The sequence below is a fragment of the Cupressus sempervirens genome, chromosome 4 (assembly GCF_028749045.1).
Source record: "Cupressus sempervirens isolate cs-2001-9-10 chromosome 4, ASM2874904v1, whole genome shotgun sequence".
In the NCBI taxonomy this organism is placed as follows: domain Eukaryota; kingdom Viridiplantae; phylum Streptophyta; class Pinopsida; order Cupressales; family Cupressaceae; genus Cupressus; species Cupressus sempervirens.
In genome coordinates, this window is record NC_143121.1 from 46,813,840 (window position 1) to 46,885,928 (window position 72,089).

Sequence of the window (72,089 nt, forward strand, 5' to 3'; positions counted from 1 at the left end):
GTCGTAGGGTGTCTAGAACAATTGCAACCAACATGATCTATGTTGTTAGCATGAATGTTGATGATATTCCTTTGGGGGAGTATCCTAAGTATTGGATAGCATGATTGATATGTTGCATTCATGACTATGTTTGTCATTAATGACAATATAGTATGGTTTCTGTGAAGACTGGAAGAGCAGCATACATAGATCGTGTTGGAAATGTGAGGTAGGCAAGGTTACTAAGAGGGGGGTGAATCAGGAACCAATAAAACTTCAACTTATTTCACCAATTAATCCTTCATAAAATATTTAGATCTAATTGTATGCATGAAAGAATGAAAGCAATAAAACATTCATAACATATTGACACAAGATATGGTGAACCAGAAACCTTCCAAATAGAAAGTAAAACTAGGGTGGGGATGATACCCGCAAGCTTTAGTACTGTAGCATAAAGTTGGCCAGTTAAGGCTTACAATTGATCACTTTTGATGATCTTCCCTGTTAGGAGTAATATGGACTACTAGGTCCACCTTGTGAAAGGATTTACAAAACATACAATGAAGTATGCACTCAATAAAGAGATTTGTCAAAGATTGTTATGTCTACCCAGTTAAAAGATTTAATTGATACACCTGTTAGGATGAATCAATGGCTGATCTCTGATCTGCAACTCTGATTTGCTAGTTGAGATTCCTTTGAAATGTAATGATCACCTTGATGTGATAGATAAATCTTTGTTGTCCCTTATATTACTTGTACCCTTCACAATTCACACTTCAGCTCTCTATATTCACATCATACTTTCTTTCTATTTCATTTGGATGTGATACAATACATTACATAAATACCAATCCAAATTATAATTCATCAAATTCGGCTACAACATAGGTTTCTGTCAAGATCAAAAAGTTAGCCCAACTACTGGCACTCGGGTTCAGTTGATAAACTCCATGAGTTTCTGATACTCAACAAACATTGTCAATAATTGGCCTCATCATGCACTTGGTAGACGTAGAAGCTTGGTTCATACTAATCACTTCAAAATAGCTTGAACTTGTTCAACACTTGCATGACTTGGTGAGCACTGCAAAACTCGACATTTAAACTGAATCACTTGGTTAACGCTTCATGGTTCGATCAACACTAGCACTTCGAGCTCAATATAAATTGAATCACTTGGTTGACACTCCTTGGTTTGGTCAACACTAGATTCACATCACTGATATTACAAGCTAGGTAGACACTAGAGACCATGGTTGACATTGTACAACTCAGTTAATATTGTGAAGCTCGATTAGCACTATTACTAATCAACTTGGTAGATATTGCTCAGCATGAACTGCATAATGATTCTGGAACTCGGTAGCAATTGTAGAACTTGGTAGTACTTGGATTACTCGGTAACTCTACAAATTTCAAGATAAGCTTGGTAGAAGCTTATCCAATTGTTGGAACTCAATAGCAACTGTACTACTTGGTAGTACCTAGATTACTTGGTTAACTCTACAAATTACAAGATAATCTTGGTAGAAGCTAAACCAATTGACTAAGTGTGAGTCATTAATAAACAAACTTTAACCTTAATCAATTGAGATGTTTGTGTCACCCAACTCTTGAGTGACATCTACTTCATGACTCAGACTTGCATTCTCAAGAGATTTAGGTATCCATTGTTGCTTCATCTACTTTCTAATATTGTCAACTCTGGCTTTCTTTTCATCTTCAATTCTTCTAGTGTACATACAGCTCTTGGCAAGATGTCCAAGTTTTGTACAAATAAAACATCTTCTAGTGGTGTCTCTTTTTCTCATGCGATGTTTCACACAATTTGCTCCAATGTGCCCAAATTTTCCAGAATAGTGGCATGTACACCATGTGTTGTAGTCCCATCCGCATGTAGCTTTCACAATCTATTCTATTGGGTTCAATATCTTGGTTTTGCATTTAGAAGATTTCTATCCTCGTTTCTTGCAATTGTGACATTTACCTTCAAACTTAGGTTTCTCCTTGCATTCATTTGCTCTATGTCCATGCTTATTGCAACTATAACACTTTTCATTGAATTTTTCTTTACTACTACTCCAACATTTGTTTGATGTATGACCTAACTTACCACAATGATTGCAAGTAGGTCTTTGATTCTTTTGAGCTCCTTACTTGTATGATTCACCTTCTTCTATGTAACCTATTCTTGATTTGCCTTTTTGTTTGTATTGAATTTTCTCATTTAACTGATTCATGCTTTCTTAAGATTTAATTATCCTCTCATTGGTTTGCTTTTCAATGTTTAGATCATTCTGTAATTTTTCATTCTTTGATCTTAGATTCATGAGTTCTTCATTTGCATTAGTGAGCTAATCAATGAAGTTTGCTTGTTGAAAGGGATATATGTTGAATTTCATTATTCTTTTCTTCTATCTCTTCTTTGGCTTTGTCTTTTTCTTCCATGACTTCACATAATCTTACTGACTGGATTTCTCGTTCTCTTTTCAGCTTTCTAACTTCTTCTTGAAGATTGGAATTCTTTTCAAGTAGATCTTAGATTGCTTCGTTAGCTTCATCTGAGTTTCTTTCAGGACAAATATCTTCAATTCTTTCTTCAATGTAGAGATTTTCATTCATTTGTATTGCAAGATCTTTCCTTCTTTTCAATGATTGAGAGAGTTGCTCCTTTGCTTTCTTCAAATGTCCAATAGCCAATTCAAGATCCAATTTTTCATTGTTAATAGCCTTATCTGGCTTGTATACCTCCATTTTCTTTGATCTTTTCTCAAGCTGCTAAACTTCTTCTTTGAGAACCACAATGCTTTGATACCAGTTGGTGGAAAGGTGAGGTAGGAAAGGTTACTAAGAGGGGGGGGGGGGGTTGAATGAAGAACCAATAAAACTTCAAAATATTTCACCAATTATTCCTTCATAAAAAATTCTGATCTAATTGCATGGATGAAAGAATGAAAGTAGTAAAACATTCATAACATATTAACACAAGATATGGTGACCCAGAAACCTTCCAAATAGAAAGTAAAATTGAGGTGGGGATGATACCCACAAGCTTTAGTACTGTAGTATAAAGTTGGCTAGTTAAGGCTTACAATTGATCACTTCTGATGATCTATCCTATTAGGAGAAATAAGGACTACTAGGTCCACCTTGTGAAAGGATTTAAAAAATATACAATGAAGTATGCGCTTGGTAAAGAGATTTTTCAAAGACTGTTAAGTCTACTCGGTTAAAGGATTTAACTAATACACCTGTTAGGATGAATCAGTGGCTGATCTTTGATTTGCAACTCTGATTTGCTAGTAGAGATTCCTTTGAGATGTAACAATCACCTTATTGTGATAGATAAATCTTTGATGTCCCTTATATTGCTTGTAGCCTTCACAATTCACACTTCAGTTCTTTATATTCACATCATACTTTCTTTCTATTTTATTTGGATGTGATACAATACATTACATATATACCAATCCAAATTATAATTCATCAAAGTTGGCTACAACATTGGTTTCCATCAAGATCAGAAAGTCAGCCCAACTGCTGGCATTCAGGTTCAGAAGACAAACTCGACAAACTCGGTGAGGTTCTGATAGTCGGCACCATTTTCAACACTTGACATCGTCATGGACTTGGTAGATGTAGAAGCTTGGTTCATACTAATCACTTCAAAGTAGCTTGAACTCGGTGAGCACTATGAAACTTGGCATATAAATTGAATCACTTGGTTGATGCTCCATGGCTTAGTCAACACTAAAACTTTGAGCTTGATATAAACTAAATCACTTATTTGATACACCTTGGCTCGGTCAACACTACATTCACATCATTGATACTACAAGCTCGGTAGACACTAGAGACCATGGTTGACACTGTACAACTTAGTTAATACTGTGAAGCTCAGTTAGCACTATCATTGATCAACTCGGTAGACATTGCTTGACATGAACTACATAATGATTCTAGAACTCTATAGGAATTGTAGAACTTGGTATTACCTAGATTACTCAGTTAACATTGCAAACTACAAGATAAGCTCGGTAGCAGATTAACTAATTGACTAAGTGTGAGTCACTAATAAACAAACTTTGACTTTAATGTCAACATATCGTAGTTGTATAGACAGAGTTTTGATGGCCAGGTCAAGAACGGTTCAGGAAATGTTCTACATTGTGTCCTAATAATGAGGTTAAGTGCACATGACGTAAGTTGGAGACATGCAAAAGATATGTTTGATTTACTAAGAGCAATTTAGAGACATACTACCTAATAAGTAGTTTCTGATGATTGGATTATATCTCCTAACAGAGATAGAATCAAGATATGTGAAGTTATACAATGACATAGGACAATCTAATGATGATGACATCAGTGAGTACGCAAGGTCTGTAGTCACACATGTAAGAAGTTGTTAATACTGTGAGTTGACAGTGTTATGTGATTGTGAAATAATTAATTATCTTATTGTGGTCCTATTATAATTAATTGGAAAAGCCTCAAGGCCGACTCAAGGAATTGTTTTGAGGACATGGTATAAAGGAAAGTATTTTCCTTGATTGAGAAGTGTGTAAATGATAAAAAGTAGTATGAATAAGAGCAAGGTTTTTGGTAAATGTGAGTAAGAGATCAAAGGGATTATTGGATGTAAAGTTGGAGATTTGGTATCGAGATCAGAAGGAGTAGAAGTCTGGTTGACAGGACAGAGGAAGAAGAAGTACAAGTACATTTCAATTCTATTATTTTGTAAGGAATAATATAGAGATCATTTGGACAATGGTTTCATTGGTCTTGCCCTTGAAGTTGTTTGAACAATGGGTCCATCTACCTTCTACAACTCATAATAGGGACTGATATGCACTAAATGTATTTCATAGACTTCTAATAGGGTCCAACCTCTAAAAAGGAATATTTATAGTAGTACACCATTTTGTCGGTACCATCCCCACCGGGGTTTTCTCTCTTATTAAGGGTTTCCCTACTTAACATATCTGGTACATTATTGTGTATGAATATCTTGTAATGGTTGTCAATTATATTGTTCGTATGTTTAAGGATTAATAAGGTTGATAATAGTGATAATAGTTTGATAATTGATTCAACCCCCCCGCCCCCTCTCGGTTATATTGTGGACTATATATTGTAACACATGTGTTCATTTTTTCACCTTTTGCGTGGACCAGGTTAATAGGTATTATAATCCTAATGAACTGCAGTCCTAGTGGATCATGATACTAAGCACCATAATCTCTCTAAATATAGGCCTAAATTTGAATATGATGGCATGTCAATTCTGGCTAGTTGTAATTTGATCTTGATATTTCATTTGGCCATTAGAAGGTCAACCTAATTAATTAAATACCTTGGGATCCCTATATAAGAACATACTTTCACTCATTTCATATCTCATTCACACACAAATCCTATAAAGGAAGTAATAAGGGAGTTTTTTTTTCCATATTTAAGAAAGTTTCAATATTATTCATATCAAAGAGCTGTTATGAATGATCTTGTTTTGAGATGTCATGTTGTAGCATCAACACTTGGGGGTCTAGTCAAGAAAGAATTAAAATTCATCAACATCGTCAAGCTTCAAGTATAATCTTGTGATACTCAATGTGTTAGGGTTAAAGAGACATAAATAACAATTACATGCAAATATAACCAATATAAGGAAATAATAAAGCACATAGAAGAGAACACAAGACACAAAGATTTAACACTGTTCACCCAATCCCTAGGCTACACCCACCAACAATGAGTCCAATATTTTTATTATCCAAGGGTTATAACATGATCACAATTTGCAATCCTTTGCATCTCAATACCACCACAATAAGCTATTAAATCATCGTGCATCATAAAATCCCTAACCCTAAGCCATTTTATACAAGCTTTTTGTCGCTTTAAAGGGCTAGAATATTTTGACCAACAAGAAATCAACTCTCAATGCCTTTTACAATAGTAAATTCATTTTTGGCTTTAGGGGCATTGCCCCTCGACCCCCACCCTCTATTGTGACATGGAGTGTGCTTGGGGCCGCTAATCCCAAGACCTTGTAATAGGCACTTCTCCTTGAACTTGCCTAGTGTTTGCCCAAGACCTCGCAAGGGGCATTTCCCGTTGACCCCTAGCATGGGGGAACTACCCGCAAACTGTGGTAGAACATTTTGGGGGGAAACTACACCGAATGAAGTGGGGAAAATTAGCCTCTAAGTCTGATTAGGCTCCACATAATAACACAATGTTGTACTTCATATTTATTTATCATCATTATTGTTGGGAAGGTTGAATCCTCCTAAGACTTGACTAAGGTGTCCCCATACAATACAAACACCAATTTTCATCTCTTGTGTATAGGTTGATAGATCTAGAGTTAAATTATTATAAATTTGGGGAATGTGGACTAATACTAGAAGACTCATATTATAAAACTCTAACTAGGATGTTTTTGTATTCTACATATATTCCACACATATAGATTTATTGTGACATAATAAACAAAAACAAAGAACACATCAAAGTGACGTCCTTGTTCTATAGCTGTTGATGATATCAAATTTTAGTAGGGTCCTCTATAAACCTCCTTTCCAAATATGTATTCTATTTTTCTCTATCAAGCTTATAGGCTTTATTTGTATTTTTATTGTAGCTCAATTTCATAGTCTTGTTCCTTAGTGTAATTAATCAAATTCATAAAAAGGGGGATGCATCTTCCCAAATCACTTTGCATCCCCACTAATGAAAGTGGAATAGGAGTAGGTTTTGATGCCTACCTTACATGATTAGACATTACTTCAAATCCATGTCTTTAATTACACACGCACGCGCGCACATGTGCACGCACACACATGTACACGCACACATGCACACACACGTGTACACACACACGCGCGCGCACACGCACACGCACACGCACACACACACACACACACACACACACACACACACGCACGCACGCGCACACACACACATGCACACTCACATGCACACGCGCGTGCACACACACACGGTCACTCACTCATATCCATTCAAATACATCAATTTGTTGTTGTGTGCAAATCGAGTTGCCCTACTATTTCATAGTATAAAATTGTGTTTAATTGATGTCTTAATAATATAATGTTTCCTAGTTTAAGATATGATAATTTCTTAATGATTCTAGTTGAATGGAACATGTCATTTTCAAACTTACATGCTAGGGAATTATATAAAGGAAACAATACCTTATTATTTATTATCAATCAAGGAAGGTCTATCTATCTCTTATTTAATGATTACATTACCACTTGTGAAGTGATGGAATGTTAGAAGATTTGCTATCATCATTCTAGTTCACTAGTAGCAACATATTAGACACTTTGTTGACCACTTTTATTGCCTTTGAACTTGTTCAAATTGTTAAATCAATAAGGATTTTTCTAAGATAGAAATCCTAAAACGAAAACACAAAATATATATTAAACACCATCAAGTCCATTTATCAAGAATAAATAGGTCTCAACAAGTTATAAAAGTGCAAACTATTCCCCTATAAATCATAGTTTCAAGTTGGCACTACATTTTTAAACATTATTTTTATCCCTATGAAATTAAACTAAAATATGTCTCTTAATAATATATTAAAAGAAAATTATTTTAAATTTGATCTAAAACACTAAATTAAATTACTCAACATCAACTACAACAAAATATTACATTATCACATATACATCATATACCTAATACTATTCATTAATATTATTATGATATTTTATAATCATGAATAACCTCTTATAACTTCATTCTTTATTATAAATTTGAGTTTTAATGAATTAAACAAATGATACAGTTGATAAAATTTATATTGTATTACTATTTCTAACTTTTCTCAAAACCTCCCTTCCCCATCATTAAAAAAAATAAAAATATAAAATTTTATTTCGTTTTCAAAAAGATAAAAAATTACCTAAATGGCATATTTATTTAGAGTGGAAGAAAACTACAGAAATTTCAAATCATTCTTGTCCCCATAGAAAGAGGAATAACCTCCACGTTGGAACTTGGACTGATCTGGCCTAATCGGCATTAGAGTTTTATCTCAAATTGATTTGTCTTTGGAGTGAACTAACTTTATGGTGGGTCCCACCTGAGGCAAAAGATAGAGTGAGCCTCACAAACGACGAAGGAAATGAGAACGTTTGACAGGCCGCATAAAGAATATTTGGTGAGTTAAATAGACTCGCTAACGAACATTCAAATCTTGTTTGTGTATGGTCAAACTTAATTTCGAGGGCCAAACACATATCATGAGCAAATGAGGCTGGAGTTTGTAATTTCGCAATCAATGCAACTGAAAATAAAAATAAAATAATCGTTTGGACGAATTCGGTAAAGCTGAAAAAATTGTTCAGAGGAATTCCGTAAGGGTCCGTTTGGTGAGCGGAATAGGAATACATATTCTAAAAATTTTGAATTTTTTGTTTGGATGCACCAAAACGGGATTGGAATACGAAGTACAAATGGAATACGTATTCCATTTTTGACCCAAAAATGGGGTTTTGCAATTCCACCAAAATAGGTGTTATTGGAATAAGTATTCCTATTCCATTTCATTTTATTTTAGAAAACATAAATATTTGGATCCGAATTTCCATCAAATATTCGCTGAACCAAATGGAAAATAGGAATACGTTCTATTCCAGAATACGTATTCCTATTCCGCTCACCAAACGGGCCCTAAAGCCAATTAATGGTGCTACAATTCAAACTTAAATGCTTCAATCTAATTATCTAATTTCGTATTTAAAAATATACTTTAATTGATAACTAAACAAGTACGACATTATTTTAATTTATATTTCATTAATTATTATAATACCAATGTAATAAATAATAATATTTAAATAGTAGTTATTATTATTTAATTTAATTATTATCAATCAATTAAGATTAATATCATATCTTTGAGTTTGGAGTTTTTTGACATAGATAATTAGATCTGTAAGCTTGGACATTTTAGATCAACAATCAATCCATCATCTTTTTTGAAAAGATTTGGTTGACTTTTATTTCCAAGTGCTTTTGTTGGAGTTTACATAGATTCTTAGATTTTGTTTTAGAATGCCAATTACAAGATAATTATATTATAAATAATAAAAATGAGTAAGGAATTATTGTATTCGTAGACAATATGCTATTGCATTCACTTTTCTATTATGAATTAGTCTCCACCAATTAGAAATCACTTATTTTTTGTCATTTAAATATCTCTAAAGTTTTGATATTTATTTATGAATTTTAAATATTATAGAAATTATTTCTCTCAATTTTGATTAGTTCATTTCATTTGGTGTTATATGATCCATTTTCTAGTATGCTTCTTCCATCTTGTTTTTCTTTCAACTAGATTTTTGGAGTAAACATTAGTTTAGATTTTTATTTGCTACTAATAATTATTTGGTGTATTGTATATAGTTGATGAATGTAAAAGTATATATCACATGCTATTATGGTGATCAATTGTACTCAATCAATTGAACTAGGGAAAGAACATCATTAGAGGAATCCATTCTCATAGACATGCACTCCTTGTACACCCAACCATCAATTACTGATTTTGAAGGAACAAAAATAATGATAACTAAAAGCCCATTTGTGTAAGACTATTGAGACATTTGTCCCTAAGAAAGGGAATTAGATATATAATTTAGACTCTATAGATAAGGGGAAATTATCTCTAACGCTTCTCATATAACTATTTACCAAATCAAATATTTGGAAATAAATATCAACTGGGCTGTCTCCAACTTCCTTTGTACATAGATCTGCTTCCTAGTACACCCTCTCATGAGTAAATGCTTCACATTTTAATGGAAACAGCTATCCCGAGGAATTCCAACTACCCAGACACCTAAATAGTTAAGGCTGACTGACTAGTCATGATTCGAACATGGTCAAATTGACTAGTTGAAACCAATCACATAGTTGACAATGCAGCAGCCGCCACATGTAGGACACCTCAAGTGTTCTAGAGCCTTTAAAAAAAGTCAATTAACAACAAAATTGATGTTAATTTTTGTGGCTTATATACACGATGGCCACACCTCAAACCAATGGTGCCTATTGCCGTCTGATGTCTACTACTTGTCCCACATCATCTACTTATTTGTACATCATTCATTGCCTACTTAATTAGTGAAAGGATAGTGGCCTTTCATCCCCACCTCTGTTTTTCCCCTGTGAAAAGGACCTCAATATTAGCAGGGTATGTTATGGAGCCTGAAGTGCAAGAGTCTCTATTAGAAAGGGTACCAACCCCTGCTAATGGCGGTCAGCTTGATGAAATTAACAGGTTGGAAGTCATTCTCTCTGATCTTAATCAGCCATGGAGGAAGAGGATCAAAGACGCAGTGTTCTTGGAATCAAAGCTTCTATGGCGCCTTGCTGCCCCTGCTGTTGTGGTTTACATGATAAACTATATAATGAGCATGGCCACACAAATCTTCTCTGGCCATTTGGGGAACTTGGAGCTTGCTGCTGCTTCTCTTGGCAACACTGGAATTCAAGTTTTCGCTTATGGACTCATGGTATGTTTAGCTATCTAGTTTCTTCCTTTTGATGATAGATCATAGAGTTTGATTTAAAATGTTGGAAAAATCAACTTGTATTTCTTCCTTTTAATGATAGATCATAGAGTTTTCATTTAAAATATTGAAAAAATCAACTTACATAAATGTAAATGTGAAGTTGCAACGCTTCTTTCCTTTTTACTCTCTGTTTATTGCATGCAAATCAAAGAAGTGAAGAATGAATCTTTAGTTGGATACATAAAATTTCAAAGTATAGCAGAAAGAATCAAAAGAAGAGATGAATCGATTTCCCTTTCACCTCTGATACAAATTACATAAGATACAAAAACAGGGCATACTATTTTGTTAAAGTTCAGGACGACAGGTTTAATGGATTCAGATTTAGTTGGTCAGTATTCATGAACAGAGTTTTAATGTAGCTACTAGATTGTTCACTATTCATTAAAATGGTCGTAATGTTATTACTGATCAGCATTGACTGACCAAATAGCAGAGGTTTAATGTAGCCATTAAACTTTTCACCATTCATTGTGATGGTCTTAATGTTATTACTGATAAGCATTGACTGACCAAGCTGTGGAATAATTACTTAAATGATGATGACAACAACAACAATGAAAAGCAAACTTATGGTGGTCTTTTAGTTTCGTTTCTCATTAGCTCAAGGAACTCTCTATACAAATGAGATTGAGTTTTTTACTACATTATCAATACTAGGTTAGATTGGGGGAAGTAGAAGACGTCTCTTCTGTGTATTTTTAAACAGCTAAGGTAATAATTAATGGTGGCAAGCTTGGTTTTTTTTAAATAAATAAATTATTGTATTTGTGGTGAAGTAACATCATGACACGCAAGAAAATCTCGCTTTCAAGCTTGGGGTTACTTTGTTGTCAATCTATGCGGGCCAGTTAAATAATAACTAGCCTGTTTCTTTTAGGAATCTCCTTGTATCTAAGATCTGACAATTTTCTCTTGAAAATATAGGTTGTCTGGAGGTAATAGATACACATCATTATCCTTTTCAATTTGACATTTTAAACTTGATGGAGATTATAAAATACCATTATCGTCATTAGGAATGAAAATAAATTAAAATTTTGTATATATATAGTCAGACCTGAGTCAAAAGTTGTGAAGTCATTAAGAGGGGTGGTGGTATTCCACCGCAGTGAATGACAAGTGTTAAAGTCAACTCCTATTTGATTGACGAAAAGTATGACAAGCCTTTACCAAACAATAACATATCAGAGGCCTCAAAGTTAACTCCTAACCGACCTCTGAATATTGTGTTTGTAAATACACTTCTCTAGATAACAGATCCATTCCCTGGAGCTTTGTAGCTTTGCAGGGACACTTAATATTTGCAGGATTGTAGTTGTCCTACGATATAAAGTTACGATTCACGAACGATCATAAAAAGGTATGGATGCCATTGAGCGTGCCAACTTTTGGATTGTTGGTTGGTCAGATGGATAAGCTTTATCCCCAACATCTCTAGAAAAGGAGGTAGTTGGAGTCCAATAATAGGAAATGGGACAAGGAGATCCAACAAGAGGGGATAAAATAATTGCAAAGATGCGATCTGTTTCTGCCATTTCTGCTTTAGTCTTATTTTTATATGCTATATGCTTAATATTGTTTCAATAAGATTGATTGGACTTTTTATATTTATTTTCCAGTGCTTGTAAAACTTTATTAAAAAAAAGAAGGAAACGGCCAAATTGGCGCAACACGCATATAGGACAAGTAGGCAAATTTTTGTTTATCTTCTTTACAAAGAGCTGTAGGGCAAATTGTAAACGATGGTACGCCTAAGCTCAACTCCTGAAGTCTTTAAAATAAATTTTGGTATGAATATTCTTTAGTTCTTGGTTAGAAGTCAAAATGGTAAATTTTAGTATGATGGTAGAATGAATAAATTTTAGTTCTTGGTTAGAAGTCAAAAAGGTCAATTTTGGTAGGATGAATACTCCTTAGTTCTTGGTTAAAAGTCAAAAAGGTAAATCCTGGTAGGACAAATACTCCATATAAGATAAGGCAATTGAAATGACTTAGTCGACAAAGATCTTTCCCTTAGAAAGTAAGAAGTTTAAAAAACAAAAATAAATAATTTTTTATTTCTCTAATTTAAACATTGAGAAGTTAGTTATATGAAAGTAATTTCTGGACTTTTTAGAACAATTTTTAACAAAATATTTGTGTGTCATAGAGAAAGAATATCAAGTAGTTCTAATATCTAATTTATATCACTTAATTGATTATAGTTATTATTCCATCTAATACAAGTTGCAAAACTTTCCACGATATTAATATATATAAAATATATTTTTATTTTTTATTTTTTATTTTCCTGTAAAATTTGTAATTAATTTTTGTAATTTAGAAAGGTGACTTCTGCACAATCAAGACCGCAGAAAGATTTTAAAAATGGTGAGTCAAGACCACACAAAGATTAAAAAAATGGTCATCCAGTACAAATTCCAAAAATTCCTACCCGATTACATTGAATATCACATATGAAATATGTTAATATCCCGTGAACTATTAATTTATTAATTAATATAAAAATTACATATAAAAAATCAGAGGACTATGGTTCTGTGATTTTTATATTAATTAATAAGTTAAAAAACCTGTAACGTTAGGTGCATATTTTTATTTATTTTTCTTTCCAAGGCCCCTGATGGCCGCCTGCGCAAATCTAGTAAATTTTTATTAGTTTTTAAGAGACGTTTTTCGTTTTCTCGTTTTCCGACGGTAGGCAAATATTTATTTGTCACGTGTTTTGCTTAATTCAGGCATTGGTAGCTGGTTCTGTGGATGTCTCGTTATTTGTTACCTGTACCGAACACTCCTTGTGACTTTTCTCTACATCTGCCGCTACTGCAAATTTGGCAGCTTTTCTATCTTCAGCTGTGTGTTTTCCATGTTTTTAAATTTGGCAGGGTCTTCTAAATTAGCAGTACTGCTAAATTTAGGAGATTGAACCGTATGGATATATGATTTTTCTAAGGGGATTGAATCGTACGGATATGTAGCCGCCTAATTGTTCAATTATTCGTTAATAGTTATTTAATAAAACTGTTTAATATCAAAGTTATCAATTTTTCACAATTTATATAAATTTTTTTTAGGACTGTACAATTTTTTTTATCATCAATGTTTGATATCACACTACATGATTCATCATTTCTTTATTCTTTTTGAGTCCTCCATTGTGATGATGGGTCGTGAATTAAAACCTTACACAATGGTACTAGATAAAAGATAGAACTATTTAATATGTTCAAAGAAGTGTTAAATTTAAAGTGGTCTATTGCTTTCTTTTTCTTATGGGCTGAAGGAACAGTCTTGTACTCATAAGATGAGGATCTTTTGCATTATTATTCGATGCACATAAGGGAAATGTCCCTGTAGTCGTCCAAGCTAACTTCATATACCTATATTTCCTAAGCTGTATATCGAAATGAAGAGGTAGAGTGGAGTCATCTAAAAATACCATTTTAAAATGTGTTCTTCTATAGTACTTTTTGCACAATGAACCAATCAATGACCAAGAAAACTGAAAAATGATCAACTATTAGTACATGTGTGAGCTGCTACTAGTAACTTTTTATGGTGATAATTGGAGGTTTTGGAAGTGAAGGTGTACATGGGCAGCATGGGCAGCAATTCGCTCTTTTGCATCAATGTTTCAGATCACAATCCATCATTAGAATAAGAGAAAGAGAGCATTAAAAAAAATCATCACAAAAAGTGTTGTGAAACATTTATACAAAAATCAAGACACAATTGAATCAAAAGTATAAAATTTGTTAATTTCATATAAATTGTGGAAATCTTCTTGATCTTTCTCTTTCTACCCATTTCGAGTAATTTCAATTAAACAGTCAAAAATTCCATATGCACAAATTGCTATGAGAGCAAGGCTTCATACAATTGCTAAGCTTAATTTGGCTAGCACACACTCATTATTTTTAGGAATATTTTGGGCAGTTTATGATCCCATGCAGCTGCTAATAATTCTAATATTAATTTTTCTTTAATAAAAATTGAATAGAAAATTTAGTACTTAAAAAGCTAAAATAAAATTTAGAAATAAAAAATGGAGAGAAGTAAATATATGATGACAAATGAAGCGTTTTCAATAAGTAGCCACTGTTTATTTTGAGCCCCTTTTTATTCATAGCTTATTTTCATTACCTTAAATATAGTGGCTCCATAAAAATAGTAGGAAAAGATTCAATATTATCCCTTTTCCACAATATTAATTTTTCATAGGAACACTCTAGCCCTTAAATATAAGGGCGCACTCTAGTGCTTAAATATAAGGGCGCATGAAAACATTGTGTAATATGGTGATTAGTACGTGGTTTGCGGTGATGTTTAGCTATTTGATGAATGTATCAGTCCTCGTTTCTTACAGACTGCCGCTAATCCGAACATTTGTTTGACTATTGCTAACTTAATTTCTTATTAAAATCCGACGTTAAAAGAAACATAAATACAATTTTTGTATTTAATTATAACAAAGCAGAGAATATTTGTGCGAAGACAAAACTTTGAGGAGGCCAAAACACGGTGGAGGGGGCTTTAGCGCACAGCTGGCAGGAGGAGCGAGTTGAGGCCCGTGGCTATACAGCCACGAAAATGCACTTCCTTTACATTGCTTTTTGCGGCTTTTCAAAAAATATTCCTGACTCCTCTCCTTCGTAAGAAAGTGCATTTTCGTGGCTGTATAGACGTTGCTCGAGTTGATTACGAAAGTGCATTTTCGTGGCTGTATAGACGTTGCTCGAGTTGAGCACGTTACCTGCTTTGGCCGTGTTCGCACGTTTCCGGGGATTTGATCTCTCGATTTGCCCGTTTTCGATCATCTCCGGGAAACGCAAAATATCACAGCGTGCGTTCTCGTGCAACTCTCGTGTTTTGGGGAAATAAAAAATGCGTAGCTTACCAACCAAGCGGATACTTCGTTTCTCGTTATGAATCGTTGTGGGAAGATCTTTGGAACTGCATGGCCTATGCAGCCAATGCCGCGGATGAGGTACGCTTGTAGGGATTAAAATGGTTGGTGACAAGATATTTGTTCACCATTCATTCTGATGGTCTTAATGTTATTACTGATAAGCATTGACTGACCAAGTTGTGGAATAATAATTAAATGATGATGACAACAACAACATTGAGAAGCAAACTTGAGGTGGTCTTTTAGTTTTGTTTCTCTTTAGCTCAAGGAACTCTCTATACAAATGAGATTGAGATTTTGATTTTTACTACATTATTAATATAATAGATGTCGGGAAGTAGTACACATCTTTTTTTTGTATTTTTAGTTCCTGTAACTTCTGCTTTCATTTAGTCTATTGTATTTATAGCTGCACCAATCAGATTTTAGATTTCATTCATATAGTAATGTTTGCAAAAGGTTTTGTAATTTGCATGATTTTTTTAAATTGAAAAATACAATTTTTTGAAAACCTTATTGTCTCATGAGGAGAAAGGCAATGAAATTTTTAAAATTTTTTTCAACAAAAATACAATTATTTTTTCCAATACCTCTATTAATGCAAGCATTAATTGCAACTTTATCTTTTCTTTTCTTGTGACAAGTGGATAAATTTTATTTAAAAATAATCATTTTCCTAACACCTCATAAATGTATTAATTTCAATTTTACCTTTTCCACATTTGTGACTAGTGGACAAACTTTAAAAAAAAAGACAATCACTTTTAATTGATGTTTATTTTTGTAATTTGTAAAATGCTATTAAATATAGATATTTTAATCAAGTATAGGTATTTTAATCAAATATAGACATTTTAACTCTTCTAAATTGTCAATTTTCAAAAATTATTTTTTATATAGCTTAGTTTCATATTTATTTTAATTTTAATTTATATATAAGTTTAAATTAGAATTTAGTTTCTTTTATTTTGACATATCTAAACTAATGTTTTTAATAGATTTATTGTTTATTTTTTATTTTTATATATAATTTTTATTATATTGATATTTTTAATTTATACTTTAAAATACATAATACTAATTTTGTATCAATTTTAATAAAGTTCAAATTGTTTAGCTTTGTATATTATCAACTTTATTTATGATAAGTGTGTTTGGTTTTTTTAAAACATAAATGTTATTTTTAAATTAATTTATGTTTATTTATTTTTATGCATTAGATTTAAGCTTAAGAATTTTGTCCACCTTCTTCAATTAGATGAATTTATCACTTAAACAAGATATATCAAACAATTTCATCATTAAAATTAATCAATTTAACTCTTTTTAAAAAAAATTATATAATTTTATCTATATCTTATATATAATTAGTTCATAAATATCTTTGATCTCATAAATGTCCTTTACGATGTCATCTAATTTTAATTTACCATGATACTATAATATTTATTTATATATTCTTTTACTATTTTAATTAATATATATCATTGCAGTTATATAATTTAATAATATACTAACTATACTCTGTAATTTAATTTAGCTTACCACTATAATATTCTATTTGTCATTACTATTTATTTGTTATTTTATTAAACTAAATACATTATATTTTAACCAAAACCTACTTCAATCAACCATAAAATCATGAAAGCAGGAACTTTAAGAACTTTACGCTTGCGCCCCTTGTTTTTAAACAGCTTGAGATAATAATTATTGGTGGTAAATAGATTATCGAATTTTGTAGTAAAGTAGCATCATGACACTCGCTTTTAACTTTGCGTTACTTTGTTGTCATTCTATGCAGGCCCGTTAAATAATAATAATAATAACTGGTCTGTTTCTTTAGGAATCTCCTTGTATCTAAGATTTGACAATTGTCTCGAGGTATTAGAGAGACAGCATTATCATCATTAATTCGACATTTTAAACTTGATGGATAAAGAAAAAGACATTTATCTTCGTTAGGAATAAAAATAAATTAAGTTTTTGTGTTAATAAGAACACCTGAGTCAAAAGTGGTCAAGTCATTAAGAGGGTCATTAATAGGGGGCAGTGTTCCACCGTGGTGAATGACAAGTCTTAAATTCAACTCCTATTTGATTGACGAAAAGTATGACAAGCCTTTACCAAACAATAACATGTCAGAGGCCTCAAATTTAACTGCAAACTAACCTCTGAATAATTTGTTTTGTAAATACACTTCTATAGATGACAAATCCAGTACTGGAGCCTTTTAGTTTTCCAGGGACACTTAATATTTGCAGGATTGTATTTGACCTACGATATAAAGTTACGATCGATCACAAAAAGGTCTGGATACCATTGAACGTGCCAAATTTTGGATTAGGTGGATAAGCTTTATCCCCAACAACTATAGAAAAAGCCGAAAAAAAAAAGGTAGACTCCAATATTGCCAAGATACAATCTGTTTTGCCATTGCGTTTCTAGGCTTTTTTATTAGCTTAATATTTATTGAAAAAGGTTGTAACATTGTTATTAGGATTTAACTGTGTGATTTTGAGTCAAATTCATTGACCCATGTTTCATGAGTAGTGATTCAACATGAATCCATCTCTCATGAAAATAAATGAAACACTTAGTACACATTGAATCTAAATCGTACTCACAAGCAAAAATCTTTTTTTCAGTGTATGTAAAACTTTATTAAAAAAGCAATAATCTCTAATCCAAAAGGGAAAAGTCAAATTCCCACGACACACATAAAATAATTAGGCAAATTTTTCTTTATCTCCTCTACAAAGAGGTGGACGGAAAATTGTAAATGATGATAAGCACAAGCTCATTAATTCATCCATTTACACTTCGCGTTTCAAGACGCCGGAACGTGGAACGTGGACAAAGACCAAAGAAACACATAACGTATATCATATGCACTCCATTTCAGACGAACAGCTGTTAAAATAAGCATTTGTCTCTAATCATTTCCCTCTTGGCACTCTGTCTTTTTGTATGAATTGTGTCTTAGTTGGGTTGATAGTCCAAAGTCTAATCTTTGAATTATGAGCTCCCTGTTAATGTTTTGTTCGCGACTTGGTTGGCATTGCATGCTTAGTTGTTTGTCACATCAACGAAGTCATTTTATAGAGTAACAACTGATTGAAAAGAAAGAGTCTTGAATCACTAAATACTATAACAACTAGTCTTAGCAAAGTTGACTTGGATAATGGATATAATTAATTGATTGTTATTAACTCTTTATTTTTTTTATAGATAAGTTAGAAAATAATAAAAAAGATGTCATCCAGTTGAGGTCACTTATAGTTTTGTTTCTACAATTTCTAAAATACTTTTCATTCTAATTTAATATTATGCAATATAATTTCTAAAACTTCTACTAGTAGCATAACTTCATGGATATATGTGAAATATATTAATAAACTTTTTATTTTTTTATTTTTTTAATATATATAATTGAGAGAATTGTGCTTTCTCCACAATTAAGACAAACTTATTCAAAAAGGAAAAAATGGTCATTTAGAAATGTGGTCCAATCTACTAATCCAATACAAATTACATAATTCCTATTGAAATAGAAAAAACCTACTTACTAACTGGCACTATTATTTTAGAATAGAAAATAAGAATACATATTCTTATTCTTCTTTGGTTCAGTTGAAATTTGATTGGGAATTCACAGACCTCAAAATTTATGTTTTCTAAAATAAATAAAACTAGAATAGAAATATGTATTCCAATCCAATTCTACCTATTCAGATAGAATTGCAAATGCTCATTTTTGAACCAAAATTAGAATAAATATTCTTATTCACAATTTCACAATTCTAATTTAGTGCATCAAACAAAAAAATCTGAAATTCTAAGAATTTAGATATGCCTATTCCACTCATATTCAGACTTCAGTTGAATGATTACAAAGGAAAACTTATCTATTTATTTATTTTGTGTGGTACGTGTGGGAATTTATGTGCCGTACAATCCACGTCCCCTGCCCAAAACTACTAATTTTTAGTTAGTTCTTTTTTGGGTTTGTCGTTTTTCGATGGTAGGCGAAATATTGTTTGTCACGTGGTTTGCTTAACTCACGTTGTAACTCACGCATTGGAAGCTTGTACGGTGCATCCCCTCGATTCTTTCTGTACCCTCTCGTTATATTATTACTTTCTGTCATTACGCCTTCTCCTTTTGACTTTCGGCTTCATCTGCCGCTACTGCAAGTTTGGCAGCTTTTTAATTTTCAGCCGTTTGTTTGTCTTGTTTTTAAATTTGGCAAATCCTTCTAAATTTAGCAGTCCTCCTAAAAATAGAGGCGTTGAACTGTATGTACTATGGATATAACGATTTTTTTAAATGAGCAGATATGTAGACATCTATTTGATCAATTGTTATTTTCAATTTTCACATAAGTTAAATTGGGATATGTATAGTTTTTGAGTCAAATTTATTGATTCATATTTTATAAGTAGTAATTCAAGATGAATCCATCTTTTTTGATAATAAATGGAACACTATGCACTCATTGAATTTAGATTATGCTTATGTAAGTGAAACAGTCAAACATCTGAACTTAATCCCATCCCAATCTCATGACTGAAAAAATTATAAATTTAAAATGGTCTAGTGCTTCTTCTCCTATGAACTTGAGGATTGAAGATGAAACAAATGCTAAAATTGAATATTATAACTATAGCAATTGATCTTAGCAAAGTTGATGTGCATTATTATTATTATATTTATATCTATAATAATGTGTATTTAAGAGGACAAATAGTCGTGCTTGAGGTTGTGGGTTACAGGATTCCTAACCACCCCAAATGTGAATGGAACAAAATCGACACAAAATCATTTAATTAATATAATTGCGGTCAAATTAATCTGTGCACAGATTGGACTTTCTCTTTCTCCTGATTCCAAATATTTCCAATCAAATAGCGAAGATTTCGATATGCACAAACAGGCTACATGCTGACTAGTAGGCGGTTTGCAGTGATGTTGAGCTATATGAGGAATGTATCAGGCCTCGTTTCTTACAGACTGCCGCTAATCCGAACATTTGTTTGACTACTGCTAGCTTAGTTCCTTATTACATTCCCACATTAAAAAAAACACAAAGAATTTTTTTTTTTCTTTCCCAAAAGTTTAGAGCCCGAGAAACAAAACAATATTTTAAAGAGGAGAAAATTTGTGCGAGGACAAAACTTTGAGGCCTAACACTATGGTGGCGGCACGCTTTTCCTTACTTGAGCGCACAGCTGGCAGGAAGTTAGCTGCTTTGACCGTGTTCGCATGTCTCCGGGGATTCGAGCTCTCGATTTGCCCGCTTTCGATATCTCCGGGAAACGCAGAATATCACAGCGTGTGGTCACGTGCAACTCTCCTGTTATTTGGGGAAACCACAATGCATAGAAAAGGTATTACAGGTTCTAACAGTGGGTAGAGGGTGATCTTCCACCCAAAAAAATAAAAATGAAATCAAAGACAAAATTAATTCAATTTTTTTTTTCCCTAAATTTGCGAAAACAAATTTTTTTGTTGTTTTAGAAAATTGGTCAACTATACATTTTGTGGGAGGATAGCCATGTCTATGAGGATAGCCGCTTCCCTAATTGTGTAGGTTTTATTTGCACTGACATTTCAAAGCATACATAATGATCTCAATGATCTATCAATGTTGGATAGGATTTAAAAAGTTCAAGTTCTATGACATTCAAACTAATTTGGATTCTATTGTATGGAGGAGACTTCTCCTCTTCAAATATTCTAATCCTCCCAGCCTTTTCCTAATCCTCCCATTAGTAGGTGTGTGCTACTCATTTCTTTAGTGTCATTATGTTCATTTTTGGAGATGGTGATGATATTGCCCTTTTCTAATCCTCCCCTCATTTGTTTAGTGTCATTATGCTCATCTTTGGAAATAGTGATGGGAATGATATAGATGTTTTCTAAGGCCCCTATGGGTTTCCACTCTGGCTATAACTCATTCTCTTGTTCACCATATTATTGTTGGTTTGGAGGTTGCTTCAATGCTTGAATGTCAATGTTCTTGTGCTAAAATTGATAGATTGGGGTTCTTTCTTGATCTCAATGAATTAAGTTACACCCACTTCCCCATACACATTCCTTCTTGATGGTATTTTTTTGGGGTAGAATGTTCTTTAAAATAAGACTTTTATTTGTGTAAGGATTGAGTAATTTCTAGCTTACCCTTTTCAATCTTCACAATGAACTCTAGATTCTTAGAGATCAATCATTTAGCGCAAGATTGAGTTAGTCCCTTTTATCAATGGTTTCTTCTTTGCATATTTCTACTCTTCAAAGGATAAGTATTTGGTGCTTTATGGTGGGCTACAACTTTGGTGAGAGCATTCTCTCTTGGTCAAGCCTTAGATTAAGTCCATCAACCTCATTTTGAACCTTTCAAACTGTCAGACTTGTGTGGGTTCAACTTCAATTTTTTCTCCCCAATTTCTAGAGGATCCATACCATATGACCATTGACAACTTTTAGTGGATATTTTCTTGCATGTTGATCCTACCACTTCTTTCTGAAAGGATTTAAACAAAGAATAAAAAAATGTCACAATAAGAAGAAATACGCAACACCAAATTTATCCTAGTTCACCACAATAGTGGCTACATCCAGATTGTAGAGTATTAGATTAATGTGTAAAAGTTGATTACAAATGAGCAGGAGTAGCATATAAAAGGGCTCCAATAATATTACAAATGAAGAGTCTTTGGAAACCAAGAGACTTGATTATTGGAGGGAACAATGACTTGATTGTTGGCCTTCACAATATCAACAAACTCCCATCTAAAGGACAACCAATACTGCAACTGATCACCCAATACCCTACTCAGAGAATGATCTATCTTTTCTTCACAAGCCCAAGAGAAGTTCTAGCACATTCGAACTTCTCTTTGGCAACAACCTTCGTGAATATATCAGTCGGATTGATCTTGGTGTCAATCTTGACAACATTCAGCTTGCCCTCTTCGACTGCATGACGAACAAAGTGAGGATGTGCATCAACGTGCTTGGAGCGACGTTGTGATGACTGATTATGTGCCGTGAAGATCGCACTAAGGCTGTCACAAAATAGATTATATTCATTTTGATGAACTTTCAAGTCACCAAGTAACCCTTGAAGTCAAACCATTTCCCTTGCACCTTCGGAAAGAGCTAAGTATTCAACTTCAGCTGAAGAAAGAGCAATGCAATGTTGCAATCGTGAAGCCCAACTGATCGCAGCTCCAGCAAATGTGAAGGTGTAACTTGTGGTAGACCTTCGTTTGTCCAAGTCTCCGGCAAGATCAGAATCAGTGTAACCTTGTTGTTGAACTTTTTTTCCGCCAAAACATAAAACATAATCTGAAGTACCTTTTAGATACCTTAGTATCCATTTAACGGCTTCCCAATGAGCTTTTTTGGGATTGCTCATGAACCTGCTCACAACTCCCACCGCATGAGCAATGTTGGGGCGAGTAGAAACCATAGCATACATAATGCTACCAATGGCTGATTTGTAGGAAATTTTCTCCATAAATTCTTTTTCTTCTTGTGTTTTAGGACATAATTCAAAACTTAATAAAAAATGACCAGCAAGAGGAATAGGAGTTACTTTTGCATCAGCCATGCCAAATCTTTCAACAACTTTGTCAATGTATTGTTTTTGAGACAAAGTGATTTCCCTCTTTTTCCTATCCCTTGTGATTGTCATGCCAAGAATCTTTTTAGCTGCCCTTAAGTCTTTCATTGCAAACTTGCTTGCCAATTTTTGCTTCAACTCATTAACTATTCTTTTGTTTGTGCTAGCTACTAACATATCATCAACATAAAGAAGGATGAGAAACTCACCACTTGGAAGTTTCTTGAAGTAAAAACATGGGTCTGATTCACATCTTGTGAAGTTATGCTCAGTCATGAAGTGATCAAATTTTACATACCACTGTCTTGGGGCTTGTTTCAGGCCATACAAGCTCTGATTTAATCTGCAATAAAGATGTTCATGTCCCTTCTTTGCGAACCCTTGAGACTGCTCCATGTAAAGTTCTTCTTCTACATCACCATGTAGGAATTCGATTTTCACATCAAGCTGTTCTAACTCAAGATCCCATACTGCTGCTAATCCCAAAACAGTTCAAATAGTTGTCATCTTGACAACCGGTGAGAAGATTTAATTGAAATCTATCCTTTTTTCTTGATCAAATCCCTTTACCACCAATTTGGCTTTGAAGCGTTTATTGCCTTCCGCTTAGTCTTTCACATGATATATCCACTTGTTCCTAAGTGGTCTTCGATTAGGTGGAAGAGAGACCAAATCCTAGGTTTGATTCTTGAGTAAAGAATCCATTTCTTCATGCATTGTTGTTTGCCATTTATCACTATTGACATCTTTGAGAGCTGCTTTGAATGTAGACGGTTCTGAAAATTTTGAAACTAGAATTGAAGGCTCCGCTTCTTCAGCGTACAATAATTCATAATCAGAGAATTTAGCCAGCATTCTCCATTCTCTAGTGGATCTTCTCATTGGGGGTTCTTTGTTCTCTGGTTGAACCAATTAAAATGGAGAACTAGTTACTCTAGTTCGTTGGTTTAAATGTTGACTGCCCTCTCTACTGCTTGAGAACATATTATTATAAGGTTCATGCATATGACTTTTGCCATTGATGGCAGTTGGATTTGTGGGCTCTGAATTTCCTTCCATATTTCTTGCATCCATGTTGGATGTCCCAGAGTCATGAGGGGGAGAGTAACTGTCATGGAGTTCCATATGAATTATGTTTGGCTGCTCATCAATGAAATCCCTTGGATGGGAGAGATTCTACAAAGGAACAGAGTGTGGCACATACAAATTTGGAGAAATACCATGACCCGAGCCCAAGGCGGGTGTTTGAACCTGTAGATTAACTGCCCCCTGCGAATTTACTTCTACAAATTGCATCCGTGGATTAGCTTGTGCAATCTGCGTATTAACTTGTGGAACCTCCGAATTAACATGTGCAACCTGCGGATTGATATGTGTAACCTGTGGATTAACTTCTCTTTGCTGCGAATTGACTTTTGCTACTTGCGTATGCGGATTAACAATTCTAACCTGCGGATTGCGTGCAAGATGTGAAACAGCTCTAAAACCCTGCACGTTGACATCCTGCGGATGAGGATTGAAGTTGGAAATGTATTGCCTGCCAATGCTATACTGCGGGTTGATATTGTCATCGTTGTCCATACTATGCCTTGCATAATCACCTACATCGAATATCATATCTGTAGAGTATTTTGTTGACTCTAGATGTCTGCGGGTGGATGGTTGATTGAGTGACTGTTTCCCTTTGTTTCCCTTAAAGACAAAGTCTTCTTGGCTACGGTGGGTGGATTGCTCAGTCCCACATGTATCCTCTAGTGATCTGCCATTACTTCTAGTTTGTTCTGTTTCACAGTCCTGAGGTAGTGAAGATATAGGCCGAGCATCTGATTGATTTATGGTAGTGAACTGTTCTAAATTTGCACTTTCATTATGATAACTTCCCGAGTTGAAGAGGGAATCTTCTGCCTGAGTGTGCCATGTATCCTCTGAGGAAGAGACAGGGGCAGGAGCAAGAACTGATGTAGGGGAGAGATTGTTTGTGGGATACAACAACTGGGTATTGCCATGCTGAGAGTGTCTACCATTACTCATCATATCGAGTAAAGGAATGAATTCTCTATTAGGAGTCTTGTCTTTAGAATGAGGAAATACCTTCTCATTAAAGACAACATCTTTGCTCCTAATGATCTTCTTTTCAATTAAACTCCAAAGCCTAAAGACAAACTGATCCTCTCCGTATCCAATGAATATGCAAGGCTCGGATTTAGGATCCAGCTTGCTTCTCTTTTCTTTGGGCACATGTGCGAAAGCCTAACAACGAAAAACTTTAAGATGAGAGTAAGAAATTCTTCTACCTTGCCATTCCTCTTCCGAAATTTTGAAGTTCAACCTTGAAGAAGGACTCCGATTAATGAGATATACGATTGTATTAGATGCCTCAACCCAGAATTCTTTGTCCAATCCTACATTTGAAAGCATACACCGAGCTTTCTCCATTATTGTCCTGTTGAGTCTTTCCGCTGCCCCATTTTCTTGAGGGGTGTAGGGTACAACTTTCACCCTACAAATACCATTATCTGCACAATAATTGTCAAACTCCAGCGAACAAAACTCACCTCCATTATTTGTTTTTAAACATTTGATCTTATGGCTCCTTTGGTTTTCAACAAGAGCTTTGAAAACTTTAAACTTAGAAAAAACTTCAGATTTATTTGCCATCATATATATCCATACTTTCCTAGTATAGTCATCAAGGAAAGTAACAAAAAATTTTGAACCTCCTAAAGAGCTTACCTCAACCGGACCAAAGACATCCAAGTGTCCAAGTTCCAATGGTTTCTCCTTGAGATTATGTCCATCTTTCAAGAAGCCGACTTGCTTTTGTTTTCCGCAAAGGAAATGTTCACAAAATTCCAAAATTGCTGATTCGAGACCCGGTAGTTGATCCCTTTTGAGCATTATCTTAAGGCCCTTTTTGCTCATCTGGCCTAATCTTTGATGCCAAAGTGCTGCATCGCTGCCCATGACTGTCATAGCTGCCCCTATTTCAGTAGGCTTCTCAAGGAGATAAAGATTACCAACTTTGTTTCCCTTGGCAATTATTCTCGAACCCTTGGTAACTTTCCAAGTATCCGGATATAAGAATGGATAATATCCTTGGGCAAAGAGCTGATTGACCGAAATCAAATTTCGCTTTAATTTGGGAACATGGCGAACATCTTTTAACAACCATTTCCCTCCATCTTCCAGCTATAACAAAATGTCACCTTTGCCAACTATTTTGCAGGATTTGTTGTCTCCAAGAAATACCTCTCCAAATTGACCTTCATGGTAGTTTGAGAAACAATCCGTACATGAAGTAGCATGGAAAGAAGCTCCAGAATCTATCACCCAAGAATTTGATTTTGTGTCACTTGTAGAAAGAACTAAAGCACTATTATCTTTCTCATAGGCTGTATTTGCTTGCATGCTTCTCACATTTTCTTGTGCTTTCTTGTAAGCCCAACAATTTCTCTTTGTGTGGCTAGGCTTACCACAAAACCAGCATTCACCATTCCTACCTCTTGACCTTGAACGATTGGGTGACTTTGATCTTCACTGATTGTAATTATTATTTCCTCTATGATGGCTTCTTCCTCTTCTCTCAGTGCTGACCATAGTGAGAGCATCACCGGATGATGAGTCTTTGTTACTTCTTCTCATGTCTTCACTTAATAAAGTGGCAACAACTTCATCGTAGGCTAGCTTTGACTTCATAGAGTTTGAAGTACTTATAGCTGTAACTATAGGATCCCAACTGTCAGGTAAAGAACATAACAAGATGATTGCTTTGGATTCGTCATCTTGAGTCATACCAACCGAGCTTGCTTGACATAATAGGGTGTTCAAATCATTTATATGATTTGACATTGCAGTCCCTTCCTTCATTTTCAGTTTGTAGAGTTTCTTCATAATGAAGATTTTGTTTGCAGCCGACGCCGTTTGATACATATTCTGAAGTTTGTCCCAAACCTCTTTCGTTGACTTCTCATTTGAGACATTGAACAAGACGTTTTTCGCTAGTGAGAGAAAAATGGATGCCACACCTTCTCATCCATCTTTTCCCAATCTTCATCAGTCGTTGTAGACGGTTTCTTAGACTTTCCTTTGATTGCAAGAGCCAAGTCTTGCTTAACCAGTAAGGAGCACATCTGCACTTTCCATAGGCTGTAATTCTTGCTTGTAAATTTCTCTATTTTCAAATCCTCCATCTTTTCAGAAAATTCAACATCGATTTCCCAATCTGCACACCTCATGCTCTGATACCAATTGAAAGGATTTAAACAGAGAATAAAAAAATGTCGCAATAAGAAGAAATACACCACCAGATTTATCCTGGTTCACCACAATAATGGCTACGTCCAGACTGTAGAGTATTAGATTAATGTGTAAAAGTTGATTACAAATGAGCAAGAGCAACATATAAAAGGGCTCCAATAATATTACAAATGAAGAGTCTTTGGAAACCAAGAGACTCGATTATTGGAGGGAACAATGACTTGACTGTTGGCCCTCACAATATCAACACTTTCATGGGTCGCTCTACCTTTGTTTTTATTTCGATGGATATTCATATCTCTGAGCCTCTTCAGAGGAATATGCTTTTATTTGGGGGGATAAGAATTGTCTCAATAAACTACTTGATTATTGGGATCTCTCATTTTAATGCAAAACATGCTTTTAAATCAATCACCTAATTGTTGCAATGATGTGTTGGAAAGTTAGAAAATGGATAATATTTTAATTATGATATATATTTTTAAAAATTATTATAATAACAATTTATTATTATAAAATTATTAAAATATTTTTTCATATTATTTACAAAATTTGAAATCAAATTGAAATGGAAATTTATTATCGTTGAATTTTATTTCAAGTTTCAAATATAATATTTATATAAATCCCAAATATTCGCTCTTTATCTTTTATTGAAATGAAAAATATCAAATTTTAAAATAAATAAAAACTAATAATGAGGTGATAAAGACGCTCCGTATTCCATCAAAGTCTTAATGAAAAGCCATGAAAAAAAAATCCTATAAAACATTTCTTTCAAAGATATCTCACAAGAGTAATTCAAGAAATTTTTCAATTAATGGAATCGTAAAAAGCTATGAGTGCAAGGCAGAAGCCCCCAATAATGCTACTCTCACTCCAGCCACGAATTTAAAATGCCGAAGGCCACTAACATAAAGGGAAATTCCCACGCTGTGGAGTATTGATTGATTTTGACCCAAGAATAAGATTCTTCGATCAATTTATTCATCATCATAGCAACAAAACTTTATTAGCAACACTATTAAAAGAATATTGATACTTTGTTCTTTGAAACCCTTTGTATTAGGTGACAGTCAATTTAATCAGGTTGACTTCACCGATTATATCATATACGCCTAATAAAACATAGCGTTGAGAGTCCTTTTCAAATACTGAAATCTTAACATCTTGTTTAGATTATTTTCTTTTCCTTCCTAATTTTTTGGCTAGTGCGAAATTACTCTAAAGGGACATTATTTTAGTAGACAGCATTTCCAATCATTGGGGAGAGCGTAGATCTAAGTGGAAGAATAAGTAGGTTTAAAGAAACTCATCCACAAAAGACGAGAGTTCCATTAGTATTAGGTTGCTTGATCATGTTATTCACCTAATATTATTATGCCAATAATATACATCTAATTCTTTTTCTTTATATAATATTAATGACCATTAATACACTTCTAAGTCATTTCTCCTCGCAAATTGTTCATATACTTGGTTCAGAAGCCAGGGTTCTTTCTCCCCCTCACCCACCAAAAAACAAAGTACAACCACAAATTAGATTAAGATGGAGGCTGAAATACAGCAGTCTTTGTTAGCTGTAGCTCCTCATGTTGTAGATAAGCGATTGGAATTGATTTTGTGTAATCCCAATCAGTCATGGGCAAAAAAGATGGGAGATGCAGTGTTATTTGAATGCAAAAAATTATGGCCCCTTGCTGCACCGACGGTAATAGTTTACATGATTAACTATACAATGAGCATGGTCACAAGGATATATTGTGGACATTTGGGCAACCTCCAACTTGCTGCATCCTCTCTTGGAAATTCAGGAATCCAAGTTTTTGCTTATGGCCTCATGGTATGTTAACTATTGCTTAATTGTTAAAGCATACAAATTAGAAAATGTCTTTTTATTATTATATTGATTGTTGCTCACGTTAACTTTTGAACTCAACTTAGACCAAACTATTGTAAGATGATTCAATTCTAAATGTAAATCTGAACCAGAATAGCAAATTGTACTTAAACTGAGTAACTTTCAGTTTCTAATTAATTGTAGCTTCTCTAAGTTTAACTTTAAAAATGGTCTAATGTGGAACACCTATTTTTAAACTTTGTTTAGTACATTAGATTGGAAAATGAGTTTGGGATTTTAAAAAGTTTTCTTCGTGTCTCGATTTTGGAAGTAATGACAAATTCTTCGGGAAGACTTCCGCGAATGTGAGGTCCTTTCGCGATTTAATTTATGTTGGGTTCTCAAGTCCGGGTCTAACAAGCTAGAGATGATCAATGGACTTAAACCGCTTTGATTAATCTACGGCCACAATCATTGGTCTAGGATTGCCATGAAATAAGACAGCTAGGATGGGGAACTCTGCACATCAATTATATGAAATGAATTTCAAATTTCGACTTTGAAACAAGATCTAATTAATCCATTCTCTGTTAACGGGCATAAATCTTAAATATTTACGTACCACCATCATTTAGTCTTGAGACTTTATGGCGAGGTTTCATTGTAGGATGCCAACCTCAATTTACACGGCCTTAGTATAATGTTTTTAAATAATATCCAAGCATGAGATAATATTGCATACATTATATTTTGATCTCTATATGGCATTAATAACATTTATTAGAACATTTACAACATATCTTTAATCATATGAGATTTTCAAGACGAGATAGTACATTATATCAATAGGATGATATCAAGTATAGAGTAAAGAATTGGTTCTATAAATAAGATAATATGATTTTATAGAATCTTAATACAAATTATTACACATCTATTAAATTTGTCAAGATGTTTGAATATGAACTAAATATATTATTGAAATTGTAATTCATAACTATAGATTCCATCGTATAGTTAATACAAATAAAGTTTAAAATCTCTTCGCACAACTAATTACCGAGGTCCTTAGCTACGATGCTCTCCACTAAGTACTTGGGTATGCATCCTAGAGGTGTGGGCATGCGTACCCAAGCAACATAACTATTACGTATGAGTGAAGGAAGAACTTCAACATTTGATATATCCCATACAAATCTCTAGACCTTGTAAACAGAGTGCCTTCCTTTTTATTGGTCATTTATACTCATTCCTCAAAGTTCTGCTCTTTGCATCCCTATCATAAATTGGTAATAGTCTTAGAATTACTTGTTCTTCTAACATCTAATCTTGTGATATTCTCATCAAAAGCTAGTAACACCTTTAAAATTAAGATATCCTTGAGGCTTAAAGACATGTAACCACCCTACCAATCCAAGGCATACCTTAGGCAATGAATCGCAAGCACTATAATTCAATAAATGCCGAGATATAATAATAGTAGCTATAGTTCTAGCAATCGTAGGTATGAAAATTAAATTCCAAGGGGTTTGAGCTAATCAATATTTCTCTTCCCATGGAGATTGCTTTCTTAGCATCCAACCCATGTATTGGGCATTTTTTGTCGACTATCCTCACGGTAGACTACACATGGGTGTCGGTTTGATGCATGACAAGTAATAGAGTCTGCAATTAGTCTTTTAATGTAGTTTTCCTGACCGGCCCATCAAATACGAGAAACATCTACCGTCTATTTTATCAAGGACTAATCATTTGATTTAAAAGAACATATCATGATAGAGCTACGATTATCCCAAGATGCCCATGACGTTTTCAAAATTCTTGATTAGAGAGGCATGAACATGTAAAATCCCGATCAAAAGTTTCTTTTATAAAATATCTTATAAGAATCTTGAAAATTCTTTCAATTATTACTCCTTGGAACAAGAAAGGCAACACCCAAACCGGAATCATGTGCAAAGACATTGGTAGGGGAATAATGACGGTAATGCTGCCACTTTTAAGTAGGCCTGAAAAATAACGGTAGTATGCCCTACAGTTGTCTGCCAAATGTAAAGAGTGCTATTCTGATGAATATATTCATCACTACAGCAAAACTTAGTATATTGCATATTTCTTCAAACCTTTTAGGATGCAATATCTATACAACATCATATTTCCCATAAAAATAGTTTATAAACATTACCTATTTTATCCTAAAAAAATATACAATTCAAAGTCCTTTTTCCTTACATTGGTCTGAACTCAAGGTTCCTCCCCCAAGAAGCAAATAAGATGGAGGGTGAAGTGCAGCAGACTTTGTTTACTATTAATACTAATGCTCATCTTGTAGATGACACTCACAGATTGGAAATGATTTTATGTAACACCAATCAGTCATGGGCAAAGAATGTGAGAGATGCTGTTTTATTGGAATCCAAGAAATTATGGCAACTTGCTGTACCCACAGTAATAGTTTATACAATAAATTATGTAATGAGTATGTCCACACAGATGTTTTCTGGACATTTGGGCAACCTGCAACTTTCTGCATCCTCTCTTGGAAATACAGGGATCCAAGTATTTTCCTATGGTCTCTTGGTATGTTTTTATGTTTCATAAGTTGTCTTTATATATCCTGTAGGCCTTCTTTATTTGAATAATCAGACGTATTTTATACTTAGAAAAGTTCTTTATTAAATAAATTATTTTTGTGTTGATTCTTACAGTTTATTAATGGGGAATGTATATGACGTGTAAAAATCTATGATATCTCTCTTTTTCACAATCTGACTCACTTTAAATCAATTAAAAAACACAACACCCAAACTATTGATGAGTTTCAATACTAATAGAAAGGCAATTATGGTGCCATAAAAGAAGAAGTAGAAAGGCAATGCCCAAGTCAAAATCTTCTGAAAAGACCTGGGTGGAGGATAAAAGACTGAAATGATGTTACTTTTGGTCCAACAACTTGCGGTAAAAGGCAGAGCCCCACATCTTGGAAAATTAATTGCTTATGTCCACACTTGTCTGCAAAAGTCAAAAAGAGTGACCCCCTGATGTGTTTATTCATCAGAGCAGAGGAACACTATATTAGCATTCCCATTAAGACATCAATACCCCATTCTTTCACACCTTTCAATACATAATATAACTTCATTGTTTCCATAAACATAATTTAGAATCATAAGATAAACAACTATCTTTTCACCACTCACTTAAATTAATCTTTGACAGCAATGAATGGCGGTGCCATTAATACACTTTCTAAGTCCTTATTTCTTACTTAGATCTCAAGCCAAGGCTTTTTCTCCTCACTCCTCCGAGAAGGGAATAAAATGGAGCCTGAAGTGCAGAAGCCTTTGTTAGCTGCGACTTCTATTTCTAGCGCTAAGAACGCTCATGTTGTAGATGACATTAAGGAATTGGAATTGATTTTATCTGATCCAAATGAGTCATGGATAAAGAAGATGAAAGATGCAGTGTTATGTGAATGCAAGAAGTTATGGCCCCTTGCTGCACCCACGGTAGTAGTTTACATGATAAACTACACAATGAGCATGAATACACGGATAGTTTGTGGGCATTTGGGCAACCTGCAACTTGCTGGATGCTCTCTTGGAAATTCGGGAATCCAAGTTTTCGCTTATGGCCTCATGGTATGTTTCTTATTTACATTTTCTCGGTTGTGTTTATAAGCATACAAATTAGAGGAGGACATCTATAGATCTAGTTACATAGAACACAAATCTAAAGACTAAAATACTAAATCATTGTGTGATATGATTTAGTTTTAAATGTAAATCTAAATAAGATTAGTAATCTTGATTTCAACCTAATAATCTTAGAAAATCAAGACTGTAGATTCAAAACTTTAAACAAACAAACAAATGTATACAGAACACACGGTTCACCATTAATAGTTAAATTCATCCGGAAAACTGGTAATCTCTGTTTTTAACTCTGTTTTCCATGTTTAATCTGAAACATTTCCAGGAGAAGAAAAAAAGAAGAAGAGCGTTGTACTTCACAGCTCACAATTAAATCGTGTGACAGTATGCACTAGAAGTTTCTAATTTACTGCAAAGAAAAGTTTTAAGTGGATATAAAGGAGAACAGTTAAGTTTCATTATTAAAAAATATTTATCTTTAAGTTTATCTAGTTTACATCATTTATTTTCAAGCTTATTTCTGTCTGTTAGTGTAAATTGTGAAATTTTATGTTTGTTTATTTATGTTTATTTATATTTAAATGTACTTTCTGCTTTATGGAATAAAGATAAATTAGAATATTTTTGAATAAGCCAAGTAGTTATACAAGGATCTGTCTTCAGAATACCAAATAATTATTTTTTATGTTTAATATGAAGTATCAAACAATCAGTTAATTAAAAGTATTTAGGTTGTATAGGGGAAAGTCTCTAGCAATCTTTATAAAGGTCAAAAATTTGTCATGTTTAGTCCAGATTCTTAACATTAATGGTGCTTTAACAATTGTAATACATGTACTAAGAGCTCATCACACACGTACTAATTGGCTCATTTGTCCACAACTATACATATAGAATATGTATAGTTCTTTACTTAGGAAAACATAAGTAAAGATGGAAACTAAACTACATTTGTCCAAACTTTTCATCACCACAACACCCATCAACTAGGGATAAAGATTTAAAGGTTGTCACAAGAAAACCCAACAAAAATATATACAATTCAATCCTATCATTAATACTAGATATCTGAGAATTCAAAACTCATTTACCCAAAAGTGAAAGGGGAGGCTAGAAGCCATTAAATCTGCAAATAAGAGTAACATGAAAGAAGTACTCTTCTTTCTTCAACACCCTTGTTTACGTATAATAAAAGTGGAGAAAGAATAACAACACAATAATTTATCCCTAAGAGAGGGATGAGTAGGAGCATAAGAGGGTTTAGCACTAAAAGCCTAGTTGTCTTAGGCTAGGAAAGAGATGTGTACTCAGTAATAGAGACACTCATATATACCAAACTAGAACCTAAAGAAGGAGAATTTGCAGCATAAGGATGAGACTATTTGCAAGCATTGCACCAATGTTGGATGGTAATAGTAAGATGACATTAGAAAACAAGCCAACATCAATGATAAGAGTGAGGCAATGGAAGGGATGAAATAAACATGGGGAGGATGAACCAACAACAAATGATGAATTAATAGAGGAGCCAACACCAAAATGCAATTGTTTCAACAAAGATAAAGAAATCCATTTAGGAAAAAAGGGGCCGCATATTTACTTCCAAAGAGTCAGGTCATTAATTTTACTTGAAGTAGCTAGCAAACATGAAAATATCAGAAAAACTAAGATAAGTATTATCAAGAAGGAGATAGTTCCATAAGAAGTTGAATTATGATATTGCTACAAGCATTCAAAATTAGACAGTTGAATCTTGATTGAAATATTATATGAAATATTGATGTTTAAGTTATTCAAATAAATAAATATTTAATTGCCTCAATTCTTATAGTATTATGAGAGTACACCTCAAATACAAAGATCTATAATTAGTTTACTTATCATTGGCTACTAAGGAGAAAGGTAAGGGATTTGAAAGTCTCACAAGTCAAAATCCTAATAAATTGTTTAAAATATTTTATAACAACAATACAAAGACTAATTTCTTATATTATTGCATTAGTGTCTTCCCTTAAAAGTCAGGGACTAATTAGTTTTTTGTTTATTTATTTTTTTCAACTTTTTAAGGTAAAGATTTATCTTCAAAGTTGTTTTAGTTATCTAATATGGAAGTATGAACCTTAGGTTAAAATATTTTTGACTTGGCAAAATTTATGACATTGAAGCCTTGGGCTCAACAAGACTTGATGCAAGATAATAGATTATAATTTTACTTAAATATAATATATCCAAATGCTATTAGCAAGTACTTCAATAAAAATATGAAAAATAATAATTATTTTATATATATTGTAGAGTTTTAAATTCTACAATTTTTTCAAATCTACTCTATTGCTATTTGTTTTGATGAAGGATTGGAATGTTTGATCTATCTTATAAAAAAAAAATCTATATAATTTAATTATGAAGAAAGAATAGTGATCATTATATATCCTGACAAAGGATCATAGTATTTGATTGAACACATTAATAGAAACAATTCACATAGTCTTTTAAGTTTTAACTAATTCGGAAAAAAACATAGTGATCATTATAGACTAGAAAAGCTTTGTAAATATAATATTCTACAATATACAAATACACAAATATCTGTATAATCCTTTTTCCCTTTTTAATGGTGATCCTTTTGGCACTGTTTTCCTGACATTCCCATAAACATTGCAGATACTAATGTATAAATTTCAACTTTGAAATGCAGTTGGGCATGGGCAGCGCTGTAGAAACCCTTTGCGGACAAGCTTATGGAGCCCAAAAATTTGAAATGTTGGGAATATATTTACAAAGATCCACAGTCCTACTCATGGCAACGTCTATTCCTCTCACAGTAATCTACATATTTTCCAAGCCACTTCTCCTACTTTTGGGCGAGTCCGAGAAAATAGCATCTGCAGCGGCAATATTTGTATATGGTCTAATCCCACAAATCTACGCGTACGCTGCTAATTTTCCTATCCAGAAGTTTATGCAGGCGCAGAGCATTGTGGCACCTAGTGCTTTGATTTCATTTGGCACAATATTTATCCACCTGTTTTTGAGCTGGCTGGTTGTTTACAAGCTTGGCTGGGGACTTTTTGGGGCGGCTTTTATGTTGAGTGTATCATGGTGGATTGTAGTTTTGGCACAATACGCTTATATCATGAAAAGTCCAAGGTGTAAGAAAACATGGACTGGTTTTTCTCTTCAGGCCTTCACTGGTTTGCCTTCTTTCTTCAAGCTATCAGCTGCTTCTGCCGTCATGTTATGGTAAGTTTTTATCTATCTAATTGAGAAGATTTATACATAGTTGAATAGTAAACATAGCAGGTTAGAGTTTGATTTCTAAGTTTAAACTGTTAAATAGTCAAAATTGACTTATTTTTTCTAATCTAAATATTTTTAGTATATGATATATAAAGAAAATCTAGTGTAAAATTAGACTACCCAATCTAAATGTTTGATTTTTGATTTTACATTTAGATAGTTCAATATTAAATAACAAGAACAACCTTGCAACTATAACGAAATAGGTCAAACAACAAGATTAAATTAGTGTTTGAAAAAAATTGGCTATAAATTAAGGTAGCAACTTATTCAAATTTGAAAAAAGATTTCATATGTACATCACTATAAAAAGTTTGAATTTCTAAATCATATTATTTCATTAGACTTTCTAAAAGTGTTCTTTTCATTTTTCTTGTATCAGTTTGGAAACATGGTACTTCCAAATACTTGTGCTCATTGCCGGTCTCTTGAAAAATGCAGAAATTGCATTAGATTCATTAGCGATATGGTATTTTCCTTTTACCTTTGACCTTGTTTCCCGGTGTAAAATGTTCGACTTTGGAATTAAAGTAATGCAAAAATTTATTTCACAAGCTTCTTATAGATCAAATTTATGGGGAACACATTTAGAAATGTTTGTTTAATTCACTTGCTCAATTTTTTTTGGGTGCAGTATGTCGATTTTGGGCTGGGTATACATGGTTTCTGTTGGGTTTAATGCTGCTGCTAGGTGAGTTAGATTTAACTTTAAATTTATTTTTCTAAAGAGATGATTTATAGCCATGAAAATAAAATTATGAAGTTCTTATTTAATACTATATTCTTGGATGGTATTGCAGTGTTAGAGTAGGTAATGAGCTTGGTGCTGGGAACCCCAGAGCAGCAGCGTTTTCAGTGATAATGGTGAACATGGTCTCCTTCTTGATATCGCTGATGTTTGCCATTGCTGTTATGATTCTAAGAAATGTCATGAGTTATGCCTTCACTGAAGGGAAGGAAGTGGCAGATGCTGTATCAGAACTTGCTCCATTTCTTGCTGTATCTATTGTTCTCAATGGTGTACAACCAGTACTTTCAGGTGACCATTTAATTATGCTTTCTATTATTTAAAGGTTGGTTCATTAAGCTGAATGTATTAATTTATTATATTTGGATAATCTATAAGCTTCTTAAATATATTATTTTAGGTGTGGCTGTTGGTTGTGGATGGCAAGCTCTTGTGGCTTACATAAATGTGGCTTGCTACTATATCATTGGAGTGCCTGTGGGATGTGTGCTAGGTTTCAAATTTGATCTTGGAGTCAAGGTAAGAAATTGTATATCAATCTAATAGAGCTGCAATTTTTCAAAAGTTGAATTGGATCCATTCTTAAACATGTATATTTGACATGTATATTTGGTTTGAGTGAGAAGGTGAGGAAGTAAGTTATGATATTTTGTATAATGTTCTATTTTTCTTCAAATGTCAGGGAATTTGGTCAGGAATGCTAGGTGGAACGACCTTACAAACTATAATTTTATTGGTGATCACATTTAGAACAAATTGGGAGAAAGAGGTAAGTTATAAATTTTAAAATAAAGTGATTATTATAAATTTCTTATTTTCTAAATGCTACATATAATTATAAAGAATATAAAATTTCTTTATTCAAATTGATTAAAATAATGTAATTAGTGATCACAAAATTAATCTAGATTTTGTTTAATCCACTTAATAAAATATTTATGAAATAAATTTTAATAGACTATTTATAAAATTTAATAAAAGTTGTAATCAAAACTACCAACATTAAGATGTGTATATATAATTTATAATTGAAGATTCAAGATGAATGAATAAAAAAGGTTTGTTGATATCTAGTTAGAAGAAAGCCAAAAGACTTGTGATTCATGTATGCATTGGCATGATTTTGCAATAAAGATAGATAACTACAAAAATATTTCTTTTCTTCATTACTTCTTATTGTTGAGATTGGTATTATGGATGGATTTGTGTAGGAACAAGATGTTCCCATGTTAGCGAGGTAGGGAAATATTTGATTTTTTAAATATCAACACTAATACTGTCAATGGTTTTGTATGCGTGATGGATTCTTTCAAGAAAGAGCAAAATGGAGTTAGGGAAAGGGTCTTTTTTCCTTGTAATATATTTGTTAAAAGTGATAGGTTTTTCATGATCTCTCTAGCTTAAATAGTGTCATTTTGGACTCTTGAGTATAAATTTAGAGTAGGTTGTTGGTATTGTCTCTGTTTAAAATTTTGGCAAGCTTTGGCATAAAGCCTAAATATTTCCCAATATGTACCTAGGGATTTTTCTTGTTTAGTTGCATTACTAGCCTTGTTCCTTTGTCTTATTTCATAGCTTGCCAGAGCAGTTGTGGTAGAGCTTGTAGTGTTTCCTAATGGGTGTTCAAGTGGACCTAAATGAGTGAGTGAGGTCATTCCATGGACTATAATGTTTTTAGACTGGATTTGCAAAATGAATGTGTAGAAATTATGAACCAAAAATGCAACAATATGTGTTATAACTCATGTCCAATGGGAGTAGTAGAGACAATGGATGTTAGTAGGAGTTTTGTTCTATCTTACAAGAAATGGTTCTGAGCAACAACTAGGAAAAAACAAGATTGATATAGTTGTCTTTGTTGCAATTTGAGGTTCAAGTGAATGCAAAGTGTCTTTGCATTGGTTTGTATTTGAATTATGTTGTTGTAGCTAGAAGGGAGCTTTCGACTACATCATATTGACTTGTAGGTTGTTAATAGAGACGGTGAAGATGATCTTCTTTGAAATAAATTAGATGCACAAGATATGGTTCATATACAAGTCTATGAAAAGAGATGTCTATAAAATATTAAACCAATGGCGTAGTTACACGAAATCAAACACAAAGCTAATATATGATAACATAGTGTCTAATGTGGGTAAAATCCTTTAGGAAGAAAGTGAGACCTACTCCAACACAAATCAAGGTATTGTTGAACTATCAAATATTACAATACATATGTATATTCTAAGTCTTTAAATGAGTATTGGATTTGGAGTGATTCTTGTAGCATGGGAATACTAAAAGAATCACTATCAAGATATCCTTTAAAACACTTAATAAGTATGAAAGATAATGCATGAAGTTATGTAATCATAAATGAAAAATCACAAGTTAGAACCACTTCAAATGTCTCATCTAAATTGCTAGTTAGGAATTCAAAATTCAAATATAAGTGAGTCCAAAGGCTAAAGATAACATATTGCCCCCCTTTTCCATAACTTCATCATAGCCCACTCACCAACATGGGTGTTCTATTTTGGTTCTATTTTCTCCATTCAAAGATATTTTATGGTGTGCCATAACATGCATCATAAATTGGTCAACAAGTGCAATTCCCTTTTACAACCCAGTGTGTCTCAATACCCACTAATGTGTTTCGTGATAAAATAGGACTTTATTATTTCAACCAAAAGTTTGAGATCCTTTATAATCTTTAGGAACTCAATTTTTTTAGTAGAAAAATTATTATGGAAATCAAATTAATATTTCATTTTTGACAATGGTGTTGGATACACCAATCTTCATTTTGAGTTGGTTTACACTTTATACGGTATTTGTAAGGTTTGGTTATGAAGCTAGCTACCCAAGATCTAGATGCCTGATAGAGAGCACAAGAACAAGAAAGAAATAATAAGGAAAGAATTAACTCTATTCCTATCAATAATGAAATTGAATGATCAATAGAATTGACCAAATTTAGTTCATTGAATCAACTGGGGAGATATTACAAGGAGACCCTTTGGTCAAATAGACCATGGTGATAATATTGGAGTGCATACTATCATATCATGTTTATAATTTATGGTGTGATAACATATCACATGCATAAGGTGAAAAATTAAAAGTGAACTACATGTCCACCATAGGTGGATCACCCATCACCCTCCAAAGTAGAATGATGTTTGTGCCACATGTTCCCTAAATGTGTATCACTATATAGAGTGAAAAGGTGTTTGTGTGACACATCAACTAAAGGTTGAAAATGATATTTTTATAAGTGCACAAAAGGTGGAAGCCCCATTTAAGGTGGTCAAGTGACAATGAGATAACATGACCAAAAGTGAGATTGTTCCTACATGGTCCCTAACTAAACTTATGTAATGTGTGCATTTAGAATCAAGGAGAATGACTAACTAGGCACAATAATCAAGAATGTACAATCCTCCCCCTTGTACAACCTAGGGAAAATGTAGGTAGTACACACATAATACAAAATAGGTCTTGGTTACTAGGCCATGTTAGGTGCCCATGTACAAATGTAGTTAAATCTCTCTCACATAAAGAAAAGATGACCCATTAGTAAAAAGTCCTCTCCCAAAGAGAGATGAAAATGTAAAATAATCTTAAAGATGAATGAGATTGAAAAAAAATAAAAATGTGAGGAGAATGTCCACCCATGTGAGAGAAGAAGAGACATATATCCCTCAAAGATGGTTTGCAATCACTAAACAATTTTCCTCCCCTTATGAAGAAATAAAACCAAAGATCTAGTTATGAAGTATTTGAAAGTGTAAAAGGTAGATGTAGGAATAAATATGAAGATGTATGAAGTCTCTAAAAAGTGATCAAGTATCTCCAGGTCAATGTTGAAATTTTTTCCTTTCAAATTACATGTACTAGGTGACACTACTAGAAAAGATATTTAGGATCTGGTGAAGATGGATCAAGAACAAGATCAAAAGAATCAAGTGCTTCCTTTGTAGATAGAGAATTATGTTGGTCCAACGTGTTCACAATTATGTCAAACTATGAAGAAAGTGTAGAAAATAAAGAAGAAGATCAATGTGCTCCCTCACAACACCTAAAGAAGTGTCATATCCATCAAACAAAAGATGAATAACATTAATTGTGTCCCTCAAATCTACAAGGCATGATTCCATAAACAAACCCACAATGTTTGTTAAGTATTCATCCTAGGAATTGTGTTTAGAATATAAAGGATACCTTATTGCACTAAATCACAAGATAATAAAACTTTAGAAAACTAGAAAACTAAGTATACTAGGAAAAATAATAGATGAGATCTATATAAGAGGATCTGAAATGTAAAGTTCGAGAAGTGGATTACATATGAGAATAAACCCAAGTTAAAGTAACCAAAATTCTCAAGATAAATATCCATACTAGTTATATATTTGGGTGTCATAATTATCTACATGATTGAGGAGGGACTAAGGGAAAGGGTAATTTCTCCTTTTATAGAGATTCTTCTCTTTGTGGGGATTTTTATGTACATTTTTACATTATAAAGCCTTATTTTCTAGTACCATCCTTTCACCCACCTAAGTTACATGTAAGAGAATGTGCTAGTGCAATATTTTATTTACCTATTATCTTTATATTTATTTCATATTACATTAATCAAATATATTTTTGTTTGAGAAATGAATAATAGTGTTTGATAGGGTGTTGACATCTGATATGAGACTTACATTTACTATTCTTAGACATTTTACTCTCTCTCTCTCTCTCTCTCTCTCTCTCTCTCTCTCTCTCTCTCTCTCTCTCTCTCTCTCTCTCTCTCTCTCTCTCTCTCTCTCTCTCTCTCTCTCTCTCTCTCTCTCTATATATATATATATATATATATATATATATCTGTCACCTTTGAACTCTTACTCAATCTATATAAAATCACTCGCCTATAGATTCATGTTGTTATCCTTTCCTAGTGTTATTTTGTTTATTTAGAGGATTTAAATTAATCTCATGGAGACCAACTATATAACACTATTTTTATTTCTTTGATTAGATGCATTTGAAATTTAATAGATTCTATTTCTCACACAAGATCTTGAGTTGCCATCTATTTATCATATCCTAACATGTTAGATTATACATGAAAATTTATCTCCATAATTCTTCCTTCTATGTTTGGTAACTAGCATTGACCAATTCAATTCTAGAACACCCATTTTGTCTACTATAACCATCTAAAATGAGTCTTTATGAGATACTATTAGAAAAAAATTGTAGGCCAATTAGCTAGGAGAGAAGCAAGTTCATTTGTTGGAATGTAGGGGCTTGAATGAGAAGTTGACCCAATTTTTAGTCCTGAAAGATCTTGAAGGTGAGGTATCTAGAAGCCCAAGAAACATTTGTATCATTTTATATGAGAGGTGAATTAATCTCTTGGTAAGAAGGATGTGTCTTGAAGGATGGAAGTTATAATTTTTTAAATATTCTACTTACGGATTCTATCTTAGATTGTCATCACCAAATAAGAAATAAAGAAAAATTAAGGACTCAAGCCTTGGATTTTACGTTGGCATGAAAGTAGTGAGAAGCTCCAAGACATATTCTAATCTAGTATGGTTCTCAATAAAGGAAGAATGATAAAACAAGCATCCCACTACGATGATTTAACAACAAAATTAATACTTGAATTTATAAGTCTCTAAATTTCTATGACATCATGCATTTTGACCAGCTCACTGTTTATTTACTTAATTATATTAAGGCCTCTTCATTATTATTATGAGTTTGTTTTATAACTTGTTTTAATATTGTAAGTCTATATAATTATTTATGTACTATAGTTATTATACACCATTACTATATTTATATAAATCTATATAAAAGAAATTAAACTTTCAAAAATATAATTTAAATATATATGCAAGTATGCATGGATGTTTGTCTCTACGCCCATGCACAAACACATGCATGCACATATATATATGTACTACATACATACACACAAACACATGCATGCACATACATATGTACTACATACATACACAAACACACAGATGTATACGTACTCGAACAATTTTTTATTTTTATTTTTGCATTATACATTTTTATTGTATCCCGCCTATGGATTAATAATATATAAACAAATTTGAAAGTGCTTTTGGACTTGGACTAATTGCAGGTGGAGAAAGCTTCTCAACGCTTGTCTTCTTGGGATGCTAAACCTCAAGATACGAATCAAGAAAATACAAGAAATGATAAGGTAACAAGTTTGTAATTTTTCCTTTAGTAAGATTATTTGGTAGCATGAACACATACATGCAGATTAACTATATATATATATTTTTTTATGCAGGCTTAAGGAAGACATTTCATTTTATGGCATAAAGTTTTGATAAGTCCCATTTATGAAAAGGAACAAAATATGCTCAAATGTCTTGTCTTATGTATTTCAACATTAATATCAATGCATTTTTTATAATAGCTTAAGACAATTTTGTGCAATTAATATTTAACATAATTACATATCTTAAAAAATAAATAAAAAATTTATATTTAACTATAGAAGAAAAAATAAAAAAATACATCTTAATTTTCAAGGAAAATGTGAGTTGTAGATTTTTTCATTTCTAAAAAGGATAAATATAAAATATAAAATAGGATTTTCTTTTCAAATAAATTAGTGTAAAAATCTAAAAATATATTTTTTTCCCTTAAAATTGAAGAGTTTCTACAGTATATATATTTTAAATTTTTAAAATGAAATATCCTTTAAGATTTAAGCAATTGAAGTTGATAAAGATAATTGTAAAAATGATAAATCCATCTTTAAATTTGATGTTGTGGTAAAGCTTTTTAATTAATAAACAATTTTTTGAGTCTTAGAGGAAGTCATTTTTTTTTTGTCTTTCTTTAGGTAATTTTTTATATTTAGTGTGTTTTAATTTTAGATGTGTAGATCTAAATCCTTACATTTCAAAGATTATATGCATAATGTTCTTTATATGAATTATTCACTTGTTTGTCTTCAAATTGAATATTAAAGAGGCCGGTTTCAATAAACATGATAATGGAATTTGGTGCATTGGAATTGTTCTCTTTTAGTGATGCGCCTATTGTTGATTCAATAATTCGAAGCATATAATTTTTTGATTTATTTTAAAGAAAAAACCACTAGAGTAACACAAAATATGAAAGTAAATATTCATAACAAAAGTTTCAAATTACTTATTCATAACAAAAGTTTCAAATTGCTTACTTCCAATAATGCCACAAAGACACACAAATAAAAAGAAATTATTTAAAAGGGTTGAACTAGATTGCAAATCATGAAGAAAAAACATTGTGAATTGTTGTCCTACTTTTCATTCCCTTAACCTTTCAACATATATTAGGACTTGTAGGTTCATTGTATAAAGGTGAGAAGTTGTAGAACTTTGATATATTTTGAATAATAGTCCAAATCATAGGATTGCAAATATTCTTCTTTTATTGTAGTAAAAAATTGGCTAAACAAGTTACAAAGGAAACAAGTCAAAATGTCCTTTTATGTCTTGGGGTTTCCAATTTCCATAACACACTTACAAAGCTCTTTTCATGTGAGGTTTTTCTTCTGAGAGATTCCTGTCCATTACACCCTCCAATTGATAATATAACTGATAGTGGGGAATTTTTAGATGGAAATGTTATGAATGTATGTAAGAGAGTCATATTAGTTGTTGCATTGTCATTGATGTCAAAGTCTTAGTTGACTAGACATTATGCTAACTTAGTAGAGTACCATATCATTATATTGATGAAGAGGATTTCGAAAAAGTATGATAAAGATATAAGTGATATATAAAGTATTCAATGGGTACTTGAATGAGTTGGACAATGGTAATATATTATTGGTTTGATTGTTTTACAATCATGTATTGTTGTAAAGTATTGAAGAACACAAGCTTAACCAAGTCACTAGGTTAATGAAAGGAGACTGTATTCACTGAGTGATTAGACTATTTTCTAAGTGATTGAAAAAGGAAGAAGGAAAAAATAGTGTTGTCCAAGAAAGCCAATATTAACTGAGTGTTATGTTGCCTGAGTGATAGCTGGATGAAAAAGTTTGAAAATTTTGAATCTAAGGTTGACTTTTGATGAAAATATGGAAAGTTTGAGATGGTCTAGGACATGAGTCAAATTTTTTTACAAGATCAATGATTGGGAAAATTTGAGAAGGATTTGATGATGAAGATTGAATGACGATAAGGATGTGCACAAAAATTTATAAAAGTTATATTTTTTGAGTGTCTAGATTCAATGTATGAAGTTTTCGAATTTGGCAATTTTGTGTGAACCTAAGATCGATGATGTTGATTAAGTGAAAAAAGATGGAAGGATCGAGAAGCATTGAGACAACTAATTAAGGAAGAGAAGAAAACTATTTTAGGCTACTGGTTGGATGCTAATACTTGTTATTGATTTTGTGAGGTTACTAATTGAATGCGAGAAAGGAGATTAGAGTTTAAATTGTTGAAGAAGGTGAAAGTAAGGAGTTGAGCCAGGTGAATTGAGAAGTGAAAGGAGAAAGAGAAATTGTTAATCAACCAAGTCAAAGTACAGAATGAAAGGAGATCCAAGAGAGAGATCAGACATAGAAAGAGAAAGAACATAAATCTGATGTAATAAAATAACTTGCACAATAGAAGAAATAATATGAAATATTATATAAATACTTGTTAATAGTTGAGAGTAATAGGCTAGTTCGAGGGGGCAACCTCCAAATATCTCCAATGAGAACACACTTCACAATATGATCTTGAAATAAGACTCACAACCTCCTATATATACCTAATTATGCTTAGGTTGAATAGACACAACCCTACATAATGCTTAGGCCAACCTACCTACCTAAATAATAATATAATAATGATAACATGACTTAATTAAGGATTAAGATAGCCACAAGTTGACTATTCATAACCCTATATACACCAATATTAAGGGCATAGTATGCTCCCTCTCTTGAAAGAAGCATTGTCATTAATGCTAACCAAGTGTGGATTCTTTTGAATGAACTCCTCATCCTCCCATGTGGCCTCTTCAACTAGTAAGTTCTTCCATTGGATGAGATATTGAGTGAGGGTTCTATTCCTCAACTTTTTTGTGCATTTTTGAAGAATGCACTTTGGTTCCTAAATTATTCTTCCTTCTTCATCAAGCTTTGGTAGTACTATTTGAGTAGGAATATTTTGTCTAATTACCTTATTCAAATGTAAGAAACATGAAAAATTGGATGTATCTTTGTTGTTGGTGGCAACTCAATGTTGGATACAATTGATTAATTATGTGTTGTCTTTGATGTTACATAAATGTTATATCATTATTAGCCAGTGTATGTCAAGCTCACTCAGGTAGTAAAGACAATTATGCAGAAAGTGAGTGTTAACCGAGCTCACTCGGTTAATGAAGGAAAGTTGGATGGAACTAGTGCTAATTGAGCTCATTCGGTTGCCAAAGGATTTTTGTGAGTTTGTAGTGTTAACTGAGCTTCTGCTGGTTAACAAAGGAAATCATTTTTGAGTTAGTTTCTACCGAGCTAGGTCAGCTAATGAAGATTTTTCTTATTTTGGTATATTAAGCTTAATTGATTTATCTATTGATTCCAGCCAACAGAGGTGACGAATATTAATTATTCTAAGTTGTATTTGAGCTGACTTGACAAAGTGGAAGATATAAGTATAAGGTCAAGTTTTTGATTTCAATGTATGAGGTGGATGTAATGCATGAAGATGTTATTGAAGATCTAATGATGAGAAGAGGAATCAAATTTAAGGATAAGCATAATATTGTTCTAGATCAGAAAAGCTATATTCGATTAGGAAGGATCAAGTACAAGCCAAAAAAAAGATTTTTAATTGACAAATTAGTTGCATTCAAATTAGGTCATCTTATTGTTACTCTCTAACCATTATAGCAGTGATCTAAATCTCTTAACAGAGTTGGCTTAATAACTATTTGTAAATCCTCTAACAAGGTGGTAGTTCGATTGAATTGTCTGAAGACCTCTAATAAGGCCACTCCTAACAGGGTGATTAAATCCTTTAACAAGGTCACACATAATAGTGTGTTTTGTAACCTTTAATAGGGTTGGCTCCTAATAGGGCTCACTTCAGAAGAGTAAAAATAGTAACTAGTTGCAATTGGTGGTCTTTCCCAAATTGGGTTTTCACATTAAATCTATTGAAATATTCAAAATGGGAAGAGTACTTCTAAGAGGGGGGAGGGGATGAATAAGAAGTAACACAATTTTAACTTTTTCAAATCCTTTAAAATGAATAACTAAAAATAAACTACATGCTTGTTAACATATTAAATGAACATAAGGAAAATACATGCATTAACACACATAACACCTGATTTGGTAACCTAGAAACCCTGTAGGAATAATAAGGTAAAACTGGGGTGGGGATGATACCCATAAAAATCACAATAGCAATAATTGTTTGACCACTTCTGATGGTCTACCCTATGAAAGGCCTACCTTGTTAAAGGCTTTACATTGTGTCAATAGTGACCTGGTTAAAGGATTTACAAATACTTTATATGATGTGTCACCCTATTAAAGGATTTAGTCACCTCTTCAAAGGATCTACAAAACAACTATTAAGCCAACCTATCATCATAAGATTTTCACTATCTAATACAATGGCTAGAGAGTATTTGAATTTTTTTGACCCGATTGCTTACAATCTTCAATTGCTGATTTTAGGCACTTGATCTTCTCATTCTGATGCAATCCTTGCTTGATCTGATATCTATTTGTATCCCTTTCTTTGTTCTAATCAACTAGATATGTAATTGCTACTCAATTCACTAAGTTTGTGATGCCCCTATTGTTTGCCCTATTCAACAATTTTGCTAATCTGCTTAGCAACTTCCTTTACTTCTCTTTAGCAACATAAAATCTTGGGGTCCAAGCCTTCTTATAAAGACTTCGTAGACTTAGGGTTAGGTATGGATTTGAGATCCATATTGAATCTTGAGTTCCCACTCATTCCTTGCATTTTTCTCATTAATTGAATGCCTTCTCCATTTTTTTGATTTTTTGCATGTTGATTGCATAGGAAATATAAAAGATTTGTCCTTATCCTTGTTATCCTTCAAAATCCTTTTATGTCAGCTCCAAAAATAGTTTACATCTAAGTTTGTGAGGGCACAAACTCATATGTTGATTCTGTGTTACTTGGCACATATTGGACTACTAGTGCTCGACACATATACTATGCTGCTTTGCTTGGCACCTATTGCATTTTGTCTTGCTCAGCACATGTATGACTCTGGCTCACTTGACATATGTAGTGTTCTAACCTGCTCGACATCAACTATGACTTGGCACCTATATCACTCGAACTTAGTACATATTGTAGCTCAACATACATAGTGTACTCCACTTCAATAAAAAGTGGTTAAGTGTGTTGACACTCAAATGTCAAAACAATTCTAAGACCAACAATCTCCCCCTTTGACATGAGTGTCAAAAACACTTAACTAAACATTATTCATTTGTCCTTACGAGTACCCTATCCAATCTATTCTACATATGTACAAAATTTTCAAAATTTGTTCAAAATTTATTCAAAATACCTTATGACTCCCCGTGAGCTGATTGTGCCTTGACATTCTTGCAACCAAAATTCTTGTACTAGTGTATATGATATTCTTTTCCTTTGCTCTATTTTTGTAATTTATACCTATGTACCGATTACTGTCTTGAAACATTAATTCTCGAAAAGAATGAATGAAAAAAAATGTGATCAAAACTTAGTATTCTCCCCCTTTAGATATATCTTCGTTACTGTTATTTCTCCCCCTATCTCCTTTTATTATTTCTCCCCCTTTTTTGACACTAATGTCAAAAGGTTCTAAGGAGTAATACCATATTTTGCCAAAAATGTGCTGTTTACCTCCATTATCATTTTCAGAGTTGCATCCCAATTCTCCAAAGTAATGTCTAGTGACTTGTGTTGGATGGTAGTCTCTGTAGCAAGATGTAAAAGTCAATCTAATGTAGAAAGATTTGGATCCTTCTTTAAGATAGTTTCTACATAGACTTGTTCTTTGTGGAGGACCTCCAAATGTGGGGTTATGAAGGATTGAATCTGTATTGGTTTGGTCTTTATATTGGCCTCTTCACTAGTTAATGTAGCTAACTCTCTTTGAGTGTGAAGCGATTGGGAAAAATGCTTCTCACTTTGAACTGGATCCCTTGGTAGTTGCATGCTAGAAATCTTCAAATTTCTGTCCAAGCTCAATATTCTTTGACTTGTTTCTTATGTGAAGTTGGAAAAATCACACAAATTTTTGTACAATGAGAAAATGTTCCCAAGTATAGCTTTGACCTTGTCAATTTTCTTGGCCAATTCAACTTGTTCAAGTGCTATACCACTTGATATTTTCTCATTCACCTTCCCCTAAAATTTCCTTTCAGACCATTCCATAAGTTTAACATTTGTATCCTGGTCTTGACTAGTCACTTGATCAACTATATTAGATAGTTGTTCTATTATGGGCTTTGCATCATCTGGTGACTGCAAGTTGAAGGCATCCATAATGATGTCCTTAATCTCATGTAGTGCTTGCTTGTGTTTATATTCTTTTCTGAGTATTTCATGCCTCTTCCTTCTATTTAAAGCATCTTGCATTTCTGTGATCTGATCCATGGTGATGGTCTTTGAGTCATAGGCAAGTATAACTATGTCTTCATCTAGCTCATGGTCTCCATAGTGAAGTACCCTAGCCACCTTGGTTGAGCTTGAGCCTAGTGTTGAGATTTGCAAAGGTATGGCTTTAGTGCTCAACTTCTGAAGGGTCTTTGTAGGAGTGCCTATCTTGGTAGTTTTACCAATGTTTGTATAGTAGCCTACTCATTTTCTTTTGATGTATCCTCCTTTTAATTAGACTTCCATTCTTCTATGCTTGGCTTATGTAAAGTATCACCTACTGCTATAGGTGGTGGAAGCATTAAAACTTTAGTGCTAGCAGCTATATAGGTGAAAGGTGGTTCCTTTGGTCTAACCTTTTCTCTTGGTGGTTCTGCTACTGCCTTTTGTAGCTCATCTACACTCACCAATATAGGGTTTGTGCATAACTGTGCCTGTAAAGTGGACTTGTGAAGGATCTTGGAGAGATCCTCTGCAGTTAGGGGATTGATGTTCTGAGCTGAATTGTTAGGAACATCCTTGATAGTTATTGTGTTTGCAGGTGTGATGGTTACATGAGGAGGGTTAGGAGGTGGCATTTGTGTGTCTTGCACACTCTGTTCCTCTTCTTGCTACTGTTCACCTGTCACCATATCTTCTCCTTTTTGTGTTTCTTCCTCCTCACCTTTTTCCTTATCTTCTTTGTCTTCATTCTCTTCTTCTCCTTTCTTTTCCTCATCTTCTTTTGCTATTGCTTCCTCATGCTTCTCTTCCTCTCCTTTCTTTTCTTCTATTTTCTTTTCCTCTATCTTTTCCTTAGCACTGGCCTCTACCTTATTTGCTTCCTCTTCCTTGTCATCAATTATCTTGTCAATTGTTTTCCACAATCGTGTGGATTTATTTACTACATCATCATCTTATTTTGTAGGATGCTAAAGGCTCTATATTTAGGTGCAAATTTGCCACCATGTTTCTTATTAGTCTTTGTTATTTGACCTCTTGTTAGATTAGGCTTCACTTGTGCTAAGGTAGATTCTCTAATCTCCTTTTCCATTCTCAAAGAATAATGCCATTTATTTTCAATTATCTCATATATCTCTCTAGGCATGGTATTGTCTAGCTCTAGAGGTGTGTTTTTTAATTTAGCAATCATGGCATACACATATTACTCTATTCTAATTTTCTCTTCTCTACTTAGCTTATTAAAATCAATTTTTTTCAAGTCATTCAAATCTGCATTCCTAACATTTTCACAAATTTTGTCTAAGGCATATTTGGGAGGATGACTTACCACTCTGAATTGGTTGATATCCTCTGATTTTGTTCGTTCTTCATCATCAGTATCTGGCTATGCCACATACTTTCTTCTCTTCTTTGGCACTTCATCAAGCTGTTTAGTGGCCTTCTTTTTCTCTTTTGTTGCCTCTTTGGCCTTTTGTGTGGATGCCCTTGTGCTAGCTCTTGTTGCTGGTGCTGGCTTGGCTTGTGTAGGCTTAGTGACCTTCTTGGGTTTGGGTTGAGCTGGAGGCTAAGTTTTAGCCTTTCTTTGCTTTTGCTTGGCTAGTGTAGGTGCTTCCTTGGCTTCTTCTTCCTTGACACCTTCCTCCTTGTCTTCTCCTAAGCCCTGGGTCAACTCCATTGGGCCTTGCCCTTGCTCTTCTTCTTCTTCACTTTCTCCTTCTTCTTCTTATTCTTCTTCAACATCTACTTCTCCTTCAATATTTGCTCCAAATTTCTTCTTTATCTTCTTTACTAATTTATCTTTCCTCTTAATAATAGAGGCTATCTTCAATTCAGTTTCAAATTTGGATTTGACAACATCATATGTGCCAAAGTCCTTATCTATCTCTTCTACAAGCAATGCTATGATTGTTGCTGAGGCTTCATCTATATCAAGCTCATATCCTAATGGCCTTAGCCATCTTACTCTTGGTATTACTACCTAGATATAGGTATAATCAATGTCAACCAAAAAGCATATGTCATTGATGTGTTTTTCCACTAGGGAAACTAGTATTCTTTGCTTCATGGATTTCTTAAAATCCTCAAAATAGCTTGTCATTTGAGCCTCAAAATTGTCAGCCATTTGATCAATGAACTCATTGATTTGTGTAATCATAGTTTTGTTAGGGTTCCAATTCACCTTTCCAATAGAAGGAAACTCTTCCATAACATAAAAGAATATACACATAAGAACTTAACCAAATTTACATTGAGCACCTTTTGATCTTCTTATTGCTCCTAGGTTTTCATTTATTTGCTACAACATTAGTTTTGACAAATCATATGTGTGATCTTTCTTTACCAGTTTGTAGGTTACATCAATAGCTATACATGGCACACTGTTCAATTTGCTAGATTGATAGAATTTATGTGAAATCACTCTCACTGCAAAATCTAGAAGAAGATCAGTTACAGTGTTAATAGTCATACCCCTATTATTTCATTTGGCTCCTATATTCCTTTCAATGATCTCTTTGGAATCACTGCGTAGGGTCTTAGGCTGATCTAGGGTTGGGAAACCCATAACCCTATGAACTATTCTTTTGGTCATCTTTACTAGTCCTATTTCCAACTACAAACATCCATTGTGAATTCTACTAAGAACAATCCGTATCCATTCAGTTTTGAAACCTGTAGGGTAAACTAGGGCATTGGTCAAACCCTTTTTCTCAATTACTTGGAATTCATACTTTAGAATTTTATTCTCACATAGCTTGTCATATGCTTGAAATATCTCAAGATCACCTACTGCTCCTATCTTGCAGTTATAACACTTCCTCACATCTTGTACCATGACAACTTTTGGTGGGATAATGAATAATGCACTAGCTAGATCGTTTATGTAGGCAACTTTAAGGATTGACCTAAACTTGGGTTGTTTTACCTCATTACTAACTAACTGGACCTCATGACCTTCCTTTCCTTTGGGGTTTATTGAACTAGAAGCCATTATACCGAACTAGGGTTTTAATATATTAAAAACTTTAACGTGGCATAGCTCGACACTTGTTAAATACCTTAGATCATCGAAATGTATGCTGAATCGCTGTTGAGATCAATGCAAATGGCTTCAAAGTTGCTGTATGATTGCTCCTACTCTTTTCTTGTCTTTTCTCTATGTTTGAATGACATAAAAATGATTAAAATTTGACCTTATGCCTTTCGAAACCTAGCATTAAATGCTTAGTGCGTACAACTGTAACTCAGCATTTGAAGATTTCACCATGACTTGGCTCCCATTGTATTTTATTTACTCGGCTTCCATTAGATTTCCACTTCACTTGACATCAACTATTAACTTGGTTGCTATTAGAAACTCGACATCCATTAGAGATTTACTCGGCATCTGAGGACAGTTTGACAGTATTTGCAAAAACTTCAAATTTTGACTTGGCATCTTTGCTCATGCAGATTTCTTCCTTGCAATACTTCTTTTTCTTGGAATTGACGTATGATATAACTTTGTATAGAAGTCCCATACACCTATTCTTGCTTAGTTGGACGAGATGTGATCACTTCATTTGATGTGCTACACTCATCTTTCTTCTTCCAAATCTTGTTCATTTGCCCTCTTATTTGTTCAACATCAACCTTCTTTTTTCCTTTGTTGACTTCTGTCTTGGGTGCTTTTGACTTTGTTGGGCAATTCCTGCTGATATGACCAGTCCTCAAGCAACTAAAACATGTAGTTTGACTTAACCATATGCTATAATTCCATCTAAAATGTGTCCTTATGCAATTTTTAGGAATGTATCCATACTCTAACAATAGTGACAGCTATACCTGGTGTTGTAATCCTAGTTGCAGTGATGACCATGGTTTTTTCCTTTTGCAGGCTGATTGAGTGTCCACATAGGCTTTGATCTGCATTCAAATTCTCTATGTCCATACATTTTATAGTTGTAGTAGTGACCCTCAAATCTTGGTGTCCTTATGGTCTTGGTTCTACATTCATGTGCTTGATGTCCTTGTTTTATGAACTTGTGACAAAAGCTTGCATTTGTAGGCTTATCATGCTGATGATTATTCTTTCTCTTGCATACATTAGAGGTATGTCCCTTTTTACCACAAAAATGACAAGTAGGTTTAGTGTTCTTACCTTCGTTACTCATTTCTTCTGCAGTCTTGGATGATTATCCTTGCTCAGTGCTGGTGTAACCAAGTCCTAAAGTATCATTACTAGCCCTTGGTGATTTTAGTAGTTGCTCAAAGTACTTGATAGCCTCATTGGGTTTGTTGAAGCTTTCTGCTATCTCCTTCTCTCTTTTTAGTTCATTTTATAGTTGATCATTTTGTATTTTCAATGTAGTGATCTCAATGTCCTTCATATTCAATTCATGATGAGAATTCATCATCTGACTTAAGGTGTCTAGCTGCATGTTTGAGATTCTTTCAAACTCAATTGTCTTCTCCTCCAATCTATTGGTAAGATTTCTCTTGTCATCTTCTATCATGGCATTGACTTCAATGGCTTTCTTCTTTTGTTTAGTTACTTCACAAAGCATTATGGCTTGTGACTCTTGTTCAAGCTTGAGTATTATGATTTCTTAGGCTTGTGCTTTGCTTTTCTCCATTAGTTTTACAATTGCTACATCAAATTCTTTGGAATCTCTATTGGAAAACACTTGAGTGGTATCAATCTCCTTATAGTGTATGTCATTTTCAGCTATGGCTATATCCTTCCTTCTTTTTAAGGACTTTCTCAATTCCTCTCTAGCTTCCTCCAATTTGTGTAGAGTGAGGTGCACATCAATCACCTTATTGTCCATGATCTTCCCAAGTTTGAAGACTTCCATCTTCATACCTTTTGTCTAAACTATTAGGCTTCTCCTTGTGAGAACCTTGTGCTCTGATACCAATTTTTGAAATATTCAAAATGGGAAGAGTACTTCTGGGGGGGGGAGGTGAATTAGAAGTAACACACTTTTAACCTATTCAAATCCTTTAAAACAAATAACTAAAAATAAACTGCATGCTTGTTAACATATTAAATGAGCATAAAGAAAACACATGCATTAACACACATAACACCAGATTTGGTAACCCAAAAACCCTCCAGGAATAAGAAGGTAAAACTGGAGTGGGGATGATATCCACAAAAATCACTACAACAATAATTGTTTGACCACTTCTGATGGTTTGCCTTGTGAAAGGCTTGCCCTGTTAAAGGCTTTACACTGTGTCAATAGTGACCTAGTTAAAGGATTTATAAACACTTTATATGAAGTGTCACCCTAAGGATTTAGTCACCTCATCAAAGGATCTACAAAATAACTATTAAGCTAACCTATCATCATAGGATTTTCACTATCTAATACAATGGCTAGAGAGTATTAGAAATCTTTTGACTTGATTTCTTACAATCTTTAATTACTAATTTTAGGCAATTGATCTTCTCATTTTGATGTGATCCTTTCTTGATCTAATATCTATTCATATCCCTTGCTTTATTTTGATCAACTGGATGTGTAATTACTGCTTAATTCACTAAGTTTGTGATGCCCCTGCTTTTTTCCCTATTCTACAATTTTGCTTATCTACTTAACAACTTCCTTTACTTCTCTTTAGCAACATAAAATCAGAGCCTTCTTATAAAGACTTCATAGACTTAGGACTAGGTATGGATCTATGATCCATATTGAATTTTGAGTTCCTGCTCATTCCTTGCATTTTTCTCATTGGTTGCATGCCTTCGCCATTTTTTTGATTGGTTACATGTTGATTGCATAGGAAATATGAAAAATTCATCCTTATCCTTGTTATCCTTCAAAATCCTTTTATGTCAGCTCCAAAATTCTTTTACATCTGTGTTTGTGAGGGCACAAACTCATATGCTGAACATATATACTATCTTGCTTTGATTAGCACCTATTGCATTCTATCTTGCTCAACACATGTATGACTCTGGCTCACTCGACATATGTAGTGTTCTAACTTGCTCGACATCAATTTTGACTCGACACCTATATATCACTCGACAACTATTGGAATTCTTACTCGACACATACTGCAGCTCAGCATACATAGTGTACTCAGCTTCAATAAAAAGTGGTTAAGTGTGTTGACACTCAAATTTCAAAACAATTCTAAGACCAACTACATCTTGGTGTCAAATGTGTTCAAGATATTTTTTTTTATGTGTTTGCAACTAAGTTAAAGTAGTGGTAATCATAGATAACATCTAAAGTTTATATGTCAAGCATTTACGAAATTACAACATTCTGTATGTGTTTATTGAGCTTCAACATTATTCAGTTTTTAGTTTGCATTTTTTACTGCCATCTAAGGGATCTAGGATTTATTTTAGTAGTAACTAATTCACTCCTCCCCTCTTAGTTACTCCTTTTATATTTTGAACAATTGTTATTAGATCATTTAGTGCTTGTAGAGAAGGTTTCAAGGACTTGAGCTAAAGATCAAGATGTCTTACAAAAAAGAAATCCCCAAGCTGAATAGAGACAATTTTGCAGCATGGCCAGGACTTATGAGGTTACACTTGGCTACCATCAATGACTTAGGATGCAATTATCTTGATACTAAATACAAGACTCCTACTGGAACATTATTTGTTGAAGATATTGATGAAAAGAAGAATCATAACATCATGATGATTGATATCGCATTTGATCTTAGTTATGCTGAATTTGATGAAGTCAAAAATTGCAAGACAACTTATGAGATGTGGATCAAACTAAAAGATATATATGGATGAGATGACAATGTAAGAAGAGCTAAGGCTGAAAGTCTTAGAGGTCATTTTGATTAGATGAGAATGAGAGAAGATGAGAACATTGCCAAATATGTGGAAAGGATCAAAGCAAGTCTAAGTACAATCAAAGCATCTGGAGGAGACATTGAAGAGAAAACAATTGTAAGAAAGGTATTTAGAACTCTTCTTCCTATTTATGTAATTAGAGTATCTACTATTCAACAAATGGGATGTGATCTAAATAATAAAATATCTTTGGATGCTCTAGTTGGAAGATTGATAGCTTTTGAGTTAGATAATTTTGATAACTATGTTCCTAGTTCAAAGGTTATTGAATCTACTTTTAATGTTAAAATCTCACTCAAAGAAAGAGGTAAGAAATCAAAATCTAGTCAAATAGGAAGTGAAGAAGAAGGAACATCAAAAGAAAGTTCAGATAGTGATCTTGAAGTTTTTGAAGTCCTACTTGCAATGAAGTATTCCAAAAGAAGAAAAAAGTACAAAGGTAAAGTTCCTCTAGTCTGCTTTTCCTATGAAGAAGTTGGTCACATTGTTGCTAGGTATCCAAATAAGGAAATCAAAGATGAAAAGAAAAGTAATAAGCAAAAAGGAAAGAAGGATTCAAAAAAGTACAAGAACTACAAGGAAAAAGGTAAGAAGTCTTGTTTTATAGCTAAAGATTCTGATAACAATGAAGATGAAGTGGTATATATTGTTGTGAAAGATAAATTTGATGATGAAGGAGATAAGATGACACTTATCTCTCATGTTAACAAAAATGATATATGGATTATTGACAGTGGCTATTCACATCATATGATTGGAGACAAAAGAAAATTGAGCACATGCAATATTATGATGGAGGTAGTGTGAGATTTGGAAACAACGAACCTTGTAATATAAAAGGAAAAGGATGTATTTCATTGACTAAAGAACTTGTGTGTGATAATGCTTATTGGGTTGAAGGACTAAAGCATAATCTACTAAGTGTGGCACAATTGAATAACATTGGATTCAAGGTAGAATTCATGAATGGACAGGCCAAACTACTAGATTGAAAAGGAAATTTGGTTGGATCTGGCAAGCAAACAAAAGGCAATCTATTTTATCTTGATCTCAGTGATTGTTCATGTTTCATTTATCAAACAGAGGAAAGCTTATTATGGCACAAAAGGCTATGTCATGTAAACTTTGATAATCTTATTAAAATAAGAAAACATAAAAGGGTAAGAGGTATTCCTAGTTTGAAGAAACTTGACATGGGTCTATGCAAGAAATGCCAAATTGGTAAGATGGAAAATATTAGTTTCAAAATAAAAAACTACCAGTCAAAAGAAGTCTTGGAAATTATTCATACAAACTTATGTGGACCTATTGGAATAGAAATCTATAGTGGAGAAAAGTTTTTCATTCTTTTTGTTGATAACTATTCTTGAATGATGGCAGTAATGTATCTAAGAGAAAAATCAGAAGCCTTTCAAAAATTCAAGTGGTATTTGGCAAGAGTAGAAAAGGAAACTAGAAAGAGGTTGAAATGCTTAAGATTAGATAGAGGTGGTGAATTCATCTCTAATGAATTCAATAATTTTTGCATTGAAAGAGGAATCAAAAGACAAGTATCAGCTCCTGAAACACCACAACAAATTGGTATAGCTGAAAGAAGAAATAGATCTATCATGGATTGTGGAAGAACCTTAATGTTTGAAAAGAAGGTTGTTCTCAAATACTAGAAAGAAGCTATTAGCACTACAGTTTATACCTTGAATAGAGCACAGTTGAAGAAAGATTCAAACAAAACTCCTTATCAACTATGGTATGGCTACAACATAATGTAAGTTACTTGAAAGTATTTGGCATTAAATGTTCTACTTAAAAGAATCTAGAAAAGAAAAATTTGATGTAAAAGGTGATGAAGGCATATTTCTAGGATATTCTTGTAGAAGTAAAGCATACAAATGTTTGAACATGTCTACTCAGATAATTATAGAAAGTGCATATGTTAGGGTTGATGAGTTTGCAGAAAAGAGTGAAGAAGAATGTAACAAGGAGCTAGAGGATTATAGAAGATTTGTTTACTATGAACCTGATATGTTACCAAATCTATCTAAAAGAAAGAAAGTTTCATCTCCTGAGTCCCCAAAATCTCCAATAGTTATCGAGTTGTAGACAATGTAACCTGAGTTACAGTTGGAAGGACCTGAGTCACAATAAGAGACTACTGAGCTAGTTCAAACTGAGCCTAATGGACTTGAGTCACAGATATAAGGACCCGAGCTTGAAACTAAAATTCAAAATGAAGATGGTGGAACTCATTCAAAGCCCAAAGAGCTTGTGCTAGCAAGATATGTCAGAAGGCATCACGAACTTGATCAGATCATTAGAGACAACTCTGATGGAACAATGACAAGAAGAAAATTAAAAGGTACATGTTTACTAGCTGAATTTGAACCTAGAAGTGTTAAAGATACTTTGGAAAATGAAAGCTGAATTGAAGTAATGAATGAAGAAATATAATAGATAGAAAAGAACAAAACTTGGACTCTTGTTCCTAGACTCAAGGATAAAAATATAATTGGTACAAAGTGGGTATTTAGAAATAAGTTGAATGAAGATGGAAAAGTTTCAAGAAACAAAGCAAGATTGGTGTGCAAAGGCTATTCTCAAGAAGAAGGTATTGATTATGGTGAGACTTTTGATCCTATGACAATACTAGAAGGTGTTAGAACATTACTAGCATATGAAACACATAGAGGATTTAAAGTATATCAAATGGATGTCAAATTTGCATTCTTGAATGAAATTCTTGATGAAGAAGTCAACATTAAACAACCAAAAGGTTTTGTAGGTCCTAGCAAAAGAGACATGGTTTGCAAGCTACACAAAGTATTATACGGTCTCAAGTAAGCTCCTAGAGCTTGGTATGAAAGACTTTGTAATTACTTGGTATAGATTAGTTTTCAAAGGACAAATAATAACAGTAGTCAAGAAGATTGTGTTGGCAAAAATATTTGTTGATGATACTCTATTAATAGGAAATAATGACTTGTGTAAAGCATTTTCAGAAGAAATGAGTAAAGAATTTGAGATGTTTATGTTTGGTGAGATAAAATTCTTTGTTGGATTGTAGATACAATAGGACAAATAGGGTATCTACATCACTCAATCTAAGTATATCAAGGAAATACTGAAAAAGTTTGGAATGGAAGATTCAAGGCTAGTTGGAACCCCTATGTCTATTGGAAATAAGCTCTCTAAAAGTGATGATTCTAAAGAAGTAGATAAGATCACATATAGATCAATGATTAGAAAATTGTAATATGTAGTACACACAAGTCCTGATATTGCTCTAGCAGTTGGAATAGTGGTAAGATTCTTAGCAAATCCCAAGAGAAATCATATGATAGCAATCAAAAGAATCATGAGATATCTAAAAGGTACTGAAGACTATGGTTTATGGTATAAACTTGGAGGCAATTTGGACTTGAAAGTATTTATTAATGCTAATTGGGTAGGAAGTATTGATGACAAAAAAAAAAAAACCACTAGTAATGAAGCATTCTTTCTTGGTAAAAGACTAATGTCTTGGACAAGCAAGAAGCAAAATTGTACATCTCAATCCATAGCAGAGGCAAAATATGTGGCAACAATAGTTATTTTTTCTAACATTGTTTGTTCAAAAAATTGTTGGAAGGAATGAAGATAGAGATCAAGGATCCAATAATCATATACTGTGATAACACTAGTGCAATCAACATATCAAAAAATCTAGTGATGCATACTAAAACAAAGCACATTGCAATAAAATATCACTTCTTAAGAGAATTGGTGTAAGAGAAAAAAGTTAGATTAGAATATGTTAATACAAAGGAATAGATTGCAAACATATTTACCAAGCCATTACCTAAGAATGCATTTATGTATCTAAGAGGTAAGCTAGGGGTCTTTCCCCTATCTGAAGTTCACTAAATAAAGTTTTGTGATGCATCAACCAAAACTTGTTGAAGATCAATCAATTGGTGCATAATTAGTAAGGGAATATTGTAGATGAATCAATACTTAAGGTACATTGGCATTACCATAATTGTTATGTTTGGCATGTGTTGTCAAAGAGGGAGAAGTTTACTATCATATCTTTGAGAAATTTTTGGAACAAGGGACCAAAGAGGGAGAAGTTTTCCAAAGAAGTTTGCTGAAAGAGGGAGAAAGTTCTGAATGAACTTGATAGTAGTTGTTGCAAACAAAGAAATAATCTAGTGAAAGAAAGAGCTCATACTGATAGAGGGAGTTCTCAATTCTAAATCCAAAATTTCAATATGTAATGACATGTTGTGTTGCCACCAATGCCAAAGAGGGAGATTGTTGGATATAATTGATTAATTGTGTGTTGTCTTTGATGTTACAAAAATGTCATATCATTATTAGTTAGTGTATGCCAAGCTCACTTGGGTAGTAAAGATAGTTTTCTATGTTTATCGAGTGTTCTTGTGATTGCCTAGTTAAGAAGGCAGTGTCTACCAAGTTCACTCAAGCATTGAAGGAAATTATGCAGAAAGTGAGTGTTCATTGAGCTCACTTAATTAATGAAGGAAAGTTGGATGGAAACAATGCTAACCGAGCTCACTTGGTTGCCAAAGGATTTTTGTGAGTTTGTAGTGTTAATCGAGCTTTTGCTGGTTAACAAAGGAAATAATTTCTGAGTTAGTTTCTACCAAGCTTGGTAGGCTAATGAAGAATTTCTTATTTTGGCATATTAAGCTTAATTAATTTATCTATTGATTCCAGTTGACTGAGGCAATGAATATTAATTATTCTAAGTTGTATTTGAGTCGACTTGATAAAGTGGAAGATATAAGTCTAAGGTCAAGTTTTTGATTTCAATGTATGAGGTGGATGGAATGCATGGAGATGTTATTGAAGATCTAATGATGAGAAGAGAAAGTGAATTTGAAGGATAAGTAGAATATCCTTGTAGAGTAGAAAAACTATATTCAATCAAGAAGGATCAAGTACAAGCTAGAATAGAGATCTGTAATCAGCAAATTAGTTGCATTCAAATCAGATCATCTCATTGTTACTCTCTAACCATTATAGAAGTGATCTAAATCTCTTAACAGAGTTGGCTTAACAACTATTTGTAAATCCTCTAACAAGGTGGCAGTTCTATTGAATTGTCTAAAGACCTCTAACAAGGCCACTCCTAATAGGGTAATTAAATCTTTTAATAGGCTCACACCTAATAGTGTGTTTTGTAACCTTTAACAGGGTTGGCTACTAATAGGGCTCACTTCAGAAGAGTGAAAATAATAACTAGTTGCAATTGGTGGTTTTTTCCAAATTGGGTTTCCACATTAAATCCTAGTGTCAAATGTGTTCAAGATATTTTCTTTTATGTGTTTGCAACTAAGTTAAAGTAGTGGTAGTCATAGATAACATCTAAAGTTTATATGTCAAGCATTTACTAAGTTACAACATTCTATATGTGTTTACTGAGCTTCAACAATATTTAGTTTTCAATTTGCATTTTGTACTAACATCTAAGGGATTTGGGATTTATTTTTTTACTAACTGATTCACCCCTCCCCTCTTGGTTACTCCTCTTATATTTCCAACACTCAAGCTTGTAAGCAACACTACCAATCTTTTGCATGGTTTGGTATGGTCTATAATATCTTGGAGGCAACTTATTATTCTTTTTTTATTACTTCATTGAGATTTATTTATAAGGCAGCAATCTCAAGGAGACCCATTCCCCAACTTCAAAATTTATTTCACTACAATGTTGGATCGCTTGTTGTTTCATTTGATTCTATGCCATAGCTAAATTTTCCTTGATTCCTAAGAGTACTTGTTGTTGATGAATCAAGTGGTCCTCTATTGCCTGAACTCTTGGTGACACCTTTAATGATGATGTGATGGAAGGAGGATGATATCCATAAAGTGCAAAAATTGGAGACATTTTTTATGAGCTATGAAAAGAAGTATTGTACCACCATTGTATAAGAAATAGCCAATCTACCCATTGAGATTATTTTTCTAAAGTGAAACAACATAGATATCCTTCCAAACATTTATTAACAACCTTAGTTTGCTCATATGATTGAGGATGATATGAAGAACTATGAGCCAATTGAGTACCCAAACATGAGAATAAATCTTTCCAAAAGTGACTAGTAAAGATAGGATCATGAACACTAACAATAACCTTAGGTGTACCATGTAGCTTTTGGATATTCTCCAAGAAAACTTTTGCCACTATAATTTTTGTAAAATGATGTGATAATGCAATGAAATTTCCATATTTAATGAGGCAATCAACTACTACCATGATGATGTTATGACCTTTAGGTTTGGGAAGCCCTGTGATGAAGTCCATGGATACCTCTTCCTAACATTGGCTAGTAATAGATAAAGGCTACAAGAGACCTGGTGTCTTAATTATTTCCCCCTTATTTCTATGAAAAACCAAACATTTAGCCACAAATGTTTGAACATCACCTTTTAGCCCTTCCCAAAAAAATCTTGCTTAACCCAATGATATGTCTTCAAAAACCCTAAATGAACACCACTAGGGGACTCATGTAGTTCTTTGAAAATCTTGTGTTTAAGAGTGGAATTCTTGCAGAGATACAAGCATTATTTATACCAAAGAATATCCCCCTTTAAAAAAAACTTATCTAAACTACTAGGGTCACTTTTATTTTCTGGATGAGATTACTTACATTACAAAATCATTTTTCCACTCTTCTTTGGCTTCTATTGCCTAATTTTCTTGTAATATTGAAAGGGCACACAATAAGGGTTTATCTTTTTCATCCTTCCTAGAAAGTTCATCAACCACAATATTTTCCTTCCCTTTCTTGTATACAACTTCATAGTCATATCCCAACATCTTAGTGACCCATTTTTGTTGCTCTTCTGAAGATAGTCTTTGTTTTAAAAAATATTTTAGGCTATCATGATCTGTCTTAACCTTTAAGTGTCAACCCATTAAATAAGGCCTCCATTTTTTAATTGCATGAAGAATTGTTAGCATTTCCTTCTCATAATTAGGTTTGATTTGATTTTTACCTTTTAATTGACAACTCTCAAAAGAAATTGGTCAACCTTCTTGCATGAGAACTATTCCTATCCCATTTTTAGAAGCATCACATTCCACAATGAATTCCTTGTTGAAGTTTGGAGTGGCAAGCACTAGAGTTGTGAACATAGCCTTTTTCAATTGCTCAAATGCTACATTAGAAAATTCATTCCAATGAAAAGTATCTTTCTTCAATAGAGTGGTATGGGGTACTATAATATGACCATAATTCTTCACAAATCTTCTATAGCACCCTGTTAAGCCTAAGAAACCCCTCAACTTCTTAATGGTTTTTGGAATAGGCCATTCCATGATAGCCTTAATTTTGTTACTTGGTCAACCTTTACTCCTTCATGTGAAACTATGTGTCCCAAATATTCCACCTCATTAAAACCAAAAGCACACTTGGATGGCTTAGCATAGAGTTGATTATCTTCAAGTAATTGTAATGCTTGATCTACATGCTACAAATGTTCTTCCCAAGTCTTTCTATAAATTAGTATATCATCAAAAAATACTAATACAAACTTTCTCAAGAACTTCTTAAAAATAGAATTCATCAAAATTTGGAATTTAGATGGTGCATTGGTAAGACCGAATGACATCACCATAAATTCATAATGACCTTCATGAGTTTGAAATGTGTTCTTGCAAATATCTTCCTCAATCCAAATTTGGTGATAACCCAATCTAAGATCTAACTTGGTAAAATACATAGCTCCATTTAATTCATCTAGAAGATCATCTATGACTAGAATAGGAAACTTATCTTTAATGGTGTACTTGTTGAACACTCTATAATCTAGACACATGCACCAAATTTCATCCTTCTTATGCACCATCACAACAGGTGAGGAGTAAGCACTTTGGCTATGCCTGATAATTCTTGCCTCTAGCATTTCCTCAACAATTTTTTCTATCTCACTTTTTTGTATGTGTGGGTACCTATAAGGCTTGACGTTTGGTGGTTAGCTCCTTGGAACTAGATGTATGGCATGGTCATGATCCCTCTTAGGAGGAAGTCCTTTAGGCATATCTCCAAGAATCATCGAGCGATAATCAATTATTGCTTGTAAATCTAGATGAGTAAGAGAAAACATAACAGGGCCACAAATCCATTTGCTCCTTTCTTAAGAAACTTTTGCATTTTTTGAGAGCTTACCATCTATGGGGACTTTTCCTTCAATCCCCTTAGCTCCACTACCTTTCCTTTTGATTGGAATTGCATGAATAGTTCTTGGAAGTTCATCTCAATTGTTCCCAATGTAGTAAGAAATTGTACTCCCAAAACAATATCTATTTCACCCATGGATATCACATACATTGGGGTATAAAGTTGATAATCTCCCATGGATAATTTGATGCTATGACACTTCCCTGAACAACTAACTATGCCCACATCTGCAATCAAAACCTAAAACTCTAGGGATAGATATACAAAACAATTTAGAAGAGTTGCCAAATTTTTTTTGATGAAATTATGAGTACTACCTAAGTTGATCAACACTGTTACTTTTTGCTTCTTGAAGAAACCCACTACCTTGAGAGTTTGTGGTGTACTCAAACCTAAAAGTGCATGACAAGAAATGATTGGTTGAGAATCATGTGATTCCTCACCTGACTCCATATCCTCCTCTGATATGGGCTCATCCTCTTCTTCCTCACTTGGACCTTCAATATAGAACAATTTCTTTTCACTATATTTATGTCCTTGACTATATTTGCTATTACAACTGAAACACAATCCTTTTTCTCTTTTCTCCTCAATTTGTTGTGGAGTCAACCTAGTAGGTTGATGATGATAAGGTATTGAATAACCTTTTTCTCTTGTCACACTAGCCCCTTGCTTTCTAGGAATCAAGAACTTCTCCTCTACCCTACATTCAAATATAAAAGACTCATTTACTAAGCTAGGACTAAACATGCATACCTCATGTTGAATGTGATCCATGAGACCACCCAAGAATAAATAATTCAAGTTCTCTTCTATAATTGTATCCACTCTTAAGGATATATTTTGGAATTTTTGTATATAATCCTTAACTAATCCTATTCGTTGAAGCTCAGCAAGTTGGCTAAAGATGTTTTTTGTCACACTCTTGCTATATTGTGCTTGGAGTTCTTCTATAAAAATTGACCATGATAAGATGAGACCCTTTTTTCTTCTATGAGTACAAAGCCAATGATACCAAATGAATTGATTTGGTTCTAGATATAAGGAAGCCATTGTGACCTTTTGTCCATATGGGGTTTGATGTACCTCAAATAATTTCTCCATTTGATTTACCATGCTAGAGGATCATTTCCATCAAATTTGTGCATATGCACCTTTGGAAAAAGTTTCCTAGATCCCATAGGAGTATTAAAATTTGTGTCATTATTAGTCAACTTGAAGGTTTCACCTTGATTGCTTGACAACTCCTTCCTTGTTTTATTCATATAGGTGCTTAAAATGCTTCGTATATCTGATATATCTCCTCGTAGGTCACACAGATCCCTCTTAACCTCTTCCTTGAACTTACTTATTTCCTCATTGGGATTACTATCCTTTGTTGTTTCCCAATCTTGATCAGAAGATTTCCCTGGTGTGGTAGCATTCTTTTTGCCTCTTGTTGGAGGCCCTCTCATGATGGAAACCAATAGTTTTGAAATAAATCACGCAAATGAAATATAAATTCTTTGATTTTTTAATTTACTTTTCACTGTAACTTACTAGGGCCAAGATACCCTTAGGAAAAATCCAAAAAAATTTGCTTCCTTGAAAGAAAATTTTCCTAATTTTGTAACAAATTACTTATTTTTTCTTTAATTTCTCCAAGCTTTGAAATGTAGGCTCATCTACTATGTATTCAAAAACCCAATACAAGTTATACACCAATTCGATAGCATGTGAGAGATATGTAGATCTTAATAAATTGTGTAGAAATAGTAATTTTGCAATAATTTGCTCAAATTTTCTCCAATTCCTTTAAATTTTGGACTAAAGCTTCTTTAATATAGTCTTCAAAAACCATTTAAAAATATTTGATTTTTTTTCTAAAATCTGAAAGTTATGCTCTTCCAAAAATTGCCCCAATGTTGAGAAAAAATCTTGCCTCTATGGTGCCAAGATCATGCTCTGATACCACTTGCAATGAAATAAATTGCACAATAGAAGAAATAATATGAAATATTATATAAATACTTGATAGTAGCTAAGAGTAATAGGCCACTTTGAGGGGGCAACCTCCAAATATCTCCAATGAGAACACACTTGACAATATGATCTTGAAATAAGACTCACAACCTCCTATATATACCTAATTATGCTTCGGTTGAATAGAAAAAACCCTACATAACACCTAGGCCAAACCATCTACCTAAATAATAATATAATAATGATAACATAACTTAATTAAGGATTAAGATAACCACAAGTTGACAATTCATAAGCCTATATACACCAATATCAAGGGTGTAGTATCTGAACACACAAAGGTAGTTGTTATTATCAACATATCACTTTATACTATCATTATATAAGCATTGTAGTAAAAAATCTTAAAAGTCAGAGTGGATCCAACAAGTTTATGAAATCCTATATTTTTAAACCTGATCTAGTTCCTCCACTACCTTCGTGGCTTTATGGACTCTACTAAAGGCTGAAATAGATACCCTCACTTGGCATATTTCTTTTCAGTTGCTATTATAGACTTTGATCCCACATCTAGGGCCCGCTGTTGGTACACTTAGGCTACTATCCTACTGAGATCGGTTAGGATAGGCATCAATCATATCCCTTCCTACCAATTCTCACTAGATGCTCCAACTCACCTCCTCCCCTCTCGACAGGAGTTGAATAGATATATCAAACTTGACATCTACAAATAGTATGTTATCTGGACCTGGGTTGATCCTCTGGGGGGTTTACACCCGAGGATGACATTCTATTGCAAACACTTCTTGGAGATTTGAGATGGGATAATTTGGCACTTGAAATACTTACATAGATATGGACCCATGCCCTATGCATCTCTCTTGGCTCCTTCAGGGTGGGCTCTCACCAACTCCAGATTCAGATCAACCACCATGTAGATAGAGAGGATCAAGTTGTAGACTTTGTACCATGGTAGAGGTAGAACCTGAGACCCATTTCCTTTTTAGATGCCCCATATACTACAAGATCAAAGGGAGATTATATTGTTTTTTTAGAGAGTGTAGATCCTCTCAAACTTCTTCAAGTACACAGATCAACATTTCCTTGCACTCTATCTTCATGAATCCATATAGCTTCACGACCACACTTTGTAGCTATCTTTTCCCATGGGTCAAACCTAGGTATAGCTTATCATGTCCTTCTTCTCTCCCTTATCTCTTGCCTAGGGTACGAAGTGACTATATAGTTTTCCTGACATCGACCACTCCAAATTAGTGAAACCTCGTAGTGTTCCTCTCTACCAATGACATTCCTTCTATAACGCTCAATGAAAGAATAGAGCCCCTAGTCACCCCTATCCTTATTCATTGATGTCCTTCTTCCATTTGAGGAAGGATCCTTAAAACTCTAATCCTATTCGGGGTGACTCTTTCTCTCTTCTTCATCTTCTATTTTAGGTTTTGTGCTTGCCCTTTTATCAACACTATTTGGTGCTATCTTCTTGGTTGTAAGCTCCCAGTCCCATAGACCCATGTTGTGTTCTCTTGTTAGAAATTAATATTATCTTATCTTATCTTATCTTATCTATTATATTATAACATTTATTATTGGTCTTTGTAAGTCCTTTAGATTAGACCATTATTTTTAGTCAAGCACTATGAGTAATAAGGTCTAGATGATCTTTGGTGAAATCCTCTAACAAGGTCACATTAACAATGTGTATATAACCTTTAACAAGGATAACTCCTAGAAGATCTCACTTCTAAAGAGTGAAATTCAGTCCTAGGTGGTTTTTCCCTTCACAAGATTGGCATGCTAAAATATTAGTGTCAATTGTGTGATTGTTATTTGTGTTGCAAGTTGTTCAACATGTCTTTACATTTTATTGCAACTTGGTAATAACAATTTATGATTAGTAATAACTAAGAAAGTTTATTGATACTTGGTAATTGGATGAATAATGAGTTTACAATTTGGATTAAAGTGAACAACAGAGTTGATTATTGTTTACACCAAGTGATTGTTGTTAATGCCTATGATGTGTTATTGGTATTGAAATGATTTAAGAGTTATATGATGACTGAACATAACCAATTCATCCCTCTCTTAGCTATCTAACAATTTTGTATTAGAGCTGACTGCTTGAAAAAATAAGTTTAAAGGAACTTGAGATAAAAGATCGAAGATGTATAAGAGAGAGGAACCAAATATGAACAAGGAGAGCTTTTCCTCATGGAAATACCAAATAATGTTGCATATTTTTGGTATTGGAGATGATGCCACATACTAGTTGGAGAATGAATATACTACCCCTATTGGTCCCCTGATTATGGAGAAAATGAATGAGAAAAATAATCATTATAGTCTGATGATTGAGATTACATCTTCTCTAGATGATGTTGAATTTGATGATATCAAGAACTATACCAATGCTAAGAAAATGTGGGATAAATTGAATCTAGTACATGAAGGCGATGATAATGTTAGAAGAGCCAAAGCAAAAAGTCTAAGAGGTAAATACAATGAAATGAGAATGAAAGAAGGAGAAAATGCTACACAATATGTAAACTAAATAAAAGATGGTGTAAGTGAAATTAGAGCTGCAGGAGGAATTATCATGGATTATGAAATTGTAAGGTTCTTAGAACTCTTTTACCTATTTATGCTATTAACATTTATACAATTCAAGAACTAAGAGCTATGTCTAGAAATGATCTAACAGTTACTAATTTAGTTGGCCAGTTGACTGCATTTGAGTTGAGCAATTATGACAATAGTGTGGATATAATGGGTAATTCTTTAAGTCCTCACTAACCATCAATAACTCAAAGAAAGAGAATAAAAGTAAAGAAGAAAGTGATTTTGAAACTGAAGATGATCTAGATGAGATTGAAGCATTGCATGTGATAAGGTTATCAAGAGGTAAAGGTGAATACAAAGGTAAAGAGCCCTTGATTTGTTTCAAATGTAATGAGGTTGGTTATTTTGCTGCTAAATTTCCTAATAGGGGTAAATATGATAGAAATGATAGAAATGATTAGAGAGATTTCAAGTACTAGAAGAACATGGATTACAAAGAAAAGGGAAAGAATTCATGCTATATTGTTGAAGAAGTTTATACCAAGTCTAGTTCTTATGATGTCAAAGAAATAGTTGAAATAGTTTATGTTGTAATCAAGGAAGAACCAAATGATGAAAGGTATGAGAATGAAACTTCTCTAATTTCACATGTTAGTAAGAATGACTTGTGGATTATTGATAGTGGTTGTTCACATCACATGATTGGTTATCTAAGTAAGTTTGATAAGCTTGAAGAAATTGATGATGGTGGAACTGTTAAATTTGGTAATGATGTTCCATACTCAATGAAAGGTAAATGATCAATAATGTTGAATGATAAGATCAGATGTGATGATGAATATTGGGTTCAAGGACATAAATATAACCTTTTGAGTGTTATGCAACTGAATAACTTAGGTCAAAAGCTAACATTTGAGAAAAATAAGGTCAAGATCTTTAATGAAGTAGGTAATCTGATCAAAATATGAATGTGAACAAAAGGTAACTTAGTCTACCTTGATCCTAGAGTTGAAACATGCATATATGTAAGAATGAGGATGTGTGGTTATGGCATAAAAGTTGTGTCATGTAAACTTTGAGAGCATGGTGCAAAATTATAGAAAGAAAATAGTAAGAGGGTTACCAAATTTGCAAAAACATGAAAATGGTATTTGCAAAGAATTTCAGCTCAGTAAGATGAAAAAGCCTATTTTTTCTAACAAGGAACATACTTCAAATGATATACTAACATTGGTACATACTAATTTATGTGGTCTAGATTGACAACTTCTATGGTGATAAATATTCCATATTGTTTGTGGATAATTAGTCAAGGAGGATGACATAATGTTCATGAAGGTGAAATCATATGCATTGACATGTTCAAATAGTATAAAGCTAGAGTTAAAAAGGAAACTGGTAAATCTTTGATATGTTTAAGATTTGATAGAGGTTTAGTTTATGTTGTTGAATTTACTAACTTTTGTGTTGAGAATGCTATTAAAAGAAAATTATTTATACAAAGGATACCGCAACAGAATGGTATTGCTAAAAGGAGAAATAGATCTATCATGGATTGTGCAAGTACATGATGATTGAAAATGACATCTCTCAGATATTCTGGAGAGAAGCAATCAATATTTCTATTTATGTACCCAACCGAGATCAATTGAAGAAACAAACAAACAAGACACCCTATGAACTATGGTATGTTCATACATTGAATGTAAGTTATTTTACAAAAGAATCTAACCACTTATTGTTAGAAATAGGAAATATTGGGGGGGGGGGGTGGGGGGGTGGTGAATCAGTATTTTACAAACTCTAGTCCAAAATTTGATATTATTAACTAACTATGAAAGTAAACTAACTATGCTGAACATTAAATACAACCATGCAATAAGAGAGCTCATAACACTATATTTTGTTAGCTAGGAAAACCCTGACCTAGGGAAAACCCCAATGGGGATGGCACCCACAAAATGATCCACTAATCAAAAGTATCTTGTGAAAGATATTGAACCTGTTAGGAGTCTATTGCATTTGTATAGTATTGTGGTCCTTGTTAGAAGCCTCAACCCTATTAGAAATTTTTATGTTCAAATAAAAAATGTATGTAAGATGTGTCCACTACCTAAACATGCAATATACATTGTAGTTCCTTTAATACAAAGAGATAGATACAAAAACCTCTTTTACACTTTTGTTGATATCTTCAATATTTGGTACTACCTTTGTTCCTCAAAAAAATTTCTTTCCTATGATCATACATCATATTTCACATATCACATAATACATGCATACTTCAAAAAACTTCACATTCACAATCTTTCCTTTATACATTGCTAATTTGCCAATTACTACCCAGTCAACCTTCATGTCTTTATACACTTTACAAAATATAAAATAAGATTTCATTGAGTTAGGGTTAACATCTAGGATGTCATCTCTAATTTGTTAAGTAATTATTTCATGAAAAAAATAATTCCTTACCCAAAATACCCATTTCTTTGTTATACCCTATTTTGCTTGTATATTTCCATTACTGGTTATTTGTCCATAACTCTATCTGTACTATCTGTACAATCCTTGGCTCTCACACACATCATCTCTTAGGATTAACCTTAGATAGAAATAAAATTTTAATGCAAATATAACCAATATTAGAAAATAATAGATCGCATAGAAGAGAACACAAGACACAAAGATTTAATGTGGTTCACCTAATCCCTAGGCTATGTCCACCAACAAGAAGTCCAATATTATTATTATCCAGTGATTACAATCCACAATCCCTTATAGCTCAATAAAAATGCAAGAAGCTACAATATCACCATTACATTATGAAATCTCTAACTCTAAGCCTTTTTATACAAGCTTTTTCCACTTACAAGATTAGGGCTAGAATAAGTCGTCTAATAGAAAAAGTAGTAGCCAATGCCTTTTACAATATAAGCTCATTTTTGGCTTCAAGGATACTACCCCTTAAAACCCTCGTCGGGGTGTTGCCCCTCAACCCCACCCT

The 72,089-nt window shown here is 33.3% G+C and overlaps 1 protein-coding gene across 3 annotated transcripts; it reads left to right on the forward strand.

Moving 5' to 3' along the window:
- The first annotated feature begins 10,127 nt into the window (after positions 1–10,127).
- On the forward strand, positions 10,128–43,393 carry LOC149559864 (protein DETOXIFICATION 40-like). Of its 3 annotated transcripts, none has more exons than XM_089824336.1 (9): positions 10,128–10,547; positions 35,595–36,139; positions 36,579–36,665; positions 36,831–36,887; positions 36,997–37,235; positions 37,345–37,463; positions 37,627–37,713; positions 43,081–43,161; positions 43,255–43,393. In XM_089824336.1, the coding sequence occupies exons 1-9, from the start codon at positions 10,233–10,235 to the stop codon at positions 43,258–43,260; spliced, it is 1,536 nt and encodes a 511-aa protein (XP_089680462.1). In that variant the 5' UTR covers positions 10,128–10,232; the 3' UTR covers positions 43,261–43,393. The 3 variants fall into 3 exon arrangements, with proteins under 3 accessions (XP_089680462.1, XP_089680461.1, XP_089680460.1); XM_089824335.1 differs by lacking the exon at positions 10,128–10,547 and adding an exon at positions 28,853–29,246; XM_089824334.1 differs by lacking the exon at positions 10,128–10,547 and adding an exon at positions 32,399–32,884.
- The last annotated feature ends 28,696 nt before the right edge of the window (positions 43,394–72,089 follow it).

Excerpts from the sequence above, each read along its gene's own strand:
- LOC149559864 (XM_089824334.1), top strand. The coding sequence starts at position 32,564 with ATGGAGCCTGAAGTGCAGAAGCCTTTGTTAGCTGCGACTTCTATTTCT. Across the intron at positions 37,464-37,626 it reads AATTTGATCTTGGAGTCAAG|GGAATTTGGTCAGGAATGCT; the intron begins GTAAGAAATTGT and ends TTCAAATGTCAG. Across the intron at positions 37,714-43,080 it reads GAACAAATTGGGAGAAAGAG|GTGGAGAAAGCTTCTCAACG; the intron begins GTAAGTTATAAA and ends GACTAATTGCAG.